The 70,618-nt window shown below is 50.8% G+C and overlaps 1 protein-coding gene and 1 long non-coding RNA gene across 2 annotated transcripts; both read left to right on the top strand.

The window, feature by feature from the left end:
* Window positions 1–1,966: 1,966 nt before the first annotated feature.
* LOC115031329 lies at window positions 1,967–14,981 on the top strand. Its single transcript, XR_003836954.1, has 4 exons — window positions 1,967–2,040; window positions 8,307–8,451; window positions 10,176–10,442; window positions 13,203–14,981. It is a non-coding gene; the product is annotated as an uncharacterized LOC115031329 (long non-coding RNA).
* A 23,692-nt stretch (window positions 14,982–38,673) lies between these two features.
* On the top strand, window positions 38,674–68,990 carry Atoh8 (atonal bHLH transcription factor 8). Its single transcript, XM_021164863.1, has 3 exons — window positions 38,674–39,857; window positions 50,888–51,079; window positions 68,029–68,990. Exons 1-3 carry the CDS (start codon window positions 39,087–39,089, stop codon window positions 68,032–68,034), a joined length of 969 nt encoding a protein of 322 aa, XP_021020522.1. The 5' UTR covers window positions 38,674–39,086; the 3' UTR covers window positions 68,035–68,990.
* Window positions 68,991–70,618: the final 1,628 nt, after the last annotated feature.

The raw sequence follows: 70,618 nt of genomic DNA, 5'->3' as shown, positions 1-70,618 counted from the left end.
TGGCCTTAAGTGAACTCTAATTTTTTAAAACTTTTATTTTTGTGTGTATAGGGGTGGGGAGTACTAGGGTTACAAATGTGTGCCACCATGCCCCATTTACATGGTGTGGATGTATTTGTGTGTGCTAGGCAAATATTTGGCCAACTGAGTCCTCCCCCTCTCCTAATTTGTATACTCTTCCCACATGCTGTAATCAAATTAGTAGGAGCTCTTCTCGCCCTCCCTTCTTGGGGTGTGTGTGTGTGTGGGGGCGAGTTGGGAGTCATCCTTCACTTCTCTACCTTACTCACTGAGGCAGGATCTCTCAATCAAACGCAGAGCTTGATGGCATGGTTAATCTCGACAGCCAGCTTGCTCTGCCTACAGTGGCTGGAACTACAGGTGAGACGTCACCATCACTGCATAGGCCCTGGGGATTCAACCCCAGTTCTCACACTTTAACCACAGGGTCATTTCTGCAGCCCCAGAAGGAGCCCTTCTTTTTTTTTTTTTTTTTAAGATTTATTTATTTATTATATGTAAGTACACTGTAGCTGTCCTCAGACACTCCAGAAGAGGGAGCCAGATCTCGTTACGGATGGTTGTGAGCCACCATGTGGTTGCTGGGATTTGAACTCTGGACCTTCGGAAGAGCAGTCGGGTGCTCTTACCCACTGAGCCATCTCACCAGCCCCAGAAGGAGCCCTTCTAAGTGTCCTCTCTGACCTGCTCTGTTGGCAGAAAGCTTCTCCCCTGAGCAGGCCTGTCTGGTGGCTGCCTCACGCAACTGAGGGGGAGCTGGGAGCTCTGCTCAGAACACAAGACCAAGGAAGGTTAGTTAGTTAGGGTTCCTGGGTCCTCAAGCCTTCATTGCTTGAGGATGGGGTGCTGTCTGGGATGGGTGTGGTGGGTGGGGCCAGCTGTGAGGTCTGGTAACTGAACTGAGCATGCCCGGTAATCAGGGTGGTGGTGGGGGGGAGGGGCAGGAAGATAGGTAAGACAAGACTGACTAAACAAGAGCTGGCTCCAGGGGATCTCAGCAGAGGCAGGCCACTTACCAGGCTAAATTACTGTGCTTCTAAATCCAAGGTCACAAACCACAAAGCAAGGAGTCCTCCTCCCCTGCCGCCCAGGAACAGGTGACGGGGATTAGGTTATAAGGATTAGATTAGTGGTGTTCGACTCCTAACCATTTCCCTCGTGTGTGGACTCGGATGGAAGAAGAGACCAAACCTTTCTTCTCTGGGTCTCTAACTTTGTTTAAGTTCACCTCTAAACTCCCCATGTGATCCCAGGAGAGACTCCTAGCCTCCCTGGGCCACAGTCTCTTTGTCTCTGAGAATGGGGACAACATGCCCATGTCCTGTATGCCCCCAGAAGTGTCGGGAATGGGGAGGACCAAGGAATGGCATCTGTGTGAGCTGGGAGGATGGAGGGGGATGCAGCAGAGACTAGAAACCAAGCATCCCAGGCTAGGGTTGGTGATACCAATAGTGCAGTGGGGAGAACTTTCTAGAATGGGCTCTCTACACATTTCTCCATCTGTGGGCACTGGAAACCTTTACCTTGTACTGTTTTAAAGAGCTGTCCACAGACCACGACGGCACCAGCTTTTGCCTGCCCCATCTCCTCCAGGCTGCCTGGTTGTCAGCACCTGTGCCAGGCGGGCCTCACACCAGTATACTGCCAGGCTCCAGTGGAGAACAGACTCTAAGCTGAGCCTCCTAGAGAACCCGCAGCCTGCTAGGGGCACTATGGCTTCTGGGGAATGTGAGGAACTTGAGAGGCGGCTGGGCCACAGTCATCAGAATTGGTCAAGGATATTTTGCTAGCTCTTGAGCCACAGTTGCCTCACACACTGTGTTTTGAAACTCGCCTTTGCTTTCAGTCTTTGTTCCACTCAAAAAATATTTACCAAGGGCTGACATGGCCTCTGTACAGCTTGCAACTCAGTGACTAAGTAAACATGAAAAGAGTGTGATGAGAACCTAGGAGCTGAGCCGAACAAGGAGCGGTGGCAGGGTGTGCGGGCGCCCTCCCTGAGCTGGATCACTGAAGCCGGTGAGGAGACGGAAGATGATGACCTTGTGGGAAAGTATTTTAGGCAGAAGGTGGAGGACAGAGGACAACCTTGTGTGCTATTACTCAATCACTGCCATCTTTTTTTTTTTTTTGAGACAGTGTTCCCCACTGCTCTGACACTTGTCAATAGGCTAGATTTGCTGGCCCCTGAGATCTGCAGGCATCTTCTGGGATACCAGGTGCTGGCTGCCATGCCTCACTCTGCGGGCTTTGGGAACCCAACTCGGTGCTCACGCTTGGCACTTTGTTGACTAACTCCCCCACTCCACCCCGAGTTTGGATTTTCTTCTGTGTACCACAGGAAGTGCTGTGGGGTCTTAGGGAACTATGTGGATTTGATCGACGTTCCCCAAAGGCTACCTGCCACCCCGCGTGGTCAGAACGATAGAAGCCCATCCAGAATGGTGTTCAGGAGACCGGCTGACTGAGCCAAGAGGGCACTTTAGACAGGGTGAGCAGGTTGTGCTTCGGTAACACACAACCTCTGATTGTAATGACTTACTAAATACTCATTTGCTTTCATGGGTCAGCAGAGGGGTTCTGATCACCTTAGCCACTTAGGGGCTCCAAGGGCAAGTCTTCCTCTTGAACCCAGCTCCCATAATCTGCAGGGCAGGAGGGAGAAAGCTTTGGGATTCACCATCAGATGTGAAGATAGAACCACACAGGCACATCTAACTTCAAAGGAGGGGCAAAAGACCATGCTGAACGAAACCCACTGGATTAATAGCTCAGCACAGGCCATGGGAGTGAAGACGGGGAGGAGGAATGAGGGGAAGGTGTGTTTGAAAATACAATGACTGCTTTAACTGAGAAACTGTATATACAGGACAGAAGGTGGCGAGAGTCTGAGTGACTTCCAGGTTCAGGAGCAGGTGTCAGGTGATCCCCGTAGTGTGAAATGGGTTCACGTCCATTGTAGTAAGGTGGGAATTGGGATAAAAGGTTTGGGCCAGGGCAGGCTCCAGTCTGGCTACTGGCTTTTGCAAATCTAAAGTTCAATGAAGAGGTCTAGGCTGGAAACGAATTTGGGTATCAGCTACAGGCAATGGTTAGGACTTGGACATAGATGGATCTCAGGCCCTTGGGTTGAGTCTGGCCATTTACCGTAGACGCCTCTGGTCCTTGGGACTCAGCCAGGGACTGTATGATGTCACTGGCTTCGTGGGTTTGCTTGCTTGCAGGGAGCAGATGGTCGGACTTCTCACTCAGCACAGTTGTGTGAGCGCAGTCCTGAAACACACTTGTGTGTAAGCATATGTCCTGTGAGTTTTGCTTCTCTCGAGAATACTCTCCCCCCCCCCACAACATTCTTATCGGTTTGCATTTCCACCACCAATATTTAAGATTCCTATTAGCCCATCCCTCACCCACACTAAAAAGTATTGGAAGCCTCAAGGCTGGGATGCTAAAACTTCAACCAGTGCTATGGAAGGGGAGAGATAAGGAAGTAGGCCGAGTGGTTGGGAACTTGGTTTCAGTTAGTGACTAGTATGGAGGTCAAGGGCAAACTGTTTAACATCCATGACGATTGATCTTCATATCTGCAGAGGGGATGAAGGCCACTTTCACTATAGACTCATTAGTGTCAAAAATCAGAGCTGTCTCTAGCTTAAAGGGGCAACCGGTTCATCGGAAGGGCCTCGGGTGGCTCATGGTTTCTGAGGCAGAGAAGGTCACTCAGCCCCAGGAAGGGCCTGGAAAGACAGGTCCAGGATGACCAGTACTGAGACCAAACTTCTGTGCACCGCGGTGCATCCTCTGTGCCTACGGCACTCGGTCCTTAAAATTCCAAATGTCATGTTCCGGGGCTTTTGAGAATGCAATAAAACTAGATGATTAGGCAGAGAGCCTGGAGCGTGGTGAGCTGGGCACCGTTCCACCCTGGCTGGAGCCCTGAGGACGGTCCCAGGTCCAGGGTGTTGTGGCACCTGTTGTGCAGAGAGATGTTCTGTCTGCCAAGTTCCCTCAGCTTTTATGAGAATTATGGTTTCCTCTGGAGACTGACCTTTAGAGGCCAGCAGATGTGGTTCTCTGTCCCTCTCCCACTCCCTGTTCCCTTCCCCTCCCCTCTCTCATTTTCTTTCTCTCTCTCCTCCCCTCCAAGACAGGATTTCTCTGTGTAGCCCTGGGTGTCTTGGACTCACTTTGCAGATCAGGCTACCTCCTGAGTGCTGGGATTAACTTCACAAAAATGATCTTCAGTGCTCATGTCACAATACAGGAGTCAGGCTGGTTAGTTAGATAGTTAGTTAGTCAGTCAGTTAGTTCGTTAGTTAGTTCTTTAGTTTTCTGGAGGATGGCTTTCTTTGATGTTGTTGTTGTTGTTTGAGGCGGGGTTTCTCTGTGTAGCCCTGGCTGTCCTGGAACTCACTTTGTAGACCAGGCTGGCCTCGAACTCAGAAATCTGCCTGCCTCTGCCTCCCAAGTGCTGGGATTAAAGGCGTGCACCATCACGCCCAGCTGGAGGATGGCTTTCATGCCTTTGTTTTGAGAGAGGTTTGATGCAGTTAAACCAAGTCTTCTCCATGCAGGGCCTGTGCTGGAGAAGTGCCTGATGCTACAGACAAATATCTCAGTCCCAGTGTCTCTCTTTTTCGGTCACTTTAATTTGTTTATTCCATAATGAACTTTCACTAGTGGACCTAAGATGACCCACGTAGCTTTTAACAATTAAATTAGCAGAAAAATGAAATAAAAAAAGACTTACACAGTATAAAGTTTTTTCTTTTGAGACAGTGCCTCACATAGAAGACTTGAACCTGATATTTATCTGAGGTTCAATTTGAATTTTCGATCTTTCCACCTCCACATCCTCACTGCTGGGGTTACAGCTATGCACTGCCACATCTGGCCAGACCTTATTTTTAATGATTGAGGTTAACAAGCACGAAGTTGTTTGTCAAATTAACATCAGTTTTTAAAGCTTCCTGGACTTGGATGAGGCTTGGCAGTGAAGCCTGCATCTTCCCTGGCCCCAGACAGAACCTGGAGGGCAGCCCTTGCTTTAGATTAGCCAAATTCAGTTTACATCTCTGGACACTCTTTTTTTCCTTTGAGTTAGCGTTTCATGTATCTCCGGCTGGTCTTGAACTTACTGTGTAGCTAAGAATGATCTCCTAATTGTGCCACCACCTCCAAAGTGTGGGGATAATTGTCATTCACCACTGTCCCCAGTTCTGTTGTGCTGGAGAGCAAACCGAGACCTTCATGCATGCTAAGCGAGCCCTCCACCAACTCACCTACATTCCCAGCACTGGTACTCCTCTGTCTCTGTCTCTCTGTGTCTCTGTCTGTCTCTGTCTCTCTTTCTGTGTCTCTGTCTCTTTCTCTTTGTGTCTCTGTGTTTCTGTCTCTGTCTGTCTCTCTGTCTCTGTCTCTCTGTCTCTGTCTCTCTGTCTGTCTCTCTGTCTCTGTCTCTCTCTCTCTCTCTCTCTCTCTCTCTCTGTGTGTGTGATAGATGTCCTGTGGCTGTATGCAGATGCGGGTCAGGTATATAGGTCATAAATTGACATCTGATGTCTTACTTTGCCAGTCTCCACCTTTTTTGAAACAGGACCTCTCCCTGACACTTAGCTCCTTGATTCAGCTAAGCTTTCTGGTCAATGGTCCCAGGGTCTGCCCATCTCTACCCCTATTCCTCAGGGCAGGGTCCCAGACACAGGCATCCACGCCTGGCTTTTAGATGGCTGCTGGGGATCCTAATTCTCCTGCCTCCACCTCCAAAGTGTGGGGATGATTGCTACTCACTAGGGTCCTCATGCTTGAGCGGCAGGACTCTCTGACTGCGTCATCTGCCTAGCCCTTCCTTATTCTTAGAGGGAACCTGATGATCTCAGCCTCTGCCAGATGTCAGTAGAGACAGTAGCACTGAGAACCCACCTTACTCGGGGAGGCTTCATTTGTGGCCGGCTAAACCTGTGGAGAGATCCCCAGTGTTTTTACTCTGTGAGACGATCTTCCTTAAACAGAATCTAGACACCTGCATCTCCTGGTTCATGTTCAGGATTTTGAGCCCACTGTGTGTGATGCAGAGTGTCAGCTGGAGCAGTGACTTAGCTAACATGAGAACACCAGGGGCACTGGTTTCTGGAGTTGCCATGGGAACCAGTTTCATGGTAGGCTGGTTCAGCAGTGGGCTCCTGGCCATTTTCTGGAAGCCCACCTAATGCCTGTTTTTCTAGAGCTTTCTAATATTTCCTGCCAGACTGAGGATTGAACTCAGGGCTTCTTCATGCATAGTACAAAGTGTCCTATCACTGACCTACAATTCGGCCGTTTAGTAGGTCATAATAGAACCACTTCTCCTTCAGCTAGAGTTGCTTCTGTTGTCTTCAACCCATAAACCATAAACATCCCCTCCGTGTTGGAGGATGAGCCTGAGAAGGGGTGTTGTGAGCTGAGGGTCCATGGGGAGTTGTCTAGTGTGACATAACCCTACTGGGATGCTTTGAAGATGAATCATAGGTACATGTCTAACGAAACTGTGTCATTATAAGTTCCCAGTGAATAGCTGAGGGGGCTATGATGAACTGCTGCATTCTGTCCCTTGAGTAGCTCTGAGATTTCCAATGGTGGCTTTTTGTTGAAACTTATCTCCCATACTGGACCAAAGGCTGCTATAGTGCATCTTCTTAAGGGTTTGGTAGGACCAAGAACTGACCAGGGGTTTCAGAGACTCGAAGAAGAGCAGAAGCCAGGTTGGGGACGGCAGAGCAGACACAGGCATAAATCTTAGATTCTTTGTATCATTACAAAAATTGTCACCTCCCTTACTGTCATGGTACCTGCCTTCAGGAGCCTCTTCAGGTCAGTTTTTTTTTTTTTTTTTTTTTTTTAATGATGTAACTACCCTTCCTCTGTGTTCGCAGTGCTTAGTTAATCATTTCTGCACAATTCACACCACTCGCACGCACACATGCACATGCACACACATGCACACATGCATATGCACAAGTCTTGCTGATGCTCCCTCTGGCTGTCAGCATGCTAACAACAAAACCCAGGAGGCACGAGAAGCAGCCTTGAGTGCTGTAGGTCCCACATGCTGGGGTTCTTGCCTTCTGTCCTGCAGACTGCAGGCTTTCCCTACTATGGAGCAAGCTAAGAGCCTTAGAACTGAAATGCGGATCATTCAGATGGTTTCCCCGTCTTCCCCTCCTCCGTCATCCTCATTTCTTTTCCTTCTCATTCTCCATTTCTCCTCTTTCTCTTTCTGCCCGGTTCTCCCCTTCTTCTGCCCCCTTGCTCTCACACTCGCTCATTCTCTCCACCTCCCTCTGCTTCTAGTTTTTCTTTTTCTTTTTTCCTCCACCAGGATTAGCAAAACAAAAACCCATCCAAGCCAAAAACCCTTAAATCAGACAAACCAGCAGGGATTTTTCTGAAGTGCTAGGTTGGCTTCTTTGCCACTTCTGTTTGATGTCTGTCAGTCCAGCTGTGCAGAAGGATGGAGCAGATCTTCTTTGATGAGGAAGAATGAATATACACCAGAGCCAATGATACGTAAAGGACCAGTGTCAAAGACCTTTCCCTAGGTGTCAACCACTTTGCACAGGCGCACGATCCTGTGTGAATGTGGAGGCCTGACGCCTCTTGTGTGATTCCTTGAGGAACTCTGCTTTGACAGGGTCTCTCACCCAGACCTGGGGCTTGCCACCTGCTCCCTGGCTGGCCAGTGAGCTCCAGTAATGTGCTTGTCTCTGTCCCCTAGCTCTGGGATTACAAGCGTGTACCATCTTGTCCATCTTTTTATATGGGTTAGATTCAAAGTCAGGTGCTTATGCACATCTTCACACTCTACCCACCTCACTCCTTTGATCTGTGAGTGACAGGCAGCACAGCTGTCCTCACGCTGGCCGTGGAAGCGATGCTGGAAAGCTTGCTGCAGTCAGTGTGGCCACTGAGGATTATGCAGAGTATTAAACAACAAGGCAAATGTATTTTGGTGGGAACGTGCGGGAAATTTTTAGAAAGCGAACTGTTATTGAGCCAGGTGCATGCTAGGACTTAGGAGGCGGAAGCAGGAGTTTCAGGGGTTTAAGATCTTCCTCACAGAAGTCCTTAGGAAGTGTCACCAGCAAGCCTTGCAACATCAATGGCTGCACTGTCATTGGGCCACAGTGAATTTGCAGCAGGTCTTAGTTAGAAGGCGGCTGCTTACTACAGCTCACCTCTAGCTCCCGGGTGGGAGTGGGATGCTTCATCAGGGGTGAACAGAGTTCTTACCAAGTCCGCTTTCTCAGAGGGCACTGCAGGGACTTCACCAGCACAATGATGAGACCATTCAGCTACATACCAAACTGGAAGGCTGGGGATGGAGCACAAGCCTTACCTCCACACCAGATAGAAGCCAGCTTGGTCTACACAGCAGACTCTAGGCTGGCTCGGGTATGTAGTAAGATCTGTTGGGGGAGGGGGTAGTGCTGGGCTACATTCCCTGGAACCTGTCTCTTCTATCTCTGGGTAGAGTGGCTAGCTGAGACAGTGGCCATCATGCATATAGCCATGGTAAGTGCCTGGCGGCTTCCCTAGGCTGTGCCTTCATTGTCATCCTGGGTTCTGCGGCTGGGCCGCCCTATCCTTCCTGTTTCCTGGCTCTCTTTCTAGGCTTTGTTTCTTGCTTTGGTAGAGCACACCCTCCAGTAGCTTCTAGAAAAAGGGTGGCCACTAGGTCAATTTTGGGGGAACTTGCTTATCTGAAAATGCCCTTTAATTCTATTTTATTGGCAGTTGGCTGGGCATATGGTCTAGACTGGAGATAATCTTTCTTGCAAAGTCGCTTCATTGTCTCCTTGCTCAGAGTGGCTGCTGGGCAGCCAGACACTGATCTGCAGGGAGTCTATGTCGCGTGTTCTCTTCCCTCTGGAGTGTGTTGAATCAAACCATCCCCATCTTCCAGGGTCCTGAAATCTCACAGCACTGCGCCTGAGTTACGTGTGTTTTTACTCACCTTTTCTGGGTGCACGGAAGCCTTTTCATCTAAAAATGCACAGACTTCAATTTCTGAATCCCATTTTTAACTGTTTTTATTGATTTCTTCCTTTTTCCCTCTTATATCCTAGAATGAAAAATGATTGACTTGGGTGTTGCCTTCCTGGATTCTGTCTGTTTTCATTCCTCCTCCTCTTCTTCCTCCTCCTCCTTCTTTTCTGTTTTCATTGTTTAGCTTAAAAATTTAGGTCTCTGTGTATTATACATGCATGTGCACATATGTGTACCACTTCATGTGCATTACCGTGTAGAAACTAGAGGATGTCATGTTCTGTTACTCTCTGCTTTATTCCTGCAAGACGCAGTCTTTCACTGAACCTGGAGCTAAAACAGCAGCCAGCAAAACGTACTATACTTCTACAATACACATAAACCATTGTCTACACAGCAATCCTCCTGCCTCTGTCCTCTACCATAGTGGAGATGCAGACCCATATGTTCATGCCCAGTTGTTTTTTTGTGTGGGTGTTGAGGATTTAAACTTAGGTCTTCATGCTTACAAAGCAAGATCTTTTACCCACGGAGCCATCTCCCTAGTCCATCATTTTGTTTTTCTGAGGCCAGGTCTCACAGTGTAGCTCAAACTGTCTGAAAACTGTGATCCTCCTGCTTCTGCATTCTGAGTGCTGGGATTACAGGTGTGTGTTGCAATTCCCTGCGTCCCCCCCCCCCCAACAAGTCAACAGAAAGGATGTTATGTGGAAGAAAGACAGGAACCAATGGGACTGGGGCTCATGGGCGGGGACTGAAAGGGCAGATGTGAGTCAAGTTCAACATGTGTATATGAAAATGTCACCACAGAACTCATTGCTTTGTATGCTAGCTGGGATTGCTGGCTTTAAATGTTTAAACTGTTATAATTTAGAATCACCTGAGCAGGAAGCCTTGGAGGGATTGTTTTGATTGCCTTAATTGATGCTGGGTGACCACCCCCAAGTGTGGGCCCCATCTTCTGGAAGCAGCCAGATAAGAGGAGGGGAAAAGAAGGAGGAGGAGGAGGAGGAGGAGGAGGAGGAGAAGGAGAAGGAGAAGGAGAAGGAGAAGGAGAAGAAGAAGTAGTAGTGTTTTTATCTTTTGGTTCCCGGCTTCCCTCTTGCTGCCAAGTTGATTTCCCCATCCAGGCTGCCGCTGTCTCTGTCAGTGACTCCAAAACCAGTATTCCCAGGCTTCTAACACAGTGTGAAGACCAGGAACCATGGAGACATCCAGCTTCAAGGACAGAATGACAACTGTGTTCTCAGCCTCTCTGGGAACGCTGGCTAATGCACTAACTGAAAAAAATAATAAGAATCAATAAATACAAGGATTTGAATCACAGCAATATTGAGAATCGCCGAAAGAGTGAAACTCAGAGGACAACCGATGTTACACGCAAGAGGATGGTTTTGGTAGGTAGCCTAAAGAGACACAGTGTGACCTCAGTGCTTAAAATAACTAGGTATAAAGCCAGGCATGGTGATGCATGCCTGTAACTCAGCACGTGGGGGAGGGGTGGGGGTAGGATAGGAACTCAACTAGAGACCCTGTATCAAAAACAAAACAAACAAAAACAAAAAACAAAAGAGGGGCTAAAGAGACTCCATTGGCAAACTGCTTGCCTTCTAGGTGTGAGGATCTGAGTTTGAGTCCTAGTACACACACACATGATTAAATATGTATTAAATTATACGCTTAAATATGTTAATTAAATATACTTTATATTAATATATTAAATATGTGCATTTAGAGCCAGGCATGATGGCACATAACTGTAATTCCAAAACTGGGAAGGCAGAGACAGGAGGATTCCTGGAGCTTGGAAGCCAGCTGATCTTTCACAATTGAACTCCAGATTCTGTGAGAGACCCTGTCTCAAGAAAAAAAAATGTGGAGAATGATTGAGGGAGACATCTAACATCAACCTACGGCCTACACACACACACACACACACACACGCACGCATGCATGTACAGGCATACGCAGACAGACATGTACACACACATATCATATTCACCTTCAAACAAAACAAACTAGATGTATGTTTAGAGAAAACAGGAAAGAAATCCATCAAACAACCCTTGGTGCTTGTCGCAGGGTGCTGGGTGCCTTGTCTGAGCATGCTCTCTGGGGAGGCTGAGATGTGCTCTTCGTGCTAAGGGCCGGGGGCTGCTCACGGTCACCTACCAGGTGAATGATTATATTATGAGTGGGTTTGGCCCTCTCTAGACTTTCTGTACATTCTAAAATTTCTATAGCAAATGTATACTTTTATAATCACAAGCAAAAATGTTTAATAAGGAAAACTTGAGAAAAGGAAGGGACACACTACAGAAGTGGGGCCTGCCCTGAATGGACCCCACTCTCCTCCAGGTAGTGAGGGCAGCGACGAGTGATATGAGCCAACTTCTTCCTCCTAACACTATGCCATCCCAAGTCAGCCAAGGTTTGGGTTTTCAGACCACCCAAGGACCAAAGCCCTGGCACCTGGCCCACCAAGAACTGGTGTGAGGAGGTCCTGGGCATTGTGTGTGTGTTCCACTCTGTCTCTGAGCTAGGCACACACCTGCCATCAGATGTTGCTTATGTAGAATTTCAGGGAACTATTGTGCTCCTAATTATCCCCCGGAGTGATTCACTGTCAACATGGAGAGGCAGGGGTGAACTGGGGAGTCATGTGGGAAGGGAATGCTTGTCACTTACCGTCACTGCCACCTGGAGATGGCGACTGTGCACTGGGGAAGGATGCAATTCTGCACCAGCTTCCCCCCTAGTCCCACTGCTCCCCATTAATACGTTTTTATGTGATTATAAAAGTGATTATGCCTGTAAGGTGAGTGAGCCCCTCCCTCTCAGTGATTATGTTTAATATAGAAGTTTTAGACTGTACAGAGAAATCTTAATTTTTTAAATTTGCATTTATCTATGTATTATGTTGAGTGGTTGGGTGTGCACATGAGTAGAGCAAAGAGGACAACCCACAGGAGCCAGTTCTCTTCCTTCTTCCAAGTGGGTACCAGGGGGTCCAACACAGGTCGTCAGGTTTGATGGCAAGTGCTTTTACCCGGGAAGCCAGCTCACTTGTGCCCTACACAGGAAAGCCTCTAGAAGCATGTCGCACTTACCCATAATACTTTTCACCCCTTCACCCAGCACCACCGAGCAGCCTCCAGGTCCTATGTACAGAACAGAGACAAGATATCTCATCTCGGCTCTGCAGACATCAGGCACTGGGGCTAGGGATGCAGTGCAGTGGTGGTGTAAGTGTCTGGCATGCACGGGTTTGGGTTGAAGTTCTAGTACTGCAGGGAAAGAGTGAGATTTCGTGTGGGCAGAGGCACCCTAATGACAGAGGGGGATGAAACATGGGCATCTCCGAGGATGTCTTTGTTTTAATTGTAGCAATGGGGGCTGGGGAAGTAGCTTAGTTGGCTGTGTTTGTCTAACATAAATGAGGTCCTGGGTTTGATCCCCAGCACTGCATAAACAGGGCGCAGTGGTGCATGGCCATAATCCCAGCACTCCGGAGATGGGGGCGTTAAGGGTCAAAAGGTCAAGGGCATCCCTAGCTTCATAGTGAGTTTGAGGCCAGCCTAACCTGCAACTGCCTAGCAATAGCTAGCGTGTGAATATTTAGGATTTATTAAACAGCTTCCATGCAGTCTCCTTTAATCTACACAGCAACCATAGGAGTAGTAGCCATCTTTATTTTGCCGATGAGAAACGGATGCTTAGGAAGGTGAAGGAGGTCACTGAATATCATCCTGAGTCACACTGCAAAAAAAAAAAAAAAAAAAAAAAAAAAAAAAAAAAAAAAGGAAGGCCCTGAATGGCCTTCTCTTTGCTTCCCCTAGTCCCCCATTTGAACCCGGCAGCAGAGGTGAACTCTAAAGGCTTGCTGCAGACTCAGGCAGCCTCAGCTCAGCTACTAGGAGACCAGCAGCCACTAGGCGGCAGCAGAGGTCTGCGTTGCAGGGCTGCTCTGTCCCCAGCTGACTGCGGGCTCTGGTTGGCTGCGTCGGGGTCAAAGCCTGAGCCTCTGATGGCCAAGAATAGCAAGAGGCTGTAATTCACGTGGGTAGATGCCTTCCCAGGTTTCGAAAGCCCCTCGCGTCATCTCTGTCATTTCATAATCTCGCTCACAGGTTACTTTTTCCGTCTGCTTCAAACAGGTTTGGCGTGGGCCAGATCCGCAAGCTTCCCTGAGATGGTATGTTAGATGCTGACTGGGGCCTGGAGCCACAGATATCAGTGAAATAAAAAGACCTATGGCACGCCCCTGGGGGAGACGGACACCTAAACCAACAGCCAAGGTACAGTGTTAGAAAGTCCAACGACAGACTGTTGAGATTTCATTCCCGCACAACGTTGGGGAAAGAAGAGCGGAATTATTATTACAGGCTGGCTCCGAGGTGCCCCCAGATCCCGTGTCTGTTTGTGGATGTCCTTGTTATACTTGATCTGAGTACCAAAGTTGAGCTGCAATGGGTGTTCTCTTTAAAATGGGCCATGGCAGAGAAAGAGGCCCATGCTAAAAGCTGTTGGGTAAGGAGCCCCAGGTTGAAGAGCAGCAGGTAGCACGAGTGGGTGAAGCATCTAGAGATGGGGCTGGGGATATGACTCAGTTGGTAGAGTGTAGCCTGCCTGCGTGGCTGAAGGCCTGGGTTTGAGCTTTAGCACCCCATAAACTGAGCATGGTGATGCTCACCTGCAATCCCAGCATGCAAAAGGATCAACAGAAGAGTTCAAGGCCATCCTCAGCTATTTCGATAGATAAGGAGGGTACATAAGCTACACGAGACCCTGTCTAAAACGGAACGAAACAACAAACAAGGGCCAGGAACACGGGGATAGGTAAAGGGATTTCCAGGCAAGCTTAAAGACTGAACTTTGGATTCTCAACACATATTTAAATACTGCTTGCTGGGCATGGTGGCCTTCCTGTAACTGCAGGGCTCAGGAGATGGACACAGAGGATTCCTGGGGTAACCTGGTTAGCTGAACCAGCAAGCTCTGGGGTGAGATGAGACCCTGACTCAGTATAAAAGGTAGGAAGTGATTGTGAAAGACAACTCAACGTCAATGACACACACACACACACACACACACACACACACACACAAATCTGGGAAAGCTGTGGCAGGCATCCAGCAGGAGATGGCAAAGACAGGGCGGTGGCAAGGATTACACATCCAGTGTCCAGGTCAGCCTTGCTTGCATTCTTTGCTGCAGACCCACAGCCGATCCAGTCCTTCTCCAGCAAGGATATCAGAAGTGTGCCCCTGCCTGGGTTCTTTCCCCAGCACAGGGACCGAGGCTCTTACACTTTTCCCAGCCAGGACTGCCCCAGCTGGATTCCTGGTCTCCTCTCAATTCCCTATTCTATCTCCCCACATGAAGTCTGGAACAGCCCTGGCTAGATGAGGTAACTCCTCCACACCTGCCCTCCTCATTCTTGGCTGAAACCCTGTGTGGTCTGTGAAGCTCTGGGCATGCCCAGGACTGGCCCAGAAGGGGACGGAGTGTGGGGATGGAGGCATCACTGGAGATGCTGCCATGTCTCCACATGCTCACTGTAGCCCAGCAACCTTTGGGACTGCCCACTTCTCGGGCATCATTAACAGGTGTGTCCCAGAACCAGACAGTTGCTAGTGTCATATGCGTGGGTCACCTCTGCTATGCCAATAGTTAATTTTAGCACCAGCCACTTCTCTTTGGGCATGCTAGTCCAAGAGGGTGATGTTAGGCGTCTACCCGCAAAGTTCATCCTGAGGTAGTCAATCACAAGGGAGAGAGGTGGGGCTGGCCCTGGGCTCACGTGCTATGGCCACACCTCAAGCAGAGCACTTTACAAATCTTTTAGGTTTTTCCTTTTCTTCCTCTTTTCCATCCTCTTTTCCCCCCCTTTCAATCCCCCTACCTCTTAATAAATATTTTTATTTTATTTTTAATTGTGTTTGTGTTCGGGTGTATATGTAGGTAGATGCACATGAAATGTAGATACCTGCAGAGGGCAGAGGTATTGGTCAGACACACTGGAGCTGAACTTATAGGCTGTGTGAGCAGTCTAACATGAATTCTGAAGTCAGACTCATGTTCTCTGGGGGGAAGAGTTACACACTCTCAACTGCTGAGCCAGCTCTCCGGTCCACCCCTTCCCTCCAACCCCCACTTTTTTGTGGGGTTCAGTGGTGTGGGAGGGTGAGACAGAGTCTCACTCTGCAGTCTTGGCTGACCTGGACCTGGAACTCACTACATAGACCAGGCTGGCCTTCAACTCTTACAGATCTGCCTGCCTCTACCTCCCCAGTGCTGAGACGAAAGGTGTAGTCTCAGCACCACACCCAGCCCCCAGCCCTTGTGTTCCTGGGGGCTGGAGAGCGTCTCAGAGGTTAACAGCACACACTTGCTGCTTTTGCAAAGGACCAGGTTTGATTTCCAGCTCCCACAAGGTTGCTCAAAGCCTCCGGGCTCCAGGCCCACACAGTATGCATATATATACTTGTAAGCAAACCACTGGTACATGAAAATTAAAAATAAATAACTTTAAAAAGTCAATCTTCACTTGGAATTCTGCTTTTTAGCGTGTCCTTGCAGATTTTAGCAAACAAACAAACAAACACAACCAAAAACCAAAACCAGAAACAACAACAAAAAACCCAAGCCTACTCTCTTAAATGACTTTCAGTTCCATTTAAAATAAGTTAGAACACCGGTTTATTTTCACACTTTGGAGACGGTGTCAATTGCAGGGACTGTGGCTGTCGTCTTTTGATACACTGCTTGGCTAACACGCATGAAATTCTGGGATAGCTCTCCAGTACCTCATAAACCAACCGTGGCGGTACACACCTATAATCTTAGAACTCAGAGGGTAGAGGCAAGAGACATAAACACTTAAGACCATCCTTGGGTATGTAACAGATCTGAGGCTGGCAGGGGCTGGAGAAATGGCTCGACAATTAAAAGCATTTGCTGCTCTTCCACAGGACCCGAGATCATTTTCCCAAACCTGCAGTGAGCATCTCAGAACTACCAGTAACTCTAGCTCCAGGGGATCTGATGTCATCTTCCATGGGGCCTGTATGTGGGACACATACATGCATGCATGCAAACACGCACACACTTGTTCTGGAGGAACAAGATATGCAAATCATTGAAAAACTGCATCATCTCAATGCACTCAGATTTTTTAAAAAAATGGTGAAAAATGAAAATAAAAGATATGTAACTTAGAAGGAGGAAAATTCTTTTTTAAAATTTTAAATTATGTGTATGTGTGTATGACATATAAGTGCACAAGCTCTCAGAGGCCAGAGATGTCAGATCACCCTGCAGCTTGTGTTGTAGGTGGTTGTGAACCTGATATGGGTGCTGAGAACCAAACTTGGGTCCTCCGGAGAAACACAAAGTTCTCTTAACTGCTGAGCCATCTCTCTAGTCCGATTGAGGAGAACTCTTGTGGGTAATTTTCATCCTCTGAATGCCTTTGGGATAAATAACTGCAGTCCCAGAAAAATTGTGACACTTGGCCTTGGCTTTGCGCTCCCCTCATGCAGGGTGGAGTCCTGCTTGTTAGGAGTTATTTTGGGGTTTTTCCCACCTGAAACCCTTTTCTGGTCACCTAAAATGTCCAGGGGCTCTGTTCTAGTCCGTAGGAACACTCTAGTGAAACAGGGCCATCTGAGGTACATGTGAAGGTTTGAATACCTGGGGTAAGAACTTGCTCCAGACACAGGGTTGCTGTCACCGCTGTGAGATCAGACGCTTGCTAGTATTTCCTCATGGAAGGGGTCAAAGGTCATCAGACTCTCACCTGAGACCCGGTTCTCACATCCTCCTGCACCCAACCCCCAACCCAGCTGCACACGGTGATGCTGGGGTATAGAGGAGGGACATAGCGGGATTGGTGATGCGGCTGACTTTGGAATCGTTCATACTGCTGTAAGCAATCTCTCACTGTGCTCCTGTAAGCACAACGAACGCATTGTCTCCCAAGGTTGGAATTTTCTTTTATTCTTTACAACATTTGTTTATATGTGTATGTGCGTACTTGCCCACGTGTGTGTATATGTGGGAGGAAGGCCTGTTGTCATGACACTCTTTCCAGGTCAAAGGACAATTTTCAGGACTCAGGTCGTGTCTTCCACACAGTGGGTTCTGGGTATTGAACTCAGGTCATCGGGCTTGGCAGCAAGCACCTTGATTTACACACTGAGCCACCTCCCTGGCCCAGAACTGCTTCCTTGCTCTCTCACTGATGCCCTATTTGGGGTGATCAGACATGAGTTCATGTCTCCTCAAGAAAAGTTAGGCAACAGAACTCTTTTTTTAAAAAGTCATTTATTTTATGTGCACTGGTGTTTTATTTGCCCGTGTGTCTATACGAGGGTGCCAGGCGTTAGAGTTGCCAGTTGTAAGCCGCCATGGCGCTGCTGGGGATCGAACCCAAGTCCTCTGGAAGTACAGCAGGTGCTCAGCTGCGGAGCCATCTCCCCAGTGCCACTAGAACTCTTCAAAACAGCCTCATGGGCACACCACACGTGCTCATTCAATCCTTGGCCCGGGCTGCTTTCACCTTCGCTCACAGGTGGTGATTTCACAGAACTCCTTCAGGCCGTTTTTGCCAACACTGGTTTTCTGGAACTGGGCATAATGTGACCCTAGCTCACTGCTGTGCTATATTTTCTTGTTAATCACTTTGTCACCTGTCACCTCTCTCTCTCTCTCTCTCTCTCTCTCTCTCTCTCTTTTAAAAACAACCACACATTTTATTGTCACAGATCTTCTCAAGAACCAAAGGATAAAAATGGGTCCCCTGGTCTTGCTCTCTTCCCTGGCTTCCTAGGGACAGAAACTATTCAGAAATTTTTGGTTCCAAAAGAACAATTTGATTTTTAATACTTTTATATTTCTCCCTCTATTAACTAAGATCAACTTCAAATGACTCCATGACCTTGTGAGATGTTCTAATGGATGGAGAGTTGTAGAGAGACTATGATAAATAAATATCTTTTAGAAAATGTTTATTTTTGAGATGGAATCTCCTGTAGCGTGGGCTGATCTTGAATGCGCTATGTAGCCAAAAGTTCTGATTCTGTAACCTAAAGTTCTGATTCTCCTTCATCTACCTCCCAAGTGCTACCTAGTTTTATGCTTGACTTGGGACCTAAAACCTGAGGATCAATGCTGAGTAGAGCTCTACCAAGGAGCTACATCCCTTGCCAAATAAAGGCCGATTTCAATGCATTCCAATGTCCCAAATGTATCCTCAGCAAGGACAAACACGTCACCAGGGTGATATACTCATACCTGTCTGTAACCCCTAAGGACAGGCCCTGGCGGTCACATGTCTAAAGAGGACAAGCCATTCCTGGGCTCTGTCCGACCACCTCGGTTGCCCTTGAGCCCCTGCTGGCTGGCAGGGTTGAGAGACAGGTGGCTATGAGGCCATCTGCTAACTCAGCAGTGGGCAAGCCATGCCTGTGTGTGGAGCTGCTGGGGGCTTTAATGAATCTGTTTGTGAGGAGAGAGGCAGCACATGAGGCCAGTGACAGGGAGATCTGAGCTGGCTTCTTGAAGGCTAACTAGAATTTACCAGGTGGACAGAGGTCATTCATGATGCCGTAAAGCTTAAAGACACAGAAGCCATAGTATACAGCAGACAGTGTGGGGAAAGAGAGAGAGACAGAGATGGGGGTAGGGAAGGGAAACGACTTATCCCATGCTTCTCTTTCACCCCACAAGTACCATCCCCCCCCTCAGCTTCTTCTATGAGAAAAGTTATCTTTGAATCTCTTCATCGCAAACCGGTCCCAGGCTTGGCTTCCAGAGGGACAGTCACTCGATCCAGCCCAAGACTGGCAAGGGCCACCACGCAGGGAGCAGCTGTGAGGGTGGTGTTGACTCCAGATGGAAAGCCTTTGGAGAATTTTGAGGTGACATCACAGCACCCGACACTGCACAGGCTGTGCCGTGCTTCCCAGTAGTCCCAGTAGTCGCCTGAAACCATCCCCCCCACTCCCTAAGCCAGCCCAGATCAGGGACCTTGGCTTGCTGAGGTGGGGGCTGGGGTGGGAATAGTATATACAATCAAGGGGTGGTCGCAATAGAGGCCTTCTAGGCACCCAGACTGGCTCTGAGGCCAAGCTGGATGTGAACAAGTGCCCTTCATCTGTTCCCAAGGACGGGAGCCCAGCCTGTCATCGATGCTGCTAGCTGGAAGAGAGACTCTGGATGGCTGCTCGGTGTTCTCCAACTCAGCCCAGAGTCTTGTCAGCTCTCCTCTCTCCGCCAGGCCTCCATTTCCAAAGGGCTGCTGCCACTCTGCCATGTGGCTTTCGGCACTTCAACCCCAGGCCTGCTAAGCCCTGTTGAGCCAGGTGAAGAGCTGGGGCCGCCCCAAACCTAGGCCGGAGGATGAAAGGGGAACCCCGTCACAGCTGACATGGTCCCCCTGGGCTCCAGCCCAGGGCTTGGCTTCAAGGCACCATCTGTCACTGTGAGACCTGATCAGGGACAGAAGGCTGGCGGGGAGGGGGGGAGGTTAGGAGGGCAAGTCATGGTGGCCTGCACTGTGGTTTGTGGGATGACCCTCTTTGCCTATCTCCTGCCACCTGGGCACCTTGGAACTGAAGGATAACAGCAGTGGTCAGCTTCCAGCTCCGGCTGGCGTCAGCTGCCCAGACATTTAAGAGAGTTCTCTTCTGAGGAAGCCAGAGGACACAGCCAGATGGTCTTCAGCCGAGGGTAGCAGCCAGTTCCAGGCATCTCCACAGTCACCACAGAACCATAGGCATGGTTGGGCACTGGCATCAGCCACAGGACAAGCTGCCTTGGGTTAGCACTTTGGCTGGCTCTCTGTTCCCTCCCAGGGAAGAGGGCACCGTCAGGGCACATAGCTGAATCTGGTCTGGGACTCCTGTAGGTGGAGACACATCCCTGGCAGGGCAGAGTCCTTGGGACAGGGACATGTGCATACAGGCTGGAGAGCAGAAGGCCTACCTGTGTCCTCAGAAGACAATCTTGCCACCTGCCACTTTATCAAGGGGTCAGGGAGCTGCAGAATAAACAGAAGTAAGAGGTGGGGGAGTCTGAGAATCAGGAGGAGAATGAAGAAGAGGAAGGAGTGGAGAGGAAACCAGACAACAGAAGAGGGGAGCGAAGGAGAAGGAGCAGGACTGGAAAATAGGGTTGGGTTACAGTTAACTCCAGACCCTAAGATAAGATTTATTTTATGTATGTGAGTGCACTGTTGCTCTCTTCAGACACACCAGAAGAGGTCACCAGATTGCATTACAGATGGTTGTGAGCCACCACGTGGTTGCTGGGACTTGAGCTCAGGATCTCTGGAAGAACAGCCAGTGCTCTTAACCACTGAGCCATCTCTCCAGCCCTTCTTTTGTTTCTTTCTTTCTTTCTTCTTTTTTTTTTTTTTAAGACAGTCTGGTGGTGTGGCTCCTAACTAAACTAGAACTCACTTTGTAGATCTGGCTGGCCTTTAACTCATGGAGATCTGCCTGCCTCTCCTCTGTCTCCTCGGTACTGGCATGAAAGGCATGTGCCACCATGCTCAGACCCTATTTTAAGCAGCTGGTTAGAGGAAGGCAGGGGTACAATCCTAACTTTAAGGACCCACGTGTGAGCTAACACCCAACTCCCTTAGCCTCATCACTGGGCAGAATATTTCTTACTGTAGCAAAGGAGCCTGGGCAATGTAATCTTTTCTTCTGGACATTCACAGATCCAGAATAAAAACCTCAATGAAAACGAAGAGAACAGAAACTGGGACGAAGGAGAACTCGTAGGAAGCAAGGACAACCAAGCAGCCTTGTCAGGCCTGACCATCAGCCCTCCCGACTCTCACTCGAGGATGACTAAGGCCTGGGGTCTGCCATGGATAAAATCTTTGGAGTCTGGATTTTTCCCATTATCCAGAGATTGTTAAACCTGCTATGTACTCATGGAAGTGGGCTGTGGGCTCTTTTGGGTGAGTTTTTTTTTTTCCAGGAAAGGTCTATGTCTAACACTAAGAGGGAAGACCAAACGAAGCAGCTGGGGAGATGGTTCAGTCAGTAAAATGCTTACTGTGTTAATACGGAGACCTGCCTTTTATGCTCAACACCTATGTAAAAAGGTCAGGTATGGCTGTATACCCAGTGCTGGTGAGGTAGAAAGCTCTACTGGCAGCTGGGCTAACCAAAGCAGCAAGCTCCAAGTTCACCGGTCGACTTTACCTTTAAAAATATGACAGAGAGGAGCCAGCAAGATGACGCAGCAGGTAAAGGTGACTGCTGACCTGATGGCCGGGTGCTGTCCTTGTGACACACAGGGTAGGAGGTGACTATCAACGCCTGAGAGCTGTCCTCATGAGCACAGTGCTATGTGCATACAGATAACACACACACACACACACACACACACACACACACTCAGGAACTAGCACATACATAGATATGCAAATAAACTCTATAAGTAAAATGAAAATAAAGAAGACTGAGGTCAAGGTCTGACTGTCTCTTAGGCCAAGGAAGGGCTCCTGAGCACAGCTAGGGTGTGATGTCAATAGGATTATATATTTTTGGCATCTAAGCAAGAACCTTGGGGGGCTTTCTTCGAGGTAGTGAAGGTGCACGCACCATACAGGACTGTTTCATGCAGCAATTAGACTGCAGTTGGCTTCACATTATAGAAAACCCAACCAGAATAGTCAGCGGGAGCGTCTGCTTTCTCTCAAAGCAACAAGCCCCGAGGATGAGGTCCAGGACTGGCTGCTCCAGTTATCTCCTGGATGTGTGGGCTCCTGTTCCACCTCCCTGGATTCTCAGTGCTTCCTTTTAGACGTAAGGTGGAAGTCAGACCACCAAGAACGATGCTTTTCCAAAGCTGCTTCCATTTTCTTTTTTTTTTCTTTTTAATTTTTGTTTCATCTATCAGTATGTGTGTGTGGTGGGGGTGCATGCAATGGCATGTGTGGGGGTTGCATGCAATGGCATGAGTGTGTGTGTGTGTGTGAGTGTGTGTGTGTGTGTGTGTGTGTGTGTGTGTGTGTGTGTGTGAGGTCGGAAGATACCCTTTGGGAACTGATTCTCTTCTTTCATCCTGGATCCCAGGGATTAAAATCAGGTTGCCAAGCTTGTACAGCAAGCCCCTTTGCCCGAGAAGCCATCTCAGCAGCCCTTCGGATCTCAATGTTGTGAGTGTCTGCATGTGTGCACAAATGTGTCCCGTGCATGCTATGCTCGCACATGTGTGTGCTCGTGCACAGAGAAACTTAGCATTGTGAGTCTTCAGTCACTCTCCACCTTAGCTTTTAGTTTTAATTTGTTTAATTTTATTATGTGTATGAGTGTTTTGCCTGCATGTATGTCTGTGCACTACACGTATGCCTGGTCCTCTCAGAGGGCAGAAGGGGTGTCCGATCACCTGACCTTGAGTTGCAAATGGTTGTGAGCTGCCAAGTGGGAGGTAGGAATTGAACACAGGTTCCCAGTGATTTTAACTGCTGAGCCATCTCTCCAGTGCCTCTACCCAGTTTTTTTTAGATTGGGCTTTTTATCACATCTAGAACTTGCAAATTAAGCTAGCTTGGCTGGCCAACAAGCACCTCCTGCCCCTTCCACTTCAGTGCTGAGACTACAGTGCACACCACCATGCTTAGATTTTAGGGGAACTGAACTCAGGTCCTCATGCTTGAATGGCAAACAGTTTACCAACTATGCCAACTTACAGTTTTCTTTATGTTTTGGGGCAGAAGAATCCTGCTTCTTCTGCCTTGAATGCTATTACCTGCTGCCGCGTCTGCCCCAAATTGCTTTCAAAGGAAGTATTCTCACCGCTTTTATTTTATCTGGAGAGTATTCCTCTCCCTGGACATTTACACCAGGACTCTCCTATCTTGGCTAGATGAGATACATCTTCATCCCTAAGTCACCACAGGTAAGAATGAATGGGCCTACCCTCTCCCATGGCGTAGATGGTTTAGTCAGGTCATGAAGCATCATCCAGGACCCACTTTCTCTGAACACATTAAGGCTGGATCATGAGCAAGGCCAGATTCCGTTATCAAAGAACCAGAGAACAATGGCTGTTGGCTTGGTTGAGGGCAGACATTAATAATCAATCACAGCATTTGCTCAGTCACTAGCAGTCAAATAGTTGACTCACAAAATGAAAACAGGATGGAGATGTGCCTTACTGGTTAAGAATGCTGACTGCTTTTCCTGAGGACCTGGGTTCAATTCCCAGCACCCCTATGGTGGATCACGACTGCTTATAATCCCAGTGCAAAGGCTCTACAGTCCTTGTCCAGTCTCCCTGGGTACTAGGCATGCACAGACAGATACATGCAGGCAAAACACCCACATAGTTAAAGTAAAAATAAATAAATCTCGAGCAAAGAATCAAAATGTGTTATCTAGGCCTTAAACAGTAAATGAAGTAAAAGAAGCCATAATTCAAATAGTTGAGAGTTTTGTTTTTATAGTGCTGAAGGGGTGAGCTCAGAGCCTTTCATATGCTGGACACGCATTCTACAACTTAATGAGCTACAACCCCAGCCCCTCCCCTCCCGTTCTGAAGCAGGCTTTTACCGTGTAGCCCAGTCTGGCTTTGAACTTGCAATCATTCCATTTCCCAGGTCCTGCTCAGATGACATGTATGTACTACCATGTTGTCATGGCACCTATAGCGCTTCACCCATTTTGTAACTTCCTCATGTGGTGCCTTGAAGTCTACAAATTCCTTGTGTTTCTTTCAGAAGGTGAATTATACCTGGCTATAGTGACTCATTCCTAAGTGACAGCAGCAGAGTGACAGAGTGGGACTTTTTTTGTTTTTTGAGACAAGGTTTCTCTGTATAGCCCTGGCTGTCCTGGAACTCACTTTGTAGACCCTGCTGGCCTCGAACTCAGAAATCCGCCTGCCTCTGCCTCCCAAGTGCTGGGATTAAAGGAGTGTGCCACCACGCCCGGCTTCAGAGTGTGACTTTTAAGAGGCAAAAAAGACAATATGACTTCTCTTTTTCTCCTCTTCCTCCTCCTCCTCTTCCTCCTCCTTCTCCTCCTTCTCCTTCCTCCTCTCCCCCTCCTCTTCTTCTTCTTTCAGACCATTTGCTCTGGGGGAGCCATCTACAAGGCCATGAGATATATGTTATGCGTAGCTCTTTAGGGTAGGACCAGGAGCGTCCATCAAAAGCCATTTTGGAAATAGATTTTCCAGCCCAGTGAAGCCTTCAGATGACTAAAGCCCCTGCTGACATCTGGACTTCACGTCAGGACAGACCCCAAGCCAGTTCCCCCAGCTAAAGCGCTCTCAGATCCCGGGTCTACAGAAACCGCCACACAACCAATGCTTCTTGCTCAAGTCAGAAAATCTCGTGTAGTCTGCTGTGTGTCAGGGCTGGCCCAGAGGAAGCAAATGGAAGATAGGGTGTGCAGCAGAAGGAGAGGCACCACTCGGGGCTGTAGACGGCCAGGGTCAGGCCTGACTGCGAGATGCTGTAGTGGATAAAGGCACTTGTTACCAGGTCAGGTGACCTGAGTTAATCCCCAGGTCCCACATGTGGACAGAGGACCAACTCTTAAGAGTTGTCATCTGATCTCCACACATGTACTGTGTGTGCCACAGGCCTGACCACAGACCAACTAAATAACCAAATAAAAATTCAGAATTCAAAAATAATAAGGGCAGAGTCAGCTCATGGCCTCGGATGGGTGAAGGTGTTTTTTAATCGTGCCCTCCGTTCCTCCCTCGTCTTAGTCTCACCCCCATGCCTGGCAGGAGCTGTGCCTTTCCCTGGTCTCTCTTCAGCTTGATCCTGAAATCTGAAGATGCTGGCTTCTCAAGGGAAACAGGCCACTAAGCCAGCATCCACTACGCTCTGATAACAGAACCTGGATCCTTGGGAACGTGCAACCCAGTCCTGTGCAATCAGAATAGGTGTTGAGACTTTTGCAAAGACAATTATGATCCCACTTTCCTGATAGAAACAGGCTTCTGGTGGCCCTTGGAGAGACCACCCAGGGGACCTTGTCTGGGGCGAGAGGTGGGGCAAAGGTAATGGTCAGAGCAGAAAACAAAGAGACAGAGTCCACAGGGACTCCACTCAGCTGCTAGATTAACACCTACCAGAGCCAACCTTGTCCTGCAGCTCCTCACCCAGTCAGCTAAGCATTTCCCTTTTAAAATTTAAACCAGTTTGGGCCTGGTTTTTGGTTACAAGGCGAAGGGAAGCATGAATGTGATGTTAAGCACACAGAAGAGACCCCCATCAGTTACTCACACAGATGCTGCCAAGCGTGCAGCTGTTCCACGCTGTGCAGAGTGAGTATCCAGATGTTCCGTTACACTGCTCTTGTTTCGGCCAGATGTTTAGCATCTCAGGAATGAGAGGTTAACGTGATCTAATGCTTAACCAAATGCATCCCGTATCCTTTCCATCTCTGTTGCTCTGGGACGGGGTAGGGAGTCTAGGGTATGCTTACCCCTAGCATCTTTCAGGTGGCCAGGCCTGGCCACATCCTGGAGCAGGTGCTAGGTTTTGTATCATGTAATACCGCTCCTTCTTTGTCTCCTTCACCCAAGCTCTTTTGGGATCCATACTTAGCACAGAACGACAGCTCAGGTGGCTGCTGGATAACCCATGTTGCATGAAACAAGAGCCCAGGGTCTTCCTTTGCCTCTCCAGCACAGTGGCTATGGCCAGAGGTTTGTGAGTATCTACCTTGAGGTATGTGCAGAGGCTGGGCTGCACAGCAGAGCTTAGCCCATGTGGAACAAGCAACAATACTGTGGGAACAGAAACCAAAAGGAGAGACAAATGAAGAGACCAAACGGTCCTAGCGTTCAGGGAAAAGAGAGGATGCAGGTGACCACAAATATAGGCAGAGAAAGAGAAAGAGAAAGAGAAAGAGAAAGAGAAAGAGAAAGAGAAAGAGAAAGAGAAAGAGAAAGAGAAAGAGAAAGAGAAAGAGAAAGAGNAAAGAGAAAGAGAAAGAGAAAGAGAAAGAGAAAGAGAAAGAGAAAGAGAAAGAGAAAGAGAAAGAGAAAGAGAAAGAGAAAGAGAAAGAGAAAGAGAGAAAGAGAAAGAGGTGGGGGAGGGGAGAGAGACTGCAGAGAGAGACTGCACAGACGTCTGGGGAACTCACAGCCCCCTTGTCTTAGTCACCATGCTGGAATTACAGGCATTGTTACCACACATAGCCCTGACTCTGTTTTATAGCTGAGTGGGTATTGAGGATGTCACAAAGACAGGATTTGGAGGACGGCTGCTAGAAACTTCACAATCACAAAGATGTCTCCTCCAGACAGGCAACGGCATGGAGCAGTTCCATTTCTGAGTGCTTTCTGTTTGCCTAGATGTTGCCTGACATACATCATTTAAGACACCTTGGGCCCGTGAGATGGCTCAGCAGGTAAAAGCACTTCCTGCCTTGCTTGTGATCAGAGTTCGATTCCCAGGACCCATAGGTTGGAAGGCGAGAACTGCCTCCAGCAAATTGTCCTCTGAGCCCCAGAAGCATGCTCTGGCACAAGTGGACACACACACACACACACACACACACACACACACGCATAATGCAGGGCTGGAGAGATGGCTCAGTGTAAGACCATTTATTTGTGGAGGACCTGGATTTGATTGCCAGCACCATATGGCTACTCAAAATTCTCTATAACTCCAGTTCCAGGAGATCTGAACCCCTCTTCTGATGAGTACCAGGAATGTGCATACACATACATTTAGGCAAAACATTAACACACATAAAATAATAAATATTTCGTAATAAAAATGTAGTATTAGAAAATACTCTCTCATTGCTGTTGGAAGAGCTGTGGCTTAGAAGCTTCACTCCTAGGATTTGTAATTTAGTGAATGAGCCCCTCATACTGCACATTATCCAAAGAGGTGGCACATGGCAGCCAACCCAGGGGCTGAGGTTAGTCTCTGGGAATGGGAGAAGGAAGGAAGTGGCTTCAACCAGGCAAAGCTTACCTCTCAAGACTGAGACAGCCTTGGATCTGGGAGAGTTCTACTTAGCTGCGTTATGCCCCGAACTCAAGTTCTTCTTGGAGAAAACCAAGAAGCAGAGAAAACACACAGAGTGCTTGTAATGCCCCAGTTATGGTCTCTAAGTATGGTCTCCTACAGGAAGAAATGAACTTCCTAGAGAATTGCCGATTTCCAGGTCAGTGTATAAGCTCACGTCATCATGTACTAGAAAGCAAGAAAGGCATCTCTCAGCACCAGAGCCATGGCAGGATTCAGGGCCCAACCTGGAGGAGGTCCCACTGGACAAATGGAACTATCTGCATATTGAACATCCTCGAGATCAAAATGCTAATACTGAGGCATTTGGGAAGAGGGGAGATGGCTCGGCTGGTAACATAGCTGCCACAGAAACATGAAGACTTGAGTTCAAATCCTCAGAAAGCACAAGGCAGGGGCAATAACAAAAGGACAGTTCCTGAGGCTCACTGGGGAGGCAGACACAGTCAGGTCCCTGGGACTGGCTAGCCAGTTAGCCGAGCTAAATCAGTGACTTCCTGTTTCTGAGAGAGACAACTGTCTCAAAAAACGAGGGTGGAGAGAGATGGGCCAAGGGAGAAGCCAGCGTTGACTTCCCGCCTCCACATGCTCACACGCATGCACACACACATCCACAACACTTTAAAAAGTGTTAGAGGCTGTTTAGAGAGACATGCCATCCTAAGACCTGATAAATTAACCGGAAGGGGATATTTTACAAACATAGTCCTTAGGGGCTCCCAACAATACAGTGAACTTGAAAACTAGGTGACCAACTTCCTGGGGTTACCTCCAAAACCACCCCCTCTGCGCTAGTAGACTCTCATTTCTTTAGCATAAGGCATGTCTTGAATTTGGGTAAAAATATCCTTTGGACAAGGTTGAAGACAACTTTGCTTGAAGATTGTGAGGAGAGAGTCACTGGAGAAGGGCCAAGGGCCAAAGAACCTCCCAACCTTTTCTAGAGGAGGTATTCCTTACCCTGGACTAAGAGAACCATCCAGGCTAGCCATCTGAGATTCACCTTCTCAGGAGCCAGTCAGATCAAGTTCGATCCAGCTGATGAGTGTGGCAGGGAGACACATCCGATGACATCCTAGGTGGCCCTGTCATGGTCTCCCTCTGGGCAACATTGGCTTTTCTCTTTCTGTGAATGAATTTCTGTTTCAGCAACCCTGTCTGTCACCACTCAGTCCCTACTGTCAGCCACTTAGAACTCTGTCAAGCCCCTCACCCTGAGACCTCATTCATCTTGCTAGTTCTCCATCAGGTGCAGGGTCCTCTCTGTGGGGAGCTTGCACCATAGCAACAGTCAAAGAAGCTACCTACCCAGGGAGTGTTTACTCTCAACCCTCCCTTACAGTTTTCCAGCTCTCTGAAGCAGCTCAGCTTCTCAGAGTCCCTGATCCCTAGTGTCTGGCAAACTTTCTGGCTTGGATGGAGGGGAGGCAACCCCCACCTGAGTGTCTAGGCTGCTCCCAGCACTCCAGTTCCTGACCATAGTACTTTTAGCTGTTCTGCTCATCTGTGTGTTGATGGCATCTGAGTCTGTCTGTCCTCATCCTGCTGCCTGCTGACCACCTCTCTCTGCTCTCTGTCCTTGTACAGATAGGGGGTCATTTAGCTCCAAGGCCATCCTCTAAACTGATCTAAGCACAAAGCCCCCAGACCAAGTCCATCAGTGAAGCTGTGAACCCATCTCTTCCCTGAGGAAGGACCCCCATGGAGCCTGACCTTCAGAATTCTGTTCCCACACGCCCTGGCCCTTGGCTAACAGGCCTTGGCGACACTCCCTTGCTCTGACACCTGGCCTTTGCCTGACCTCATGAGCAGGCCTGGGCGCCAGGCTCAGCCCTCCCTGGCTGGCCCATCCCCTGGCTGCCCAAGTTTGGCTTATGACATCTTTCCACTGAGCAGCCCATATTTTGAGACAGCAAACCCAACGGTGCCCACAGGCATGTACACACGCTAGCACACGCGCTCACATACCCCGTCCCTCTAGCGCCCCGACGCTGCACGCACTGGCCTTCAAATCTGGCTGGCTGAGTTTACTTTTCTTCCTGTAATTTCCCCTTTGGAACAAACACCAGTGTTGAAGCCCGACCACCCTCTCCTCACAGTCTCCAGTCTCTCCTCATCTTTCTCTCCTGTCCTCCCAGCTCGGCTATGAATGAGAACAGAGTCATCTTTAGCAGAAGCCTGAATGAATTGGTCTCAGCCTCCAAGCCAGCAGGAGAGGCGGGGTGCTGGGCAGCATGTGGGTTTGCTTCTTAAAACTCTTTGCACCCCCTGAAGCTTATATTTTTCTGTATGCCTTGGAGCACAGCTCTCGCCCTCCAGCCCCCTAACTCTAAAAGTTTATTTTGTTGCAGTTTTTGGTCCCACGGAGTTTTGTTTTCTGTTTTCTACAAGGGAGACTGAATTAGGGCCTCAGAAAAACAAGGCCAGGCTGCCAACTGGAAATGTTTGCTCTGGGGGCGAGTTCGGAGGCTGGCGTCAGGCGGGGCAAGATCCGTGCCAGTGGAATGTGATTTGGGGAGGAAGCTGCAGGTCACTCAATTGCTGGCAGGCGGCCCGGGAGCAACTGGATGCTTTCTGGGCTCTGTGTGTGCATGAAGACTATTTTTCCCCTTCATGCAAACAGAGCCCCAGAGATGTGGAGACAGAAGCACTAGGAACAAGTAGACAAGGGGCTGGAAAGAAGGGGGTGGGTAAAATGGGTGGAGCTGGTTAAGGGGCAAGATCCTCTTAGCCACGTTGTTCTGTACCCATTGAGTCCTTGGCTCAAAGGTGGAGGGGCACACTGGTGGGAGAGAGTGGGGGACCCTGTGACTGAGAAAGAAGCCTCCCAGTACAGGCACAGGCAACTTTTCTTGGAAGGCCCCCTCCCCCAGAGCAGGGTGTGTGAATGGACTCAGGTGTTCAGGGGGGCTTCCTGGAGGAGGCGTGGAAGATACATTGCACTATAAGGAAAGATTCTTTTGATCGCCTGCTAGTGGTGACTATTTGCCAAGCCTCTTTCATAAATAATCTTAATCCCTTTTTTCTCCTTTCTCTTTCTTTCTCTCCTTCCTCCCTTCCTTTTTTTTGTTTGTTTGTTTGTTTTTCGAGACAGGGTTTCTCTATGTAGCCCTGGCTGTCCTGGACCAGGCTGGCCTCCAACTCAGAAATCCGCCTGCTTCTGCCTCCCAAGTGCTGGGATTAAAGGCGTGCATCACCACTGCCTGGCTATTTTTCTCCTTTTTTGATACTGGGTATCCCATACTTACGCTAGCCTCAAACTCCTTATGTAGCTGAGGATGGCTTTAAACTTCTAATCCTCCTGCCTCCACCTCCTCAGTGCCAGGATTGCAGCAATGCATCACCATACCCGGTGTGTATGGTGCTCTGACTGAACCCAAGGCTTTGTGTATGCTAGCTACCACACCCCTAGCCCTGACCTAATTCTCACCACAACCTTGTGATGTCAGTCATCTTTCAGTCCTGACTTGGCAGGTGAGAAAACAGAGGCCCAGAGAAGTCTGGAAACGTGGCCTATTGGCTAGGTTGTAAGTGGTGACTCTCCTCGCAGCACTGACCATCCTTTTTTGTACATGAGCATCCTTTTGTACACCCACACATTTCCTAGGTAGGAGCTACTTTCTCCTCTAGCACCTTAGCTCAAAATGAGAGATGATAAGGACGTAGGGAGGTGGCTGCGCTTCCTAGGGAGGTGGTTGCACTTCCTAGGGTCTTGGAACGAGTTGTCTGGAGATGAGAGATGGGCCTAGGAGGTGGTGACTGGACCTCTGGCCACTCCTCCTGCATTTTCTGTTACAGGGGTTCTTTCCTATCGCCTGGCTACCGTCCAGTACCCCACCTCACACTCTCGGCAGACTCCCTTCATGTGCCAAGTTCTTGGCCACCCAGACCTTTGCTCAGGTCCACCTTCCCTGGGATGAAAGTGGGGTTCATACTCTGTAGGAGATACTTACCTGGAGTCAGGATCAGGGCCCAGGATCTGTCACCCCCATGTGATACCAGGTGAGCTCTTTCTCCTCTCCAGCCCCAGGGTCCCCAGTTTTATGAGAAGTGGCCAGGCTGGTGTTTTTACTGTGGCAGACTTTGGATAGTGGAACTGATCAGCAGGTGTGGTGGGGCCAGGAAGGCTTGTCTGAAGTACCCAGCACACCACAGAAGGCCTCTCAGCCAAGAGAAGCAAGGCTGAAGAGGGAAGGGAGTGAGCTGGCCTGGCAGGGCGTGAGGAGATGGCACAAGAGAGGTGGGGTCATGCGTAGAGCAGCTAGGCCTGCTCAACCTAATACGCTGGACAGTGATTCATCCCATTGGACAACTCCATTGACTACTTGGGGATTTTATTTGCTGGGCTGAACATTTCGTTGATCTCACCCACAGATCCTGTTCTGACCAAAGTGACCCCTAGTCTTAGGTCGACTGTGAAGGCCTGCCGCATCACCTGTATTCGTTGAGCCAGCTGCTCAGTTCAGCGAGATAACTGGATCAACCAATTATTTTCAGGAAACAGGCAACTATCCTAGCTAACCCAAGCCAGTGGCTGCTTTTGCTTCTTGGAGACAGTCCTTGGATCTGACATCTCTGATACTGAGATCAGGACAGGGTGACTTATACAAAGCAGCTAGCTTCCTGAAAAGACTGGGGGATGGGGGCAGGAATCCTGTCGACGAGCTTTGGGACTCAGTCTCCCCATCAATAAAGTGGGAGGGTCAGACTACAGTAAGGCAAGGCCAGCACATGGCACCCTGACGTTCCCCAGCTCTTTTACCCATGGCAGACATTTGCTAATCAATTTCAGCTGCTCTCCCCCAAGGGACCCAGAAACCTCAGAATCCCTTTCAACACCGAACTTCAGGCCACCCCTACCAATCAATTAGATCTGGCATGCGTGATAAAAAACATTTGTCCTTGGGACAGTAGATGGTGGTCAAGGTGGAGCCTCTCTCCAGCTGTGGTGATCTAGGATCACAACTGATTAGGTATTTTGAAGACTCAGCTGGGGTGGAGACTACCAGATCTCCAGCTGTCGCTGGGGTTTCCCAGGTCTACCGAGAGGGCCTTGCTCTGGTACGCCTTATTAATTTTCCTCACCGCTAATAAATGTAGATTACGTCAGCTCTCTTCTGCCCCCTCATGTTCTCCGACTGCCGCCATCAGCAGAGACTTTTTTAGAAGTCTCACTGAAGAAGCAGCCAGGCACCCTCCCCCTTCTTTCTGAGGGACTGGGGGAGATGGGTTAGGGAAGAAAGACTTCACAATGAAGGAATGCACTCCACGGGGAACTGAAAGTTGTTTTCCTTAAGCAAGAAGATGAAAAAGAAGCGGCTATCACACTGGTTTCCCACACAGTCCTTGAGCATGGCTGTGGGGACTGGTAACAGTCCCAGGAGGATGGTGGCTGAAGCCCAGCCTTGTCAGGCTGTTGACAACTAGGTCCTGATGCTCACAGCCTTGGAGAGCCACTTGCTGGCTCCCTGTCTGCCTCCCTGGCTGATTCTCCTTATTTCCCAGGGCCCTGAGCCTTCACTGCCTATGGAGGAGGCTGCTGGGGCTTCTGTCTCAGAGCGGAGACTCAGTTCTTCTCCACGGTGCCAGTGCCTCGCTCTGTGGTGGGAGGAGGTTTAGCACAAATCCTCATTTGCTAGAGCTCTGGGAGTTTGAGGTCTGTGGTTCCATATCCTCCTGCTGCTTCTCCATTTGCAGAAGAAGAGCAGAGCCTTGCAGGGGGCCAGTACTGGGTGCAAACCAGTCTTGGGAAGAGGATGCCTCTCAGAGTCCCTTAGCTTGCATGAAGCTGGGGCAAACAGTGTCCCAAACTCCTGGATCTGAATTAGACTTTTTTTTTTTCTTAAAAAATAAAAGGTTTTATTTAAAAAATTATGTTTTAGATTTATTTGATCTGTATGAGTGTTTTTTCCCAAGTGTTTGTATATGGCATATGTGTGTGTGTGCCTGGTGTATGCCCAGGATGTCAGGAGAGGGTCTGGGGTCTTTTGGAGCTGGAGCTACTGATGATCTGGGTCACCTGGGACTCCAGGACTCTTCAAGAACAGCAAGTGCTCCTAACCTCTGAGCCATCTCTCTAGTCCCCATTTTAAAGATTTTAAACTATGTTTCCATGTGTGTGGGAGTACAGTTATGTAGTGTTCTCAGAGGCCAGAAGAGGATGTCAGATTCCCTAAACTTTCAGTGACACTGGCGGTGCTGAGACTCAAACCCTGGTCTTCTGGATGATCCGTATGCGCTTCACGGCTGAGCCATCTCTCCAGCTCTTTTTCCCCCCATTTTTGAGACAGGGTCTCATGTATTCCTGGGTAGCTGAGAATGGCTCCGTGGTTTCCATCCTCCTTCCTACACCCCGAGGGCTGGGCTGACAGGTGTGCACCCTCGTGCCTAGCTTATGCAGTACTGGGATGGAACTTGGGCCTTCAGGTGTGCTAAGCAAGCGCTCTATCAACTGAGCCAGCCAACCCCAGCCCTGAATTATCATCCTCTATGTCTTTTCTTTCTTTCTTTTAAAATGTTTACTATTTTGCCTGCACGTGTGTATACCTGTGGGTGTGTATGCACTATGTGTGCACAGGTCCCGGAGGAGAGCAGAAAGCGGGCCTTGGATCCCCAGTAACTGGAATTATAGGAGGTGCTGAACAGCAGGCATAACGGAATCTGAGTCCTCTGAAGTGCTCTTAACTACTGAGTCATCACCTCTCTGCCTGCCCCCGCCTCCCCCAACACAAACATAGATGTCCAATATTCCTACTGGCCACATTAAGTGACTGAGATAGATTCTATCACCTGGTTGAAACAGAGCCCCCTAGGTAAACAGATGGCAAGAGCAGATAGCCTTTCTGCCTGCACCCTGCTGGGCCTCCCCCTTGTTGACCCCTAGAAAGAGGAATGCAGAGTGAGCCCCACACTTTAACAATGAGGTCAGGGCAGGATGAGGGCAAGGCATGCCAAGGGAAACTAGGTGCCTGGAGACTTGGCTGCTCTCTCTTCATCTGCCAAAAGGCTTCTTGGCTGACAATGGGCCGGCTCTGGGCAGAGATGGCTAAAGCCATCCCATCCTTTCTCAATTGTTGGAGCTGCACCCTGCTTTGTGGGACTTTGTTTACCTCAGACAGCGCTCCTATCTGCTTCTTCCTACTGGTGAACCGGGAGAAAAGCCCATGAAATTTGTTGTACAAGAAAAGCGCACACTGGAGGAGGTGACACTAAAAAGGACTCCAGTTGCAAATGAATGGAGAGATGATACCTCTGTGATCACGGGACAGAACAGAACAGGCATGAAGGAAGAGAGGGAGCAAGCCAGAGGGTGGGTCCTCTAGGCAAACCTTACCTCCTTCCTGGTTTAAACATCCCTTCTTCTAAGAAGCACCCCAGATCTATCCCATCCCATTCTACTTCCTCAACTCTGCCCGAAGCACCTGTCATTTTGCACAGGGTTAGACCCAGCCTTCCTCCCGGACACTCTCTCTGTACTAGAATGGTAGGTTGGTTTTTTGTTGTTGTTGTTTGTTTGTTTGTTTTTGTTGTTGTTGTTTTTTGTTTTTTGTTTTGTTTTGTTTTTTGAGACACGGTTTCTCTTTATAGCTCTGGCTGTCCTGGAGCTCACTTTGTAGACCAGGCTGGCCTCGAACTCAGAAATCCGCCTGCCTCTGCCTCCCGAGTGCTGGGATTAAAGGCGTGCGCCACCATGCCCGGCTGAATGGTAGGTTATTAAGGTCAGGATTTTTTTTTGTTTTGTTTTGTTTTTTTGTTTTTTTCTCTATTCAGTGATGCATCCCCAGCCTTGAGAGCAACCTCCCAGCACTACAGATGCTTAGGGGAATGGATGAGAGCTACCATCCAATGTGGGCTCCCAACAGCAAGAACCTCATCAAATTTACCCAGTGCCACCAAGGCACCTGTCCGGACCTTCCGAGGTATGAATGGCTACTGATCTGAACCATTGTCTCCTGCTCAGTTTCTCTTACCAGGGAAGATCTTAGAGGCAGTGAGTGTGGTGCTCCTCTGTCTCCCCCAGCAGAATCACAGGGGCCTCTCTACCTTGGCGACGAAGGGTTCCAACTGGCAGGAAGCTGATGCAGCCAGCCCCTGTAGAGCACGCCTCCATTTCCAAGGCTCCATTAGCCAAAAGAATCACAGGGCAGCTCAGACTTGCTGTTTCGTCTCTCTAGGAATACACAGAGAGAAGGACTCTACGGAAGCCTGTAACACATGGGAGCTAAGTGAAGTTACTGGAAAGGTTTGCGAAGCCGAGAGGACACAAAGTATCCTACCCAGAGCCTTGTGCCTGGTAAACAGGCACTCTACTACAGAACTACAGAACTGCGCATACTCCTTCTGTTTGTTATCTGAACTTCAGAGTCAGGAGTAAACCCTCCACCCCACTCCACCCCACCCCACTCCACCTCACCCCATCCCACAGACCGACATAGCCCTTTTCTGTATCTAGGACACTGTTCCACTACGGGCAGAACACACTCAGAGCAAAGATAAACCACAGGATCTCAGAGAGGCTTCCCTTTCTGCTGAGCCCTATTCACTCCGTCCTATCCCCAAGACTCTCAGTTTTCCATAACTGGGTTAGCCACCAGGGTGCAGGAAGGAAGAAAGACATCTCATCCCTAGATCCAGTGTCCTGGGGGCTATAGCGCCAGTCCCTCATCCCTGGCTAGCCGGCAGAGAGGGGCTCTCATGGGACTAGGTTTCCTGCTCTCTCTTTCCCACCCAGCTGGCCCTATGCAGGGCTGCTGTGAGCACAATGGAAAAGGGTGATGCTCTCACTGAATTCTGTTTGCACCTGCCTAATTCTTACTCTTCCCCAGTTTCTCTAATGGGGCACAGGCACTTTGGGACAATCTGAACGGCCAGAAATAGACTCCATGTTTCAGAATGTAGAACTTCATGCAGTAAGTATATAAGGCTCCTCCTCATCTGGCCAAGAAGACAGAACTCACAGCTCCATCCTGAAGAGCTGACCTAGTCCTGACCAGTCCTCACAGGTTGTGCTTGCATACCCAGGACCCATGGGGCAGGCTCTGCTCTGCAGCAGAGAGAAAACAGTAGTTCACAGCCACCATGATTCGGGCCCTTTCGGCCTGAGACTCCTGGCTGCCCAAGGAGTCCTGTCATTTGATTCTGATCTGGAAGGAACCTGGCAGACACCAGGCTGGGCTGAGGGAGACCTGTGGCTTTAGCTTCTCAGGTTAGAAGAGCAGAGACAGCCAGCAGTCAAAACAAACAGACAAACCAATGAACCAACCCAGTCCCACTGACGGTCCAGTCCCTCATCTTCGTGTGCTAACGAGCTGCCGGGCTCTCAAGAGTTAGAGGGAGCAGGATAGTTCAGACTCAGGCTTCAGACTCAGTTGGTATGGATTCAAACAGCTTTTCTCTCACTCCCTTCTGCTGGCTACTTTCTCCCACCAGAAGTTTCGGTTCTCTTGTGGGCAGAGTGGATTTGCCTCCCTGAATTGTCATAAAGATGAAAGATAAAAAATGTATGTGGTCACTCCCTATGTAGTGGTAATTCTCCGCCCCTGGCTGCCCAGCATGTCTTTACTGTAGACTAAGTTCTAAGCATTGGCCTTCCCTTCCTTTCCCAGCTTCACTCCTGAGCCATGGTACAGCCATTCAGAGGGTATGGAACCTTCCAGAGGCACTGCTATGTTCATCCAGCGTAACCTCAAAAAGTTGTCTCAGTTGGGGAGGTTTTACTAAAGGAGTGGATTTTCTTGGAGTGTATCTGTGCCATTTCATACAAAGCAAAGATGGAGCTGCTATGAGAACTGAGAGCCTTTTTATCCCAGCACCTCCATGGCTTTGTGAAATTCTTAATGCTGTCTTTATAGGGCCACTCATGCATCCCCAAACCAGCTCAGTTCCTTGAGAGAAGTCAGTGGGGGTTGAGTCTCCTAAGTTTTATACCACCAGGGGGCGCTGCCCAGCTGGTTTCTGTCCAGCTTCTCAAGGAAGCTAAGGGGAATCGGAGTACCGGGAGAGACCTGGTTTGCATTCAGCTGGCCTCGGCCTGAAATCTGTGGCCTGGTAAGCTGAGAATGGCAGTCACAGGCATTCTTCCCATCAATTAGGCTACTTACATTTCTCTTCTGTTCCTCAGAACACCCTTCCATCCTGTGACTGCCAAGTTCAGATCCTCAAGTTGCCCAAAGGGAGAAGTGGGGGTGGCGGGTGTGTCTACCCAACACAGATGTCATCCCTATCACTGCTCTCTTTCCTTCCATTCCGACGAATTACAGTGGTCTTTCCCTTCTTTTGGAAGACATTAGAAAAGGGCTGGGGTTCAGCTTTCATGGAGCCCGTTGTTAGGAATGGCATCCACTCACGTGGAGGCTTCTAACACACTAACTGCCATGGGCAACCCAGCCTGTGACTCTGCCCAACTCTAGCTAAGCCCTGAGCTATAGTTTCACTACACAAGTGTGTCAAGGGTCACCAATCAAATGCCATATGCGATCTCCTTTCATCCTTTTAATGACACTTGCCTCAAAGGAGACCATTGGAGGAAGGCTCGGTGAAGTGAGCAACCCTATGTGACAGCACAGGGGAAGGTGTGTGCAGAGGGTCCCAAGAGGGTCTCCCCGTCAGCCTCTTCTTTCTAGTAGGATCTCCAGTGGAATGGAGGCCTGGGGGTCTGGAGAGTGGACTCTACCTCCTTACCATTGGCATCAGGCTCTGTGCTCAATCAATCGTTATCATTCCCAGGAGGAAGGTGTGGCTATGACCCCTATCCTGGGCATAAGGAGCCAGAGGTGCTGAGGGGCGGCATGACGAAGGCCAAGGTCGCTCAGTAAATGGTAACCTTGAGCTCCGAGACCTAAGAATTCTGTCTGCTTGAGGAGCTGTCCTGCCCTGGCTGATAACATTAGCGCAGCTACTGATGACCTGGCACCTCCTGTGCGGCGGCTTTCACAGCCAGGCTGTGACAAGCATGGGTGTTCTCCAGATTCCTCATTTCATAGATGAGTAAATCTGGGTTTAGCAGGGCGCCTCGGGTGAGATGACTTAAGATCTTCACCGACGTTACATCTGCTAAACCAGACATTTGCATCTCTCAGTTTCCCAATGTCTGGTGTTCTGTTCCTAAGGCCTCTGCCCCAGCAAATAGAGGCAAGAAGGGAGAAGGCCTTGTTGCAGTTGGATGACAATGACCAGCCACTCTGGGGTTCTTCTCTCCCACTTATCTTTCCCTCCCAGAAGCTCTGGGATTTCTCCCTCTGTTGGACAGTTCGGGTGGGAGGTAGAAGGGAAGGTTCTGGATGGGAAAGGTCGGCGCTGCGTCACCCCCCACCCCCACCCCAGGCCAACAAGACTGGGCAATGAAGGGCCACAGCGGTTAGCAGCCACGTGCTCGGGACTGTAGTGGACAGTGCGGACTGTCTTTGGAGAGAGAAGGCGCGCCCCCAACTTGGGTAGGGGGCAGAGAGGGCGAGCAGGAGGAGGCAGGTTCCGGCACAAGAAGGCATGAGGGGTGGGGGGAGGCCGAGAGCACGCGGACAAAGGAGGCGGCCCTCAGCCCAGCTGTTTTGAAAAATGCTTCCTGTTTCTTTAAAGGCGCTCGCGGCTCGGGCGGCCTGGGCTCGGGAGGCGGCAGCGGCGGCGGCGGGAGCTGCCTCCTCTCCGGGCGGGCGGCGCTGAGTGATCTTGCGAACTGGGCTTCTGTGTAAACTGAGGCTAAACAAACACAGATGGAGCGCAGCGGGCGTTCTGCAGAAATGCTGGCAGGGCGGCAGCGACTTCAGATGACACTCTGAGCTCTCCCGGGGAACGGGCAGCCTCCAAGGCTTCACGGAGCCGGAGGCGCAGCTGCCCCGGGAGTGGGGGTGCGAGGGAGGGACCCGGGGAGGGAGGGTAGGAGGAGAGAGCGCGGCGACAAGGCGGCGCTCAGCGCGGCGGCCACCCGGCACAGCCAGGCGCGCGGCGTGCAGGGTGATCGCTGCGGGCGCGCGTCCCAGGCAGTCCCACGCCCCGGCCTCACGCCGTCCTCGCCATGAAGCACATCCCGGTCCTCGAGGACGGGCCGTGGAAGACTGTGTGCGTGAAAGAACTGAACGGCCTCAAGAAGCTCAAGCGGAAAGGCAAGGAGCCGGTGCGGCGCGCGAATGGCTATAAAACTTTCCGATTGGACTTGGAAGCTCCCGAGCTCGGCGCCACAGCCAGCACCACGGCCGCCACCAACGGGTTTCGGGACAGGACACAACCGTTCCCGATCGCGACCCCAGTACCAGCCTCAGTGGCGCCGGCGGTTCCTCCAGGTGGAGGCACAGACACAGCCAGGGAATTCCGGGGCATCAGAGCGCCTGAGGTCTCTGACGCGCGCAAACGCGGTTTTGCTCTGGGCACAGTGGGACCGGGACTACCCACGCCAACGCCGCCTCCCGCATCTCAGAGCTTGGCACCAGGGGATCCCGAGGCGCACCCCTTCCGCGAGCAGGCTCTGCGTCCCCGCATCTTGCTGTGCGCCCCTCCCGCGCGTCCCACACAATCCGCGCCTCTCGCACCCCCAGCGGGGCCACAAGAGTCCCCTGTGCGCCCTGCGCCCCCCACGCGCCCGGGGGAAAGTTCCTACTCGTCAATTTCACACGTAATTTACAATAACCACCCGGATTCTTCCGCGTCGCCTAGGAAACGGCCAGGCGAAGCGACCGCCGCCTCCACGGAGATCAAAGCCCTGCAGCAGACCCGGAGGCTTCTGGCCAACGCCAGGGAGCGGACGCGGGTGCACACCATCAGCGCAGCCTTCGAGGCGCTGAGGAAGCAGGTACTCACTAACCGCCGCGGGGTTAGAGTGGCAGGAGTGGGTAGGTGGGTGGCCCCAGGGTCGGAGTTAGGATAAAAAGGAATCCCACAAGGCAGGCAGATTGGAGTTATCATTGTTGCAACTTTTTAGTTTGTAAAGTGGGCGAAAGCTAAGGATCTCTGGCCTAGACACGCCCCTGTTCCCCAGGAGCAACCGCGTCTGACCTCAGGTCTTGTAGTTGACTTGTATGGCAGCGAGTATTTGTCTTCTGGTCCCTTGGGCTTGGTGGGGAATACGGGGGTGGGGGGGGGGGAGATGTGGGAATCTTCCCCTGGCAGGGGAAGGGAACAGAGCATGACCTTTCCGCTCTGTGCACTTGGCATGCTTGGGGTCTCGGCCCCCTGTTGGTGTCACCGAAGCACACAGCACCACAGAGGTGCGCTCCTGGGGGCCCTGGAATGTAAAGGGCGAGGAGGCGGGGTGGGGGGTGGGGGGTAGGGGTAGGGGGTGGGGCTTGTCCTGTTTCCATGGTCACTTCAGCTTGCTTCTAGGATCTCTGCACGCTTTACCTAGTTCCCGGAGTCCGTTATGACTCGGGCTACAAGGCTGTGGTTCTTTCAAGAACAGCTTCAGGAACTTTCCCGGGAGATCTTGCCCACCACTGCCCTTCCTCTTCACACCAGTCACCTCCTGGGGGCCCAGGAGTCTGCTGGGGATTCTCTCCGGGGTCGGGGTGGAGCCAATAGAGCCGAGCTCTGGATAAGCCAGGGGGCTCCTCTTTAGTTACTGGGGGCAGACTGCCCTCACCTGACAGCATCTATTGGGAAAACTAAGGAACATTTGACTGGAGAATTACCATGGCAGAGGGGGCAGCTGACAGTTCCACTTAAGATAAGCTTGGTTCTTCCCCAGAACTCTCTGGTTTCTCACTTTCTTAGAGAGGAGTAAGATCTGCAAAGGGTGTGGGATGGGCCCTCTCATTCAGGTCACATAAGAGGTTGGAGTGAGGGGTGGATGTTACTTCTTTAATGGATGGAACTTTTGTTTGTTTGTTCTGCCACTGATTAGCTGTTTGTCTCCTGGAAAGTTACTCAACCTCTCTGGGCTTTAGCCAGTAACAAACCATTTCGGAAAACTTTCTCTCTCTCTCTCTCTCTCTCTCTCTCTCTCTCTCTCTCTCTCTCTCTCGCTCAGACAGTCAGGCATTGGAGACTTAGTCCATCCATGAGTTGGACATGGGACACCTAGGAGAAAGTGACCCTAGTGGCTTTTGAACCTGAGTTTGGGAGAAGTGTTTGGTGGCTGTCACTGCCTGCAGATACACCAGCTGTTCCCTGGGCTGTGGAGCCATCCATGTCACCCTGGGCCAGCTGCCGTGTGCCTGCATGCCTCCGCAGTGACAGCCTGTGGGGTATCTTGCAGATCCTGTCTCAGGACAGGATGACAGAGGGCAGGGAGTTGCCTGTATATCTGTTTTGCTTGTGGCGAGGTGAACCCCTCCTGAACTGGGGGGGGGTTGTGTGCCCCAAACCTCTCCCTCAGCTCCTTTTCTCTGCCTCCAGCCTCTGCCTTCAACTTTACCTAGGGAGAGCATTCATGCCTGTGTGCTTGCCTGTGTCTCTCGTGTCCTGTGCCTTTTCTGACTGTCTACAAGGACTCCTATTTTATGTAATCTTAACATCTGGATTGGATAGACCCATTTCATCGTAAGCAATACTGAGGCCAGGGAAGGTACGAGACTCACCCAAGATCATCTTGTAGTGAACAGTTCATGGAAAGTTTATGTGGCTACAGTCTTCCCACTGGGTGGTGCCCTTGTCGACTTTCAGAGATGAGGTTGTTGGCTATTGGTCGCCTTTCGTTCTGCTGTCTGTAGGGGAAGTTCTGCTCATAAGCATCAAATTCACGTGTCCTGATGAAGGTTAGCCTAAGTATTTTTAAAGAGACTTAGTGTGCACACAGATGTAGTTAAATGTATGTACATGTGTTCAATACATCTACCCAAAGGACGCTCGCATGTGTGCACACACACACACATGCACACGCAAACACACACACACACACACACACACACACACACACACACATCTCTTGTTTCTTTTTCCTAGCCCTAACCATTCTGTCCTTTCCCTAAAAGGGTTGCTGGGTCCCATTGGACATCTTGTTGGCTGAGAAGGACAGAGATCTAGAGAAGGGCTGAGACTGTCCCCACCACCAGGCACTCCCAGGGAAGGAGTGAGTGTCTCCCTGTCCTGGAGCTCAGCCTCTTGGACTTTCTGTGTGGCTGTGGACAGTCCTCTGTGGGCCTTGGCTGCTCAGGTTGCATCATGACGTTATCCTCTACCTTACATTGAGCTCTTCTGCACCAAGAGCAGACAAGGGCCATAAGGAAGAAGAAGAAGTCTCAAATGTGTGTCTTCAGGGGCCTGGGCACTGAGCAGGGCAGGGCTCTACAGGACAAAGCAGTATGGATGCTTTATTATACCCCTCTCCTCCTTTTTTTTGACAGGGTCTCTCTATGTACTCTGTGTTGGCCTGCAGCTAAACTTGTTATATAGACTAGGCTAACCTGGAACTTATAGAAATCTCCTTGCTTTTGTATCTGCCTCCTGAGTGCTGAGATTAAAGGCACATACCACCACACCCAGCTCTTTTGGGATTTTAAAAACTATATTGTGTGTGTGTATATAGGTGTGTCACAGTGTGTGAGTAGAGGTCAGAGGACAGCTTGAGAAATTGGTTCTCTCCTTCTACCATGTGGTCCTTGGGGATCAAACTCTGGCCATTGGGCTTGGCAGCAGGCAACCACTGAGCCAGCCAGCCATTTCATTGTTCTGATGATAACCACAGAAACGCACCAGGCTCCGTGCTTAGAACCTCCCATGTTCTAGTTGGCTTTGTGAAATAGGTGCTGTCATCACTCCCCCGTGTCCCAGTTCTTACAAGGTGGTTTTGGGGTCTCAGGAAACTTACGTGAACTAGCTGAGGTCTTGTGGTGCTCCCGGTGGCTTTGTGCTGTGCTGTACCCATGTGTCGGCACTCTCGGGTCTTGGCAATGCGTTCATGGCGTTGTGCAGTTACAGAGCTGTGTGGCCACCACAAAACCTGGATTGAATCAGGGTTAGTGAGTCTTCCCACTGGCCAGTGTTTAACGGCTTTGCTTCCTGGCTTATGTACCGCAGCATCAGGAGGACAGTTAGGCCCCTGCCAGTCATTGCAATCTCCTCTCCTCTCAACTAGGAAGAGCTGGGAGGGAGCTGTGTGCCTGCTGGCAGAGGTGCAGGTGGGACAGAGTCCCTCACGTCTGGGGATGGGGGGGGTGCAGGGCAGATGGTCAGACCACAGCACTTGCCACCAGCCCAGATGCACCCGAGCCCTCCTTGCTGTCCCATATGAGGGCCATGTGTGTGCAGCTGGGCTGGCCACGTGCAGGCTGCTCCCTGCCAGGGGGGAGGGGTCCATGGGAAAGGCCAGCTGTACTGGGCAGAGGAGGGAAGGGCCCGGGCTCTGGGACTCAGTTCCCTGGCAGGACCCTCCGGCTGTGCCCACCTTTGGGATGCCTAGCCTGTGGGTGGCTTTGTTCTCCTCCTCGAAGCCCCTTGATGTCCATGGAGGAGTGGCATCAGCAGACCGTGATGGTCCCTTAGCAGCGAGCAAGTGGGCCCCGAGTTACCCTCCCACCCCCGTGTGCCTTGAGGATCTCCAAGGGTCATCACTAGATTATAGGGATCTATAATTCCAGAAGGGTCTAAGGGTGGTGGTCTTAGCCTGTCTTTGGCTCCCAAATCCTCTGAGGTAAAAGAGACGGGAACCCCAGCAGTGTCTGTGCACCCCTCCCTTAGGTAGTGACCAGCAAACCTCTTCACACTGGAAGCTCCACAGAGTTGGCGAGGGTGACAGGATCCTACCCTGCTCCCAGGTTCCAAGAGAGGCTCTTTGTTGAGATTCTTATGACGTGGATACATATCTTTGGTCGTAAGTTTGTAGAACTACTTGTCACTTAACAGAAAGTGGCCAGGTTCTATGCCCAGATCTGTTAGGCCCTAGGGGAGAATGGCTGGGTCTTGTGTCCTCTTTCACTTTTGTAAGCAGTTTGAATTTTAAAGTCCTTTCTAAGTAGACCTGAAAGGGACGTTGAACAGCCCAGATGAGGCGGCTTCATGCCAGGAGTCCTGTCCTGCAGACGTGAGTGAATAGCTTCATGCAGAAGGAGTCTACCCACTGTGTGCAGGGACATGGTGTGCTTGTAGCTTTGTGGGCCTGGGGGGTCTCTGAGGACTGTTAGAGGGCAAAAGGCTTTGAGGGCGTTCCTGAATGTTCTGCTAGGTTCTTGATTTTGTTTTTGTTGTTGTTTTTTTCCCCCCTCACACTTGTCCACTGTGATCCCATTCTGAGAAGCAGCTGTTTGGATGCCCACGTTTCTGGTGAAGAAAGGGGTCCTGTAAGGCCACGGTCCTCCTTAAAGTCTGGAAGATGTCCAGAGGACAGCCAGGCCCTCAGGCTGCCCAGCCAGTGTTTGCTGGAGCCGAGGGAGGGTCTAGCTTGGGCAGTAGAGGAGGGGTGGAACGTTTGGGGGCCCCAGAGGACCTTGTAAAAATGCCCAAAGCCGATCCTCTGTGGAGTTTAAAATCCAGGAGCAGAAGTTGCTCCATCAGTAAAACACTTGCTGAACAAACTCGAAGATCTGAGGTCAATCCCCACCTACCCATGTAAAAAGTCAGGAACGTTGGCATGCATCCGTCACCCCAGCACCGGGAAGGGACAAACCTGAGGATCTCTGGGGCTTTAGACCCAGCCAACCTGCCAACCTAGCTGAGTCAGGGGGCTTCTGGCTCAGGAGAGAACTTGTCTCCAAAATCAAGACGGAGAGTGATGGAGGAAGATACTGATGTCTAGCCTTCATGTGTGTGCTTGAACTGATGCATGTATCCCAGCAAAGATATTTGTGCACAGACACGTGTCTTTAGCTAGTCCTTTAAGCTAGACTTTATAGATGAATCTGAGGGAGGCGACTTTACTATTCCAGAAGCTGGAAAATTCAGGTAGGGAGTGGGAGACAGGTGGCCATATCTACTTCAGCATCAGTTCTTTCACAAGTTAGGGTCCCGTGCAGGCAGCCGGATGGGGTATGGATGGGGCTCGTGACTTGTTCTGGATACTCAAAGAGGTAATGTACAAATCTGGAGTCTTTGGGGATCCCTAGCCTAAAACTATCTTAAAGCTATGCATGCCCACCTTAAGCTAATTGGAAGGAGCCCTGGTGGGGCCATGACTTGAAAACCCAACACATCTCTCTGCAGCTGGAGGCATAGGGAGACTACGCAGCTGGGAGACAAGTGCATCTTCGTGGAGTGGACGCCATTGCTTTTCCTCAGTGCACTGCTGAAGAGATGGGGATAGCTAATGCATTCAGAATGCCCTTGCCCATGAGCTTTGAAGGAGGCAGCTTTTGGGGACCTTTTGCAACACCAATAAATATTCTCAAGATTCCGTGAGGAACACAAGGGTTGCTGTCTCTGCCCTCTCAAGTAGGAAACAGAGGCTCAGAGAGCTGAAGGGATTTGCTCTAAATTATGCTATTGCAAGTGCTTGGAACTTTATGGTGGCAGCTGGGCCAAGGCGTCTCCATGCTAGGGTGAAGCTGGGCTGTTGGGGGCCAAAGGATGCGTGGGCTTTAGGAGAGTGCATAGTAGTGGTTTGTGGGTTTTGGTGTTTGGTGTTTGTTGTGGGTGGTATGTATGCTTTATGTTTGTGACAGGGTCTAATGTAGTCAAGGCTAGCCTCACACTCAGTACATAGCTGAGGATAATTTCAAACTTCTGACCCTCCTGCTTTTATCTCCCATGTGCTGGGATTACAAGTGTGCCCCACTTCTCCTGGTTGGTGCCGTGCTGGGGACTGAATCCAGGGTATCAAGGTATGCTAGGCAGGCACTCTTAACAACTAGCCTTGTCACTAAGAGACTCTGAAGGAGCCTTACAGAGAGCCAACCTTGGGGTAGGAGAGGAGAAGGGACAAGCCACCAGGAAGAGCCATTGTTGCCCCATGTGTCCACCCTGGTAGCAGAATGTCCTGTTGAGTGTGCCTTCCTCGGGTGCTGGGTAGATAAACTGCTGGCTCCATCCAGGGCTCAGCTGACTGAGCTGAGGCTCAGAATGGCACTCACCCATTTTCCTCATGTGCATACGGGACGTTTATCTTTACTTGAGGTAGATCTCAGATAGAATAATGCTGTGGAAGGTCGCTGGTCATGCTAGGAAGACAAGGGCTGTCCATGGTTGTCTTTTGTTGACCAGGAAGGAGCTGGACCCAAGCAGTGGCTCAAAGTGACGTATCTAGAACAGACTGCCCCAGAGCCTGGCACGGTGTGCCTGGGTTGGCCTTGGCTTCACCTGCCAGTCTGGGTCCAGCACACAGACATTTCTCGAACTCTCACTGCCTCCTAGAAGCCCAGCTGTTTGGGGGCCCGGGTGCAGAGTTGTCTGTTGAAGGGAGATTTCCCGAGTAGTCTGGAAGTGACACAGTCCTGTGCTCCCAGATTCCCCCACCCCGCAGGCAGACACCACCTCCTGGGTCAAGGAGCACAGAGGTGCTGGGCCTGACCCTGAGACCCCTTCCCTGGCCCAGATCTTGTTTGTTTGTTCAAACTGATAACAGGGTTTTCTGGACTCTGACTGGAAACAGGCGAATAGCCTTGTTCTGCCAGCTTTTCTTGGATGGATTTGGTGCTGTGGCTGGGGATGGGAGAGCAGGGTGGGGGGAGAAGGAGGATGGGCATGTAGGTGGGGGATGGGCATGTAGGTGGAGGGTGGGCACGNAGGTGGGGGGTGGGCACGTAGGTGGGGGGTGGGCACGNAGGTGGGGGGTGGGCACGCAGGTGGGGGGTGGGCACGCAGGTGGGGGGTGGGCACGCAGGTGGGGGGTGGGCACATAGGTGGAGGGTGGGCAAGTAGGTGGGGGGTGGGCAAGTAGGTGGGGATGGGCACGCAGGTGGGGTGGGCACATAGGTGGGGGGTGGGCACGTAGGTGGGAGCTGGAGGTTCAGGAGAGTTGCTTGCTTTTCTGCCTTTCCTGACCCTGTGCCTTGGTTTTCTAGACTCCTGGCTTGTATAGAATAAGGAGTACTTAGCTACCAGGCCCAGGATGAGGGGTGCTTAGCCTTTGTGCCCAGGATGAGAGGTACTTAGCATCTGTGTCCAGGATGAGGGGTGCTTAGCTTCTGTGCCCAGAATGAGGGATGCTTAGCTTCTGTGCCCAGGATGAGGGGTGCTTAGCATCTATGTCCAGGATGGAGGTACTTAGCTTCTGTGCTCAGGATGAGAGGTACTTAGCATCTTTGTCCAGGATGAGGGGTACTTAGCTTCTGTGCTCAGATGAGGGGTGCTTAACTTCTGTGCTCAGAATGAGAGGTACTTAGCATCTTTGTACAGGATGAGGGGTGCTTAGCTTCTGTGTCCAGGTTTCTCACCCTCTCTGGAGCCTGTCTCGGGACCTTGTGCAATACTGAATGCCATCATTTTCCTGACCTCTGCTAGGCTTGCTGTGTACAATGCCTGCCATCAACTGAGTCCCCACTCCCTTGTGAGGTCAGTTTTGTGCCCAGTGTACAAGGGCTGAGTGACTATGTCATTCACTGGGACGTACGCTGGGCAGAGTCAGAGCCAGGCATTGAACCCAGGAGACAAAGGTAAGTTGTTTGTTCATCCTCAGAGAGATGGCATTTGTGTTCAAAACTGCACCTCTCTCGCTCTTGCTCTGTGTGTGTGTGTGTGTGTCTGTGTGTCTGTGGTAAGGTTCTCTCCTCTCATTGATCCAGAACTGACCAAGTAGTCCAGGCAGGTTAGCTAACATGCTCTACAATGCTTCTAATTCTACCTTCCGAGTGCTGAGATTGTAAAGCACATGCTACCATGCTGGACACTTTTTTTTTTTTTTCTGAGACAGGGTTTCTCTGTGTAGCCCGGGCTGTCTTGGAACTCATTTTGTAGACCAGGCTGGCCTCGAACTCAGAAATCTGCCTACCTCTGCTTCCCAAGTGCTGGGATTAAAGGCGTGCACCACCACTGCCCAGCCATGCTGGACACTTTTAACATGTGTTCTAAGGATTGAACTCAGGTTCTACATTTTGCAAGGCATACTGATTAAACTATTTTCCCAGCCCAGTTTTTTTCTTTTATCTTCTTATAAAATATTTATTTACTATATGGATATGAGTGTTTTGCCTGCATATATGTCTGCATATCACGTGAGTGCCTGATAGCCAAAGAGATTGAAAGAGGGCATTGGATCCCCTGGAACTAGAGTTACGGGAAGTTTTGAGCTGCTGTGTGAGTGCTAGGACCCAAGCCCAGGTTCTCTGGAAGAACAGCCAGTACGTACCCTTAACCACTGGGCCATCTCACTTTATTTTTAATTATGAGTATACATGTCTGAGTGTGGGTTTGTGCACTAGTGCAGTGTCTGAGGGCCTGGGGTCCCATGTTTCTGGAGTTAATAGGCAGCTGTAAGCTGCTCTGTTTGGCTGCTGGGAACACAGTTTTGGTTGCCTGCAAGGTCAGCACGCTGCCTTAACTGCTGGGCCATCTCTCCAGTGCCCAAAATATGTGTTTAGAACTAGATTCAAAGTACCCTGGAGTTAGTTCACTCACAGCCTTATTTAACCAGCCTGCTGCTTTTGAAACCTGCTCTGGGCCAGACATGGACTATACTCTGCAGCTGTGAGCCTTCCCCCATTGTATGAGGGAATACCGGACACTTAGGGTAGGAGCAAAAATGAGACTTAAAGGTCGATAGGTCCATTACAGCACCATTAGGCACAGGCTGCTCCTTGGTGTGGGGCAGGCATGAGAAATCAGAGAAAGTTCCTAGGTGAAGTGCTGGTTAAAGTGGATGATGTAATGATGTACTGAGGGTCCACAGACCTGGGGCAGCCAATCTTGGTATTACTGAGCTTTGTGGCCTAGGACTTCTTTGCTGATACCCAAAGAGGTTGAAAGAGGGCATTGGATCCCCTGGAACTAGAGTTACGGGAAGTTTTGAGCTGCTGTGTGTGTAGCATTGAGGGTCCTGTACACGGTGTGATGTTCAGCAGCATGCCACCTCCTTCCAAACCCTGGTGCTCCTCTATTGTGACAACTAGGAATGGCCCCAGACCTTACCATCTATCCCTCGAGGGCTAGAATCATCCCTTGTTCAAAATACTGGCTTCAAAGAGTTCCTGGCCCATGAATATGCTCCCTTAATATGACTGTGGCAGTTCTGTGCAGGCCCCACACTCGGTGGGGTGACACTGACGATGTGTATAGATGCCAAAGAGCCATAGATGGGAGCAGAGCTTGCCAGTGGGGACATTTTAGCTGTTTGGATGAAGAATGCAGGTAAAGAACAGGTTGATGGGTTTATAGTTGTCAGGTAGATTACAAGGAGTTCCATTCGTGTTAGAACACCACACTCAGTTACATTGTGCTGTGGTCTTAGCTCTTTGATGGCTTGCATAGCACACGTGTAGGAAGACCAGTGCTAAGGAGGCAGAGGCCCTACCCATCTCCCACAATTAGTGAGTGATAAGCTGCTAACAACACAGACAAGTGAATCAAGTTGGGGCTGTTGGTATTTATCACCCACCTGTTGTGTGCCATGCTCAGCAGTAACCCAGGTCTAGAGGGCATAGAGAAAGTGAAGAAAGAAGAAAACATCATGTTTTTTGTGTCTGAGTATCTGCCCTGTTCCCCTGGAAATCTCCAGGGTCCCAAGAGAATGAAGGGTATCTTTTAAAAAAAATATTCTTTATTGCTAAGTGTATGTGTGCACATGGTGTGTGCCCCAGCACACGAGAGGTACAGAGGGCTGATTTATAGACTGTTTTCTCTGTCCACCTCGACATGGATTTCCAGGCTTGACCTCTGATTGGGAGGGTTGCATGGAGGTCTTTCCCACGAAGCCGGCACTCCAGCTCCGCCATTATTCTTGGGTCTAAGTTCTTTGAAGGTAGGAGTTGAAGTTTATTTGTTGGCCTATTTTCAGGCTGGATTTTGTTCTGTGGCCCTAGCTAGTCTGGTACTCACTATGTAGCTGAAGATGGCTTCCAGCTCATAGTAGTCCTCCTGCCTCAGCTCCCCGAATGCTGTGATTCTAGGTGTGCACCTCCACATTTGGCTAAGAATCATGGTTTGGTTTGGTTTCCGAGACAGGGTTTCTCTGTGTAGCCCTGGTTGTCCTGGAACTCAATATGTAGATCAGTCTGCCTCTGCCTCCCTAGTGCTGGGATTAAAGGCGTGTGCCACCACTACCTGGCTAGGCATTGTGTTTTTATTTTAAATTTACTTTTGAAAATGTTTTGAGACAGGGTCACAATTTAGGTATCTTTGAACTTGCTGTATAAGTGAGACTGATTTTGAATTCCTGACCACCCCCTGCCTCTACCTCCCAAAGTGCTAGGATTATAGGTATATACTACCAGGCCCATAGGAGTCAAATTTTTGCAGGGTATGGTGGCACATGCTTTTAATCGCAACACTCAGGAGGCAGAGGCAGGCAGGTCTCGATGAGTTAGAGGCCAGCCTGGTCTGTATCATGAGTTTCAGCCCAGTCAGGACTACATAGTGAGACCCTATCTCAAAAAAAAAAGTGTTTTAATTGTTGAGCCCTCAAGTATCCAACTAAATTAGTGTCAGTCAATGAGTGAGCATATGGAAGAAGCCTCAGAGGTAGAAAGAATGTCTGCCCCTCCCCCAGCGTCAGGAGGACAGGGTGCAGATCTGTAGGGTGCAGATCTGTGTGTTACTACAGCTGGTGCTTGGGTGTGAGTCCAGCCTCATTGTCTCCTCTGTCAAATGGGAATTTGGACACACCCTCGAGTGTGGGAATAGCTGAGCAGGATGTGGGTGTGTAAACCTCAGGTGCTTAGTTAGAGGTGGTAAAGTCAGGTGTGCCCAGACACACACTTAGATAGGCTACCTCCACTGCCCTGCCAGCCGAGGCGGGTGTGGAGGGGTGATGCTCCGCCCAGAGGCCCCTGCTGCTGTTCTAATGCCCTCTCCCTGCATGCTCAGGTGCCGTGCTACTCCTATGGGCAGAAGCTCTCCAAACTGGCCATCCTGAGGATTGCCTGTAACTACATCCTGTCCCTGGCACGGCTGGCTGACCTGGACTACAGTGCCGACCACAGCAACCTCAGCTTCTCCGAGTGTGTGCAGCGCTGCACCCGCACCCTGCAGGCAGAAGGGCGAGCCAAGAAGCGGAAGGTATTTACCTGCACTGGGGCAGCAACCTTAGGGGAGTCGGGGACACCACGGGGAGGGAGATATACCTAAGAGGCCTGAGAGACCAGCCTCTTGGAATGTTCCGGTAGATACCTCGGACCCAGGAATCCTCACATCCCAGGGGACATGGGTAGGATCATGAGCATAAGGCTGCTGGGTGACCTTCGATACCCTGGAGTTTCCAGGTTTGGGTTTGCTTTTTCCTTAAATGAGGAAATGGTCCATCTTTGAAGCCCTTCCTGTTCCTATGTGATGTGAGGCTTAAATGATCTGTGTGGCCCTGACAGATGTTCTGTCAGGATGAGATGTCCCCAAATAGGTGGTAGCCCAGGAGAGGCTATCTGTGGGTTTGGGGAATGTGGTTTTGTCTGGGGAGTCGTATGAAGCTGGGCACGAGGGCGAAGGATGGTATTTATTCAGTAGGGAGAGATTCACTGAGAAAGTTGGGCAGGGGTATGAACTTGCCACGCAGTATTGATAGGGTGGTCAGAAAGCTATCCTGTACGACCAAGCGGAAGGGATAGTGTGGACTCTCCTGGGGTGTGGGAAGGCCAGATGGAAGATTCACAGTAATTCTCCTGCCCAGGGGAGCTGGGCAGAACATCTTGTTGGAAGTGGCATTTGGGCTGGGACCAGTGGGACAGCTAAGAGGCTGCCAGGCAGACGAAGCAGGGACATCACTGGGGGTGGGTGGAGCAGACAGCCTGCATTAAGCCTGATACATTTAAGGAAATTTGTGGAGGAGAAAAAGGGTTGGGCATAACCATAGTTTCCTACCCGCTTGGTGCTTCCAGATACCCAATCAGGGTCCAGTACTTAGCAGAGTGGCTGTAGCTCTCTGGATCTGTTCCCCTGAAATGCATGGAGAAAGACAGTGGGATGCACTCTGTCTGAGATGCTCAAGAGGTCCAGGGAACTCTGGTGCCCTTCATCCAATCCTTCCCTGCTTCCATCCTTTTGGCCTGCCCCTCCCCCCCAGGGAACCTATAGCTTGCCCTGATTTCCCAGAGGCCACTGAGGCCCCAGCCAGGGAGGCCCTCCTTAGGGGGTGCTACCAGCCCTAATTGCACAGTGCATTCCTGGGAGTGATTTAGCAGGGCCAATTAGGAGAGGCCCTCATCAAGTGGGTGAGAGAGGAAGCGCCACCGGCCACTCCGGGGCCAGCTTTCCTGCTTTCCTTGGGAGAGTGACATGGGTAAATGAAGGCCTGATTGATGGCTCCACGCCGCGTGCTCTGTGACAAAGGAGGTTGGTAAACTCTTGGTGAACTCCCCTGGCATTCAGCTGTTGGTGTGTGTCCCTTAGTGGTGCAGCTAGGCAGCCTGGGCAGGCTCCTTCCCTTCCTCTCTCCCCTCCTCACCTCTTTACACCCCTCCACAGTCTACTCTGAGGCAGCACCAGGCCCCTCCCTCCGCTGGTCCTTTGACTGGAGTAGACAGGACACTCCAGCCCCAGCCAGAGAACCAGGGATGAAAGGACAGCAGTGAGGATGCCCCACAGAGCCAAGCATTTGGAGCCCTGGGAAATCACCTCAAGGCTAAGAAACCATAGAGACCTCCCTGTGGTGTAAATGAGGAGATGGAGTTATCTGACAGCCCTGTCTGTCACCTAGCAGTTGAGACCTATTTCCTGACTTGTCCAGCTTCCTTGACAGCTGCAACTAGTGGGGCACCCACTTAGGGCCACCTGAAAGATAAAATGTTGTGTTCATGGGTCGCCAAAAGGAGGGCGGACCTGCCTGCTTGGTGACTGGTTGAAGGGGGCCTTCCCTTTGCTCTGGGGTAGGGGTAGGGGTTGGGGTGGGGGATGGGGAGCGGTTTGCAAAGGTCTGAACAGGAACGCATCTTTAGATATGCCCTATCCACTTAAAGTAATGACCCTCACTGGTCTCCTTGGCTCTCGTGGCCTCCAGGGTGTGCTTCCCAGGCCCAACTTCCCCCTTCTTATGTGCAGAACTACCTCGTTGAAAAGCCTCATGTGGCAAAAGGGGACAGAGGCTGTGATTCAGCTCCAGGGACATTGTCACAGCCTGGGACATTGGCAGGCTCCAAAGGACACTTCCTGCTTCAGCGGGTATATACAGCACCTCTCTAGGGCATGTGACCACTGCAGGAGTCCTTAAACATGGGATGGAAGGGATCTTAAAGTCTTTCTCTGTATACCTACTCCCTGTACAGGACCCTCTTTTGTGACAGACATGGGGGTATAGATGCAAAATAGTTTGCCACACTGTCCCTGCCACCTAGTGGCAACAGGACATTGTGGTTGGAGGATTTGGAAGCCAAGAATAATCAGAATTAAAAAGACAACATTTAAGGAAGAATTCTTGTTCTTCTCAGCCATCAGAGGACACCAGGAAGCCAGGGATGGATATAGTTGAGTCTGTTCAGCAGGTGGGAGGATTGGGAAGACTTGCTCAGAGCCCTGTCAGGCCTTAGAGTACAGGGGTAAGATCTGGAACTTTGCGTGCAGGTGTCTGCTTTGCCCTTTTTGGGACTGGAGTAGTCCTCCATGGCCTGGGCTTGTTATGAGCATCAGCCCCCAGAAGGCTCTGGGATAGAGTCATGGCCCTATTTGTCAAGTACTGAGTGACATCAGGAAAGTATGCCCTCCACTTGGCTTATGGGCAGCTCAGAAACACGAGGGGCCCTTGCTGTTCCTCCGTGGAAAACGAGCTGACCATCTCAGGCTACACTCACCTCCCAGCCCCTTCCTACCAAGGCCAAGTCATGGCTGTTTGTCTGCCCTTTCATGTCCCTTGGGCTTCACAGTTACCCTCTGCCTTTGTCCCTGTACTGGAGGCTGGGTAGTTTCTGACGAACAGAAGTTTCTTTAGCTCTTGGTTCTGGAGCTGGGTAGTTCAATAGTCAGTCCAGTGTTGGTTTCTGATATGGACTTTCTTGTTTTATCTATCTTGCCTGGTCAAGGGGATCACACAGTCAGATAGCAAGCATGCTAGATCAAGTTTCTCTCCCACTTACAAAGCCAGTACTGTCCCGAGGTATCCACCTTGATGACCTCATGACATATAATTAACTCCCACAAGTCCCTGCCTCCATATTATTGGCACATGAGATTTGGAGTTGAGTTTCCAATACATGTAATTGAGGGCACATGTTGAAATCCCATTACCATTCATTTGCATTTAGAAAATTAATTCACAGAGGCGGGGAGGGACTGTGCTATGCACGTGGAGGTCAACAGAGGACAGCTTGCTGGTTCTTCCTTTACTCCCACATAAAGTCCAGGGACTAAACTCAGTTCATCAGGCTTGGTAGCAAGTGCCTCTACCCTCTGAGTGGTCTCACGGGCCGCCTGACTCAGCTCATGTTTAAAGGCTCACGTGGTGTCTAGCAAGATGGCTCATACCTGTAATCCCAGCTCAGCACTCTGGGAGCTGAGGCAGGAGGATTGCCAAGAATTTCAGGCCAACCCTGGCTACAGAGTGAGCCCCCCGGCCCCCCAAAGCCTTAAGTGGAAAGAATAGTTAAGATGTGAGACCACCAGGAAGGACAGCAAGAGGCTGAGTAAGGCTGAGGGGCCCTGGATGGAGACTGCTGTGCCTGAGAGCAGATGTCAGCTCTGCCTGAGATGCTGGAGGTCCTGGCCAACGTGACTGGTGACAGTTTGAACTGGGAGATGACTCTATGAGCAAACATGTCCCCAAGACGGGGGCTGGGTGATCCTCCTTCAGGATATCGGTTTGAGAGCCTGAGTCCAGGGCTCCTGACCCACCCACCCCATGAGCCACCCTGCCACTGTCTGTATTAAGACCAGAATCAGCACCGAGTTTTGCTCACTCCCCAGGCCTCAGTCTCTATCCATCACAGCCCTTCATCAGCCACTCTTCCTGTTTAGCTTCGAGTTCTCACCCAATGCATAAGCCTTAGCAGTGCTGAGAGCCTTGTCAGAGGCCCTTCAGCAGAGAGATAGGACTGGGGGAGGAAAGGCTCTGTGGAGTAACTGTCCCAAGTCTGCTGTGCTGGAGAGAAGAGCAGCTAAGCACCTGGCCCTGCGCCACACTCCCGTAGCTTCTGTCTCTCTGGTGGCAGTTTCTGGGGGCCTCTCAGAAGGAGGAGGGTGGAGAACTGGAAGGGGGACAGACCTGTCCCTTCATAACTGGTCTCTGTGCATCTTCCTCCTCCTATGGGAATAGGAGAGCCTGTATCCTTAGTCTAGAACATTTTCTTCCAGAGATTACAAGTAACTCAGTAACATTGTCTCCTGCTGACCTCGATAAGAGTTTTTTTTGAGTCTTGGTAATGAAGTACCATTGAGGCCCTGCCTTAGTTGCTCACAGCAGAGGGGTGGGGTGGGATGGTAGGGTAAGTAGCCCTCACTCCATTGAGGAACTCAGGGTGCCAGCCTGCCTGTGTAGCCTGTAGGGCTAAGGAAATGGGGAGGAGTCTCTTGAGTGTGGGTGCCCTGGCATCTGTGACCTCTTAAGCAGGCAAAGCTTTAATCCTTCTGCTGTTTACTGCCATCTGGGAGAAGAGGGAAGCTCTTTAAAGAGATAGCAGGTGGGGCACCAGACTCTGTCCTCTGAAAGACCGTCGTCTCAATAATAGAGCCGTGTAATATCAATTCTGGGAACAGACCAAGGGCAGATGATGGGGGGGGGGTTGTCAGTGGGGAAGAGAGGAGAGTTAGTGTAAGCTTTGCTCCTCCAGGGCTGCTTCGTGTCTAGGTGGCTAAGCTCTGGACCATGGGTTTTGTGGGCTGTTCACAGAGCCTGAAGGTGTGTGGCAGGTGTGTGACAGAGTCTCAAGAAGCCCCTCCTAGCCTGGGTCCAGCTCTCCACTGGGGGCACTGGCCTAGCTTAGTCTACCCCAGCCTGCCACATGAGTGGTCACTGATGCTGTGCCTGGCTGTCCCCCTCTGTAAGGCACTGATTACTACCCACATGGAACTCAGGCATGCCAGCGAGCTCTCAAGTCCAGATCCTCTAGGCTAAGTCATTGAGTTAAATGCCATTCGCTCTCAAAGTCTGTGGAGTCCATCTATGCTGGGGAGAGAGAGAGAGAGAGAGAGAGAGAGAGAGGTGGGTGGGAAACTACCACCCAATTCCCTTCCAGTCATAAAAATGGATGCAATTTATTTTTTCTGGCATTCCAATTACATAGATGTTTGTCGCCAGCTGTTCCAACATGGAGCCTCCTCTCAGCTGCTGTTTCTTCTCTCACATTTGACACCGTTAGGCCACAAGTCTGGCAAGGCCTGGCTTGGAGGGATCATTAGCTGGGAAGCCTCCCAGGTGAGCTCTGGCCGGCTTTCCTTGCAGTGGCCTGTGATGTTACTTGGGTGGTCTGAGGTCGGGTAGAGGCTGGGGTGCTGCTACCCCAGCTCTGTGGATCAGAACTCTGCCTTTCACCCTGTAGTGCTGGGTGTGAATAGAGAGACTCAGAGCCTTGGGCAAGAAAAAAAAGCAACTGCCCTGCATGCCCAGACACGAGACCCGGCTCTGTTGCAAGGACTCACTGTACTTAGGATATGGATGCTTCAGGAGGAGGCTGTGTAGAGTTGGAGTGAAACGCCCCCCCCGCACCCCTCCCCCCCCAGAGCTCTACACCTCTCATGGGTGCTGCCTTCTCTGGCATGCTTAATTGTGAAGTAAACAAAACAGGATTTGGGGACGGGACAAGGTGTTAAATCCTGGCATTCGTACTTCCTTCTTGGTGACTCTGGATTTGTTACTTAACCTCTTTGGTCCCCAGGACCAAAGGTCTCCCCCATAAAGCAGGAACATCATACCTTCCTTTCTGCCTTGCTGAAGAGATTAAACAAAACCCTGTGTCAGAAGGGGTTTCCCTTTTCTCAGAAAGGGAATCTCTGAATGTACAGCCACAAAATGACAAGTTCATATTTAGCCCCAGGAAGGAACATCTCAAGAAAGGGAAGGTACCCAGGGTGGACAGATGGGGATCTTTCAGGTTAGGGATTCTTGAATCTCTAGCACTTGAATCTGAAGCGCTGATCCTGCCCTTTAAAGTGAGGCCAGCAAGCAGCCAGTCCATAAATCCTCGATTTCAAAGGGCGTGGATCTATATCAAGAAATCTAGGCAACATTTGGCTCAAAAGAATGCCAATAAACAGACCGCCATCAACAGACACCAACCATATGGTGAGGTATAGTGTGCACCAAGCACTGTATCTACCATCTCTACCCCTTGTCAGTAATACTCCTGAAGCAGTGCCCCCTGACCCCCATTGCACAGAAGGGAAACTGAGGCCAAGAGAAAGCCATGTGCCTTAGGGTTAGGAACTAGGTTTCCCTTTCTTTGGTTGAAAACCCGCAAGCTCTTTTTCCCCTGAAGATTGCCCAGGAGTGCCCCCCACCCCCACCCCCCAGCCTGCACTCTATGTCCTGTGCTATACCCACTTGGAGCCCTTATGTAAATAGGCATCTGCAGCACGTGGAGGTTCCATTTAGCTGCAGGGAGCCAATAGCCCGCTGGTGGTGGCAAGGAGTGGGGTGGGCCTGGATTCGGGGCGGGGGAGGGGGTGTCATCAGCTCCGAGTACCCCCAGGGCTGCGCCGCCAGTGAGGCCTGACACCGGGTTAAGTCGCCTGGCGGCCTCCGGCTGCAGCTGGGAGCGCCGCCTGGTTCCCATTCGGTGCTGTGGTTTTGATTAGCTGCTGGGAGAGGCCTGCCTGCCTGCAAGTCTATGGGAGCTCCGCAGGAACAGCGGGTCCCCCCTCCCAGGCCGTCCGCCCCCCCTCCTGGCAACCCCAGACTCCAGATGTTCCGAGCGCTCGCTGGGAAGGCCTGCTGGCGCCACGGAGGGCAGAGGGCAGGGAAAGCACGCGAGCTGGAAGCCCAAGAACTCAGTCACCGCAGGCCTTGGCAGCTCGCCCAGCCCTCCGCTGGCACATTCCCCAGCTCTCCCCTGGCCATCTGTTCCCAGAAAGCCCTTTCAGAACCTCATCATCACTCAGGATACAACAGCGCGAGCAGCTGGTTTGGAGGCAGCAGCGAAAACCGTGCAAAAGGTTCTTTGTGAGAGAGGAAACTCGCTTATGAATAACAGGGCTGGATGCCGTAAAACTTGGCGGCTGCAGTTCGTGTTTCTCAGGCGCCGCTGTTTGCTCTTGACTTTGTATCTCTGGTTTTTATCCCACCCCCACCCCCACCGCCACCCCCTTGTTTGCTTTCAGTGTTTGTTTCTTCCTCTTTTGACACCAGGTGTCATTTCTTACTTCTTTGGAGTACCTGAAGGCCACCTAATTAGTTCTTAGGATACTGACAGCTTTTTTTTTTTTAAAGCTCAAAGCTGTTAATCCTGGGAATAGTGGACTGTTTTCCTCTGAGCTGGAAGAGACAGGCAAGCAAGAGGGTCAGGGAGTCTAATGGGAGGACAGTAGCTAAGGAGGTGGTTCAATGGGTAAAGGGCTTGCTATGAAAAGGTGAGGACCAGCGTTCCCACCCCAGTAGACTCATAAAAAACTGAGTGTGGCAGCATGTGACAATGAAATGACAAGGTTCAGGGAGAAACCCTGTCTCAAAAAGAAAGGAAATATTGTCCAGAGGTAAGTGAGGAAGATACTCTAATGTTAACTTTTGTCTTTGTGTACGTGCACGTGTGTCTGTCTGGATGTGTGTCTGGATCAGCGTGGCCAGGTCCTGACCTGTAATTGCTGAGGTCATCTTCAAAAGTGTGGCCTGGTCCTAACTTGTCATGGTTGGAGTTCTAACCAAATAGTAGCATTGAGCTGCAAAGTCATCCCACTGTTACCCTGACTGACCCCAGCTTCCAGAAGAAGCAAGCACTGTGTCTGCAGGGGCTGGGGTGAGACCTGCAGAAGACAGAGGAGGGAGAGACAGAGACACATCCATTGGCTCATCAGAGGGGCGGCACAGAGGAGCTTTTGGGAGAACAGTGGTAGCCGTAAACACCCCAGTGCCTGGGCCCCCACAGCTGACTGAGGCATGACGTGAGGCCTTTTTAAAGAACCGGCTGCCGCCACTGTCGCCAAAGGCTTCTGGGACATGTCTGCTCAGAATCTGGGCACCTTCTGGGAACAGTCACCAGGTGGCCTGTCCTGGGCTGTGGGATCCTGGGGCAGAACTGGCAGCTGGGATAAAAAGAAAGAGAAGCAAGGAGGGATTCCTGTCTTTCTGGTACCCCTCGGGACAGGGAATGGGGTCAAGACTGCCTCAGAGTGGATGGCCAGAGTGTGCTTCTGGTATTAGTGCTGTGATGGGTTTGGGGCAGGGGACAGGGGACAGGGGACAGGGTTTTCCTTCCTCAGGTCCCTGCATTTCTCTGTCATTAGCTCCCTTCCTGCTGTCCCTTCAGACCCCAGAGCTAGCAGGCCCCTCACTTAGCAGTACGAAGTGACTGCCAGTGGCTTGCTTTCCCCAAACCTCCCATTTGGGTCCCATTTCTTCTGTGCTTTCTTCAAAGCCCTCACCCCTTTCTTCCTGTCTTTCCCACTGTTTTCCACCCACCTTCACTTGGGCAGACAGGGCAGGACCAAACGTTTATTTTATCATAATTTCAGGGTCATTAATCTCATGTCCAGAGAGGCTTGGCGCCAGCCCTTGGGCCCTCCCTGTGTGGCTTCTGGGGGAGGGGGTGTCGGGGTCTCAGTGGTGCTTTGGGGACCATGAGATCTTGTTCAAGAGTCTCAGGCTTGGCTGGAGAGTGGTTTCAGAGGTTAAGAGCACTGGCTCATCTTCCAGAGGGCCAGGGTTCAATCCACAGCCCCCACATATTCTCCATAGGCATAGGTCAGACTCAACAGAACACCCTACTGTCCATACCCTGACCCCTGTTGACCCAGACACAGCCACCTGGCTGTCCCTTGTATCTCAGTGTTCACAGAGCGCCTGGCCAAGAGCTCCTGCTTCGTGCACATGCTTGCTTGTTTATTATAACTGTGTTCCCAGCCATTTGATCTCACTCTGCCTTACTTTGACCCATTGAGGAAGGCTCAGTTCCTCTGGGAAGCCCCCCCCCCCACCTCTCCTCCAGTTTCTTCATGAGTCCTGGAGAACAGCCTGTCCTGCTCTGGGAATCCAGGCTTCTTTTCCTTTGCTCCCCATGACTTACACAGTGGCTGCCATAGTTTCAAGGCACTTCATTCTCAACAGGACCAGAATGACGGCTTCTTTTCATTAGTGCAGTCTGTCCTAGATAGATCCCTCCTTCCCTGAGGAGTTGTTCCCATTGAACCTGAGAAAAGCATCCGGACTTGTCTGCTGGGAGGGCAGCCGAGCAGACCCCACATAGCCCAGCCCAGGAGAGTTGACTCCAGTTGTGACAGGGTGTTTTTCTTCTTTGTGGAGCCAACCAGTGTTACAGTCCCGGCCACAGTGACAGAAAACTGTTTCCCTGGCTTCTTTAATCTTACCTGTGTCCTTACAAAGCTGGTGCCACAGCCCCATTTTCCGCTGGTGACATTCAGGTCCCTCAAACGTGGGTGGCCAGCTCCCCAGGGACCTCGTGGCTCTTTACAGATAGTGATACTTGTTTACAGTTTGCCAAATCCTCTCACATTTTTTTAAGTCCCACCACCCTTTGAGATTTCTATTGTTTGCAGGCTCAAGATGACACAATCTTCCCCGTGGTCTCCACAGGGTAGGGCTGGGCAGGACTTACGCAGGGTGCTACACCAGGTTACTGCCACCCTTGATACACTCCTCTCTTTGGACCACCTAGCAGTGTTCGTTCCGGGGCTAGGAGCCTGTATTTCAGCACAGCTGTTTGTGCATGCCCTGAGCTCTGGTTCTTGCCTTCAGCAGGCAGCACCTTCCTCCCAAAATGCAGATACAGCTGCCCAGAGACCAGGGGGCCAGGAGGGCACAAGGGCTGTGAAAAAGATTTTCTGAAATGCAAATCAGAAGGGGCCCTGGAGGGCATGGCTGCTCCATCTGAAAAGTGACCAGAAGCCAAGTGTCAGACTAGCCTGGGGTGTTTCCCAAGAACTTGATTCTGATAGAGGAAGAAAACTCAAGTCCAACTTTCTCTTTGTTGATAGTGTGATAGTGCACTCTCTCTCTCTCTCTCTCTCTCTCTCTCTCTCTCTCTCTCTCTCTCTCTCTGTGTGTGTGTGTGTGTGTCCATGCCAGATGTGCGGCACATCTGTCAGGATCAGATGGAGGTTTCCTGACTGATGGTTTTATAAGCCCTCCGTCCATCAGGGGCCTTAGAAATGGCTGCACGGTGGCAGGGAGGACAGAGACACATGAGTGCCACCACAAGGAACAAGGCATTCAGAGCCCACCTTGGAGTGGTGACAGCCACTTCTGGGAGTCCCCCTCCCACCACCCCAGGTGCTGATGCTCTCCTGGCCCCTAACACCCTGAACAGGAAGGACATGGGTTGGTACCAGAAGGATTCTTTGCAAAGGGTGGACCACTTTGTACCTTCCTCCACCTGCACGTGTTAATTTTAACTTATACGTATTTACATTTTGAACCATGTAACTCCAAACTTGCTGTCTGGTGGAGTATGACCTCCTGTCTTCGTCTCCCTAGAGCTGAGATTACAGACAGTTCCAATCCAGCCGGTTTCTGCCATGCTGGGCATGGGACTGGGGCTTTGTACATGCTAGGCAAGCGCTTGCTTACTGAGCTATAGGACCAGCCCATAAAATTTTTACTTCAGTCTTATTAGATCCCTATGTAGAGAATGATGAAGATGACCAAAAGGGCCCTGCACTTTATTTAAACCTAAGTAAGTGCCCTGCTCTGCTGGGTTTGGTTCTAGGAATACTTCAGTGAATTAAAAAACAAAAAACAAAAAACAAAAAAACAGAGGCCCCACCCTGGCGATCAGAGCTAAATGACACAAAAGTGATATCTAACAATGCAGAGGAGGGCTCTCCTGGACAGGAGTTTGTCGTAGATGCAGACCTTGTGACCTGGACTCCCAGGTGCCTGGGATTGATGCAGTGACACAGAAACAACCTGTTGCAGCAAGGCCAGCTCTGGGAGCAGGGACAGAGGTGACCAGGGCCACACAGCCAGGGAAGAAGGAGAATGGTAATGGTGAAGAGCCCAGAAGCAGAGTCCGTTTAGTGTTAGGGCAAAGAGTCCCATAAGGGGCAGGGACCAAGGGACCTGTGCAGACGGGTGATGCTCATGGCCTTGACCTTGACTTGCCCAGGAAGAGTCAGCTGACTTGCTTAGGTACAGGTAGTCGAATGGATCTCAGAATTCAAACACAGACTTTCTGATGCCACTGCTTGGCACCGTTAACCTCTATATTGTATTGCCTGCTGGGCAGGTCCCTCCCCCCCCCCCGCTCTCTGACACACACACACACACACACACACACACACACACACACACACACGGACATCTATGAAAGGAAGGAAAGAGTCACTTCCCTCATCTCATTCTCAACCTTTCCTTAGTGTCGTTGGAGCCTCCTTTTACGGTGTAATTGATAAAGAGTCAGGGAATAAAAAGCCTTAATGAGAAGATGACCCTACCGGTACCCACATCCCACAGCGGCTCCAGATTCTCGCTAAGGCGTGGGTGTATTTAGACGAGACAAGAAAAAGGGTATCTTGTTAAAACTGCATTTTCAAGCTAGGGGTAGTTCGGTCAGTAGTGTTTGTCTAACATGCAGAAAACTCCGAGTTTGACACCCAGCATCACAGAAAAAGGAGTCTTGACTCATACCTGCAATTGGGAGATAGAGGCAGGAGGAACAAAAGTTCAGTGCCATTCTCTGCTATATAGCAAGTTTGAGGCTACCAAAGACTATTAGTGAGAGAGCCTGTCTCAAAAACTAAATAATTAAGGAAGTGACTCCTCGCCCGCCCCAAACAAACCCCCTGTGTTTGCATGGAACTCCAACTGCTTCTGCTGAAATCATCTGATTATTTGGGCTGCTTGGGGATCCTGGCTTTTCCCAACTGCAACACACACACAGAGACACACATGCACACACAGGCACGAACACACTGGTGCACACACACACACACACACTGGCAGAAGCACACATGCATGCCCCATTGGTGCTGCTTTATGCCTGGCAGGCTCCCTCATGCATCTTTTGGGTACAGACTGAGATCTTTGCAGAGGCCTTCTGGCCAGCATGGATTGGTTTATCTGGCGTTGCCTCCTTGCCCCTGCTGACACTTGGCGAGAAGGATTATGAAGGGGAGGTGTTGAGAGATGCAGTCACAGTAATTGCCATCTCAGGCAGATGGCTCAGGGACCTGACGTCCTGCTCACTAGTGAAGAGATGAGTGTCTGTAGGTCAGGCTTAGGGTCTGCTGTACCCTAGAACCATGATGTGAGGCAAGAGAAGTAACTGATCTGACAGTGATGGCTGTCTCCAAGGAGACACCGTAACCCTCCCTTTATCTGGCAGACTGTAAAAATACTGAGTCCCATGAAATTGGAATTTCCCCAGTTGTCTCCCACTGGGAGAAAGAAAGGGATTAGGGTGTACATAGGTATATGGAGTGTCTGTGGGGTCAGGCCCACTTGGGGAGACTGAGGACTGGGGCTTTCCCGCTAGTCTGGGCTCTGTCCACCCAGCTCTGCTTCTCTCCAGCCTGGTGCCTCAGGGAACAGTCCTGATGGGGGCTGCAGGACTGGAGAAAAGTGGGAAGCTGCAGCTGCTAGGCCCCATAGCCTTGCCTGGACCAGCCCTGCCCTTGCAGGGCACCGTACCAAGAAAGACAGATAGACTGACAGACACAGAGAGACAAACATAGAAGAAGCCAAGAAAGAATTGGCTCAGGAGACACAGGCAGAGCTCTGAGAGAGCAACAGATCGGCAGCCAGAGAAGAGACGTCAGCGTGGCGTGGCTGTCCTCTGCGGGCCCTGGGGGCTCCTGGTAGGCTCTGGTCCTAACTTTGGGTGTGCCAGGCCTCTTGAGCTCCCAGCCAGGAGAAGGAAAAGGCTGGAGTCTTGTCTCCCAGGAAGAGATTTCACATAGTTCTGACAGCTTGTCAGAGCACTTTTCCAAGAGAGAATAGAGCTGAGGTAACGGTGATGACTGGACCACAGATTGCACAGGACTGATCTGTTATGTTCACCCCCAGCCCTCTCTATTTAAACCCAAACTTCATGTCAGGGCCCTTTGGGGGCCACGGAACCTGTTTTTCATTCCTCTTTGCACCTTTAATAAGTCTCTTTCTGTTCGTCACTGTCACTAGCTGCTTAATTGGCCCAAAGATGGCAAGTGTCGGAAACTGGCATGTCAGAGCGGCCAGTGGCTAGGCTCTGTCCACAGCACAGGGTGGACCATGCAGGCTTCTGTGTCTTCGTCTGCCGAATGGATGCAGTGACACACACTTCCCAAGGCTTGTCTCTTGTCAGTGTGAGCAATGGAATGAAGTGAGGTTCCTGGCACATGGCCACTTTTCTCAAAATGACAGCACTGAGCCTCAATCCCCCACTTCCCTGCCAGGCCATGGGAAGATCAGGGCGTCTCAGGCAGTGCCCCTTCACACAGACGTGATAGGCGTCCTGTGTCACATCCTGCTCCTGAATTCTCTGTCTGCTTCATGGTGCCCAGGTTGGGTAGGACAGAGTGGCTGGAGATGGGTTGACTCTTGCCTGTTTCCAGTTCCCTGGGAAATTTGGAGGCCAGAAGCTCCTGGACTGAGAACAAATCTGTAAGTCCCGGCTCAGCAACAGTTGCTCTCTGACTTCTGCAGCGAGCGAGATGGCTCAGCATTCCCGGTGGGTTGCCTCTAAGCCTTAGAACCCAGGTTCCACCGCAGGAGGAAGGAGAGACCCAGCTTCTGCAAGTTGTCTTCTGGCTGCCACCCGGGCCCTGTGGTGCACCCCCTCCCTGCCTCCCCCACACAAATAAGTAACATTTGTAAATGAGGAAAGCGAGGCTTAGTTGGAGAGCTTAACTGGCCTGCCCAGGCCCTGCAGTCCACCTGACTCCAGCAGCAGCAGCCAACATGGAAGGCTGGGGGCCAGACCAGGGTAGCTCTCAAGGGAATTCTCTCACCTCTCCGCTTTTCTATTGCATTTTAGTTTTTAAAAGATGCCTGAAACCTGCCTGCTGTTTTGGAGGTATAATAATTAAAAAAAAAAATCACAGACCAGATTTCAAACTCCCTAGGTCTCTCTTTTCTCGACTGTTGAAGACTGTCTAGATTGCTAGGAAAATGGACAGGTTGAAAAGAGTGTGTGTTGGGGGGGAAGATTACGTAGGTTAAAGTAGACATAGAAGATGAACAATGAATTCTTTTTAAACTTAGGAGGTAGATGGAGACGGGAGAGATGGCTCCGTGGTTAAGAGCACTGGATGCCCCCACAGAGGACCTGCGTTTGGTTCTTAGCACCACAACAGTCTGCAACTCCAGTCTGCAACGGTGCCTCCTTCTGGCCTCTGTAAGCACCAGGCATGCATGTGGTGCACCAACATGCATGCAGGCAAAATGTTCACATAGGAATTATTTATTTTGTGTGCAGACATGTGTGTACATGTGTGTGCAAAGGTGCATACATGAAGGTCAGAGGACAACCTGCGAAAGTCACTGCTCTTTCCACTGTGTGGTTTCAGGGATAGACTTAAGTTGGTCACGAGGCTTGGTGGCAAGCCCCTTTTTTCTTTGTGCCATCTCCCTGGCTTAGTTAATTTTTAATGTCCCCAAAGTGGTCCTGACACTAGTGGTCAAGAGAAGAGAGGAAAGGACTTAAGGGCAGAGATGCACGGTCAGAGGAGGGGAGAAGGAGAAGCCAACAAAGGGGACAAGTGAGCAGGCTGAGGTTGCTCAGGGTCACAGGGGGAAACCTATCTAAAGGACAGTCACAGTTACACAGTTACACAGTTACACAGTTACACAGTTCCACCCCAGAGTGGAGGAATGTCCTGTGGTAAGAGAGAGCTGCAGTGAGCTGACGTGTGCAACTGAGGAGGGTTGTTCTCAGTCAATACAGAGCGCAGCTGGAGTTGTGCTGGGCTCTGGGCTACAGCAGTGAACAGAGCATCCACTGGCCCCCGTGGGGCTGGTGTTCTGACCCCAGATGAGGAGACAGGTGGAAGGGTAACCTTTGTTTGTGATGATCTCATTCATTCTGCTATACTGATCGGATCACAACAATCAAACCAGGCCTGCCAGAAGAGCCAAAAGCAACAATATGCCATTGCATTTGCTTTCTTGCCTTCTGCCTCAACTGATTGGTCCAGAGGAAGAAACCAACTAAACACTGAAGCTAGCTAGTGTCAGCTTCCTTTGCTGGTCTGGGGCATACCGGGAGCTGGGCATCAATTGTGAGCTCAGTCTTGAGAACTGGCTGGATTTGTAGCTGGAGCCAGACTGCCCTGGCCACCTTCACAGTGTGGGCCAGGAGAATGGTCCCGGCCTTCCACTCCTTCTCCAGACCATAGTCAAGCTAGATGAGGAAGGAGCTCCAGCTCCGGTCCATGGCAGGGTCCACCCAGGCAGTCAGCTGGATGACGTGGCTGTAAACCATGCTGTGGACCACAGACCCAGTGCCATCCCCGGGGGCCTGCCTTCTGCTTCTTAATCCTTCTTCTCAGACTCAGTAACAAAAAGCAGATCTCTGTGGGGGCCAGCCATGTCCAATGGGCCAGGAGAATATAAGCCTGGGATTAACCACATCAAGATCCTGCTGGCCTCTCACTTTTCCTTTCCCCCTGCTTAGCCACTATTAGCAGGACCAGCCTTCCTCCCCCATGGCCTGGCTCACTTACCCTGCTTGGACCCTGTATGCAGCCTGGCTCCAACCTCTTATTTTGGATCTTGGACCACATCTTGGCTATGCTCCTGTCAGTGTCATGGGGCCTCCAAGGCCAGACATACAAAGGTCTGTGGTTAGCAGCCCTCCAGCCTCATGGTTTGGCTCCTGCTCCCTTGCTGTTTAAAGGCAGTCTTCAGCAGGAGCAGCTTCTGTGGGCAGGAGAAGCAGGGATGATCTGGGTTCAACTCCTGGCATTGCCGGTGTGAAGCACTCACTTCCCACTTTGCCTCCAGTGGCTCACCCTTGACGTGTGAGAAGGGCCCTGGCATGACAGCGGTGCCTGAAAGCTGCTTTGCTTTAGCATCAACAGGAACGGCTTGCTCGGGATTCTTGCAGAACCAAGGGGTGTGCGGTACCGAGGTCTATGAGTACTTTTGGCATGGATCCTTGGATCCCTCATGAGTCTCCGCACTCATTCTGACCATCCCCCATCCTCTAGGGCTGGTCCCCCAGCGTGCCCTTGGCTTGCCGTCTTCGCCTGTCCCTTCTTGGAAGCTTGGAACATAGAGACGGCCTGACCCACTAACTCACCATTCTCAAGATGTCTCAGGGAAGGCAACACAGTAGGGACTCCGGGCCCTCTGTGTCTCCACCTCGTGATGTTCAGATACACAGAATTCTGTTGTTTTCTGGGTGAGGATTCTACAGACCCGTTCTCATTTCTGATGAAGGAGGGATTGAATCATTGGTTTCCTTCATCTGAGCCATCTTGTCAGAGGAAGACACCTAAGATGTGACTGTGCCAGGTGTCCCAGCTGGCAGGTGACAGGCCACCGCTATAGTAGGCCTCAGAACTTGTGATGACGTGCTCTTGTCTGAACAGGGTGAGGAGATGGTAAAAGTGACAAACAGGCAATTATTCCATGGGAACCAACCAACCTGCAGGGAAGCCCTGCTGTTCCCCCCATTCCAGCACCCCCCAGTAGAGAGCTGACTTTGATATACCTTGGAGGTGTGACTCTGGAGTTCATGATATCAGCATCAGGTGTCCCTGGGATTAAAGGGGTTTGGTATCCTCAAGGCAGCAGAATTCAGTGGGGAGAAAGAGGACAGTGTATGCTATGGGGATTGCTAGTCTTGGGTCTAAATCTGGCCCTATTGTTTGACTGAAACATTGGCTGGGCAATATAAATCTAATGTCCCGTTGTGGGCAGCCATGACAATTGAGAGAATGTCCTGTGAGTGTTAGCATCCAACTCAGGAGGAACAGGAATAATGCTGATATATTTTTCTTTTCAGGAGTGACCTGCCACAGGCTAGACCACAGACACCACTGTGAGTCTCTTCCCAGTTGGGCCTGAGGAGAAAGCTGGGACCACCAGGAGACGACCAGCCTCATTCCTTGTCTTCCTCAAGATGCTGCCAGATACTCAGCCCGTGCACCATCTCTCAGGGTCACTTAGGACCAGCACAAGGGCCGCCGGCCTCCCTCTCCGTCTCCTGCCATCCAGGGTTACTTCAGATTTTGCCTTCTGCCTGGTGGGGCGGGCTATTGCCAAAGATTCTACAGAGATCGTCCAAGGAAATTATGGATGAAGCCCCAACAGCACAAAACCACACCATTGCTGCCCTACCAAGTCCACCTCAAGCCAAAGATGGATTAGCACTTCTGCTAGGAACCCATGCAAGCAGTGGGCATCTGGTGACCATCAGAAGCACTTAACCCTCCAAGCCAGTGCTCGCTCTGTGCTGGGCCCTAAGCTTCCTAGAGCCACGACAAGCAGGCTGCTGGTGGAAGGTGGGGCCCGAGATCCTTGGCCCTTCCCATCAGCTACCCAGACCTCTGACTCCTGTTCCCGATACTCTTTGGGTCCTGGCTCCTTCTTGGACACCAAGCCTCCTGAGAGAGGAGGAAAGGGGGGGGGGGACTAAAGAAGCAATATTGCCCCATACCCCACCTGGGACATGCCCCAAGGAAATCTTCTGAAGGTCCTTGCTCCCAGCCCCTGCCCAGCAGGTGGGCCTCACCAGTGGTCAGGTTCAGGCTAACACTTAAGTTAGCACTCTGCTGGAGAGCAGCTGCCTGTGGACAGGACAGGCAGGAGGACTTAGGGAGGAAGGGACCAGGGGAATGGGCCAGGATGTGGGGGAAGGGGCACATTCAAAGCCAAGGCCTGCTCCTTGTGCTCCAGAGGCCAAAGCTGTTCACATCTGTGTGCAACCATCTGCTTCAAATTGAAGTAAAAGCGGCAACATATAAAGGGCTCGTGTGTGGTGAATGGACTCGGGGGTGAGCAGGACACTGGGCGGTCACTAGCTGGGGATTGTGAGGGAGGCACGGGGAGTCCTTCAGTCTCCATGTTGTCGAGGGATTTCCCCACCATGGCCTCAGGCTGGCTGGCCCAGTTCACACAGGAGACACTATCTCTGTTTCACCCTTCACTTAGCGCCCACCACAAGTTATGTGAGACCAATCACTATTAATTAATGATCACTATTAATGTCATTTTCCAGATGAGGGAAACAAGGCCCCAGGATGAGGGACTGACAGGGTCAGTCATCGGCAGAGACAGTCCTTGAATCAGGATGGCCTGGCTCCAAGCCCTCTGTTCTCAAGTCCTTCCCAGTCCCAGCACAATGTTTTTGGGTGGCCTTGTTACTTGTCTTTATTTTGTGGGTCATTCTAGGATAGAGAAAGGAGAGGGGAAGAAACTACACTTAAATAGGGAAGGACTGTTGGGGTGTCAGGGAGTGCATGGGGGGAGAGTACCGTGGACCTGAGGTGTTCTGATAGTGGGCGTCCCTTTGTCACACTCAGCTCCAGGACCAGACACTGAGTAACAGAGCCACGGCTAGGGCCGTCCTAGTTGCTGCAGGAGAACAGGGCACAAGCACTTGCCTGTGGTCCTGGCCACAGATGGGGTACAACTGCGTAGGTTAGGACAGGCCTGCTGGGCTTGGAGAGATGACTGTGGTTAGGAGCACTTGCTGTTCTTGCAGAAGACCCAAGTTAGGTTCTCAGTACCCACACTGGGCAACTCACAGCAGCCTGTAACTTCAAAATCAGGGAATCCAGGGTGTCTGCAGGCATCCATACTCACACACGCATACCCACACAGAGACACATAATTTCAAAGAAAAGAAATCTTTACGAGAAGGGATAAAAGGGACAGGCATGCTGCCGGCTGCTCCGACATCGCTGAAGTCTATACCCTCTACCCAGTCTATTGCTCCCATTCTGGCTGGAGTGTGGAGTCCCATCCCAAGACCAACAGTCCTTCCTCCTCAATCACACCCGTCTCTTTTTCTGTGGTTTCCCACAGAACAAGGTCCCTTTCTGGAGCCCTGTGCTTGCGACACTGGAAACAGTTCCTTTCAGTTCTAACTCTGTGCACTGTCTGCCGCCGGGTCTCTGGCTCCCCCGGGAATTCTAGTCTTCTTGAGCCAGCCCCTGGGGCTGAGGGGTTGGACTCATGCAGCAGGATGACCTAGGTGCACCCCCTTCTGTCACGGGATACAAGCCTCCTTTCACATACAGATAAAAACATCACCCCACCCAGTGTCCTAGGGAAACAGGCACAGCCCACTCAAATCCCAGATCCCCGACAATTCTCAGGGGACCAACATCTCAAAATCTCTGCCTTTGGTCTCTTCAATCAGCTTCCTGTGTCCTCTTCTTCAGCTACCTCTCCTGGCCAAGTCCTTCTCTACCTTGTGCCCCAGAAACAGGGCCCATACAAGGGAGCAGCGTGGAAAGCCTTTAGCTTTTGCTGTTTGCGATACAGTTTACAACACTCACGAATCGCAGCGAGCAGAGCATCATCTTGATGTCCCCATTTATTGTATTTCCAGCAGTTGTAACTCTCCTGACGATGCGTTTCTGGGCTCT

Source organism: Mus caroli, chromosome 6, assembly GCF_900094665.2.
Source record: "Mus caroli chromosome 6, CAROLI_EIJ_v1.1, whole genome shotgun sequence".
In the NCBI taxonomy this organism is placed as follows: domain Eukaryota; kingdom Metazoa; phylum Chordata; class Mammalia; order Rodentia; family Muridae; genus Mus; species Mus caroli.
This window is presented reverse-complemented; position numbering and strand designations above follow the sequence as displayed.

Excerpts from the sequence above, each read along its gene's own strand:
- Atoh8 (XM_021164863.1), top strand. The coding sequence starts at position 39,087 with ATGAAGCACATCCCGGTCCTCGAGGACGGGCCGTGGAAGACTGTGTGC. Across the intron at positions 39,858-50,887 it reads TCGAGGCGCTGAGGAAGCAG|GTGCCGTGCTACTCCTATGG; the intron begins GTACTCACTAAC and ends CTGCATGCTCAG.